Source organism: Lonchura striata, chromosome 19 (assembly GCF_046129695.1).
Source record: "Lonchura striata isolate bLonStr1 chromosome 19, bLonStr1.mat, whole genome shotgun sequence".
Taxonomy (NCBI): domain Eukaryota; kingdom Metazoa; phylum Chordata; class Aves; order Passeriformes; family Estrildidae; genus Lonchura; species Lonchura striata.
Genome location: NC_134621.1, coordinates 6,167,047 through 6,227,994, shown reverse-complemented (window position 1 = coordinate 6,227,994; position 60,948 = coordinate 6,167,047). Strand labels below are relative to the sequence as shown.

General features: G+C 39.4%; 1 protein-coding gene across 8 annotated transcripts; it reads left to right on the top strand.

The window, feature by feature from the left end:
• Positions 1-299: 299 nt before the first annotated feature.
• SPAG9 (sperm associated antigen 9) lies at positions 300-59,380 on the top strand. 8 transcript variants are annotated; one of them, XM_021555104.3, is made up of 31 exons: positions 300-680; positions 6,638-6,758; positions 17,633-17,703; positions 24,305-24,399; positions 28,927-29,080; positions 32,171-32,381; positions 32,864-32,963; positions 33,556-33,677; positions 36,220-36,234; positions 36,731-36,788; positions 37,326-37,478; positions 37,567-37,618; positions 38,063-38,193; positions 39,290-39,346; positions 40,209-40,382; positions 41,043-41,172; positions 41,425-41,517; positions 41,799-41,966; positions 42,648-42,819; positions 43,858-44,085; positions 44,742-44,937; positions 45,364-45,486; positions 46,015-46,095; positions 46,567-46,634; positions 47,826-47,974; positions 49,004-49,175; positions 50,130-50,243; positions 51,918-51,956; positions 52,818-52,994; positions 53,369-53,506; positions 55,667-59,380. In XM_021555104.3, the coding sequence occupies exons 1-31, from the start codon at positions 375-377 to the stop codon at positions 55,780-55,782; spliced, it is 3,984 nt and encodes a 1,327-aa protein (XP_021410779.1). In that variant the 5' UTR covers positions 300-374; the 3' UTR covers positions 55,783-59,380. The 8 variants fall into 8 exon arrangements, with proteins under 8 accessions (XP_021410779.1, XP_077643493.1, XP_021410797.1 ...); XM_077787367.1 differs by lacking the exon at positions 51,918-51,956; XM_021555122.2 differs by lacking the exon at positions 36,220-36,234 and having other exon boundaries at positions 301-680.
• The last annotated feature ends 1,568 nt before the right edge of the window (positions 59,381-60,948 follow it).

The window sequence follows — 60,948 nt, the reverse complement described above, 5'->3', positions numbered from 1 at the left end:
CAGCCCTTCCCGCCGCCCGCATCTTCCCCACACGCAGCCGCGGCCCCGCCCCCTCACGCGGGCCCGCCCCCTCACGCGGGCCCGCCCCCTCACGCGGGCCCGCCCCCTCACGCGGGCCCGCCCCCTCACGCGGGCCCGCCCCCTCACGCGGGCCCGCCCCCTCACGCGGGCCCGCCCCGTGACATCACCTGTCGTCCCGTGACGTCACCGCGCCCGCCCCGCCCGCCCCGCCCCGCCCGCCGTCCCGGCAGCCCCGCCCGGCGCGGCGGGTGAGGTCAGAGGCGCGCGCCGCTCCCGCCCGGCCCTGCCGAGGCTCCGCCGCCGGGCGCCGCTCCGAGCCGGGCCCCGCCAGGCCCCGCACAACCCCCGCCGCCATGGAGCTGGCGGACGGCGTGGTGTACCAGGAGGATCCCGGCGGGCCCGGCCCCGCCATGATGTCGGAGCGGGTGTCGGGGCTGGCGGGCTCCATCTACCGCGAGTTCGAGCGGCTCATCGGGCGCTACGACGAGGAGGTGGTGGCCGAGCTGATGCCGCTGGTGGTGGCCGTGTTGGAGAACCTGGACTCGGTGTGCGCGCACAGCCAGGAGACCAGCGTGGAGCTGGAGCTGCTGCGGGACGATAACGAGCAGCTGCTCACGCAGTACGAGCGGGAGAAGGCGCTGCGCAAACAGGCCGAGGAGGTGAGCGCGGCGCCGGGCCGGGCGGCACCTCCCGGGCCTGCCCGGGGCGCAGCGGGCGGCCAGCCCCGGGCTGCTGGAGCTGGGCTCCAGACGCGGCTCGCAGAAGGATGAGGAGGGAGGAATCCCTCCCGCTCCGTGCGGCTCCGTGTGCTTGCCATCCCCTGAGCCGCTCGTCCCGGAGGGATCCCCGGGAGCCGCTGCGCTGCCGCCGGGGCCGCGGAGCGAGCGCGGAACCGGGCGCTGGTTGCGCTGTCACGGCCGCGGAGGGAGGCGGGTTGTCCATTTCTGCGGAAATAGTGACACCACGTCGCAAAAACCATGGGAATACGCAGTGTCTAGGCTGAAGCTCTCGGAGCTGCTGCTTAAAGCTGCAGGCAGCAACAGGTGGTGTGGACTCTCCGGTGACGTCGACTCTGATTTTGGATGTTAGATGTTTTTATTTCAGTGTCGGTACCAAGAATCACTTCAGCATAAGCAAGCTTGTGAGGCATTATCTAATGTGATATTATAAAGCAATAGAATGGGAAGCAGCTGTGCAGGATAACTTCCTCCTGCTCATTGTCTTGCCAAACTCCTGAAGGAAATTGGATTGGCAGCATTATCTGTTTAACATTAACAAGCCATCTTACAAGTGTATTTCCAGACCCCTTGTCCTGTGCTAATCTCTCTGGTTGTGTTTGCCTTCTAAATTTTCCAAAAATCAGAAGAACAACCGCACTGAGGGTGAACACAATATTAACGGTGAAAGCTTAATTTAAAAAACATTAGCCCTGTTTAAATACTTGTTTGTTTCTAAGTGAGTGCAAAATGTTGTCTGCAGATTATTCCAGGACTCCATTTGTTGTGAAGGACTGTGGTCCAGCTCCTGGACTGATAGGTCATTCATCCTCCTTGTCAAACACATGGTGGTTTTATGATGCCATATAGACTCCAGTTAGGGGACTGGAGTTGCCACACTATTTCTAGCACAATGTAAAAGGGTCTTTTAGAAAATATGTTTGCATTGAGAGTAATAGGAAGGGATTGATAAATACTTTCTGAACTAATTAATGAGAAAATCCATCAGGCTTGAAGCGCAGGCAGCATTTCTAAGATCAGAAACAGATCTTGGGCAGCAGGACAGAAGCCGTACCTATGTGAGGATACAGATCATAGGGTTAAGTTTGTTGTTGTAGCTTTTCAGGAACTGTATGTGCCTGTATTTGTTTTGTGCTTCAGTGCCATCTTCATTTCTCTGTGTCATGATAAATTAACTTGAGAGAACAGGCTATGTGCAGTTGAAGAACCAGCATTCATACTGCAAGACACCTGGCTGATGCTTTCCAAAGTGCAGTTAGACCAAAGACTGTATTTTCATGGTAAGCACAAAGGTCATTTTTGTGATGTGCTGAGGTCATTGCACTGTACAGGTGTGGAAGTGTTTGGTACAGCCTGATGTATTCAGGAGAGGCATATGTGTTAGGCATGGTTGTTGAATTATTTTTTTGATGCTGAGATAACCTGATGTGATTTCAATGTGATTGAAATAAAAGGAGGGAACAGAAATTTAACAATATTTCATTGGACAAAAAGTTATTGGCTTAGCACATTTCTTTTGTTTGGGGTTTGCCTGTGTCATGTGGTGGCAAAATTGAGAATTTTGAGCTCCATGTTTAATGTCACCTGTTCATAGAATCACACAATGAATGATTTGGGTTGGAAGGGATCTTAAAGTTTGTGTCACGGGCAGGGACACTGTTGCAACACCAGGCTGCTCCAAGCCCTGTCCAGCCTACCCTTAAGCACATCCAGGGATGAAGCAACCACAGCTTCTCTGGGCAATTAACACACCTTCTTCTACTTTCTGCTTGTTGTTGTAGGAAATTTACTTGTGGCAGTACCTTAATGCACATTAAATAGTTTACTATTTGGGTAGGTGTCTCCTTACCCCATTTTTGTAATTTGCTTTCTTTATTTCCTGTGCTTAAAAAGTGTTACTAAAAATATCTTAAAAGTTGATGCCTGTGGATTTCTGGAATAATTTTTTTTACCATCACCTTGACAGAAGTTCTGGGCCTACTTCTCAACCCTCTGGGTACAGTTTTGATCTTTGTAGTTGCTGCAAAATTACTTGTCTGCCTTTTAATTTGGTAGGTTTTTTGATATCGCTGAAGGAATGGAGGAACCAGCTGCTCTGCTGTTCTCCACTTGGTGACTCTGAGGTAGTCTGTGAGGCCTGCCCCAAAGAAGTGGAAGAGGAACCAGCATTTGTGCTTTTGCTATTGTATACCCTGATAAGAGTTACTTCTGCAGCAATGTGCTGTTTCAGACCTGCACTTGTAGCTGGCATGTGTTTTGTGTGCACTTGGGAAGAGGATAAAAATCTACTCCATTTAGCTATGCCAAATTGGGATATCTTTTAGCTTTTCTGCTGTTGGTGGGATTAAGCTGTTTTTGAAATCTTTGGCAACTGTGAAAAAGGATTTACCACTACTAAAACTGGTTTAAGTCGTAGCATAAACTTGAGGTCTGCTTTTTCTGCTGTTCCCAGAGGTAACTTTCTTTAGAATCTTATGTTGAGTAAACACTGTGCAGTAAGAGTTTAAGTATTTTTAATTTGAGAGAACAGAACCGAGATGCATTTTACAGAAAACTTTCACTCTATTTTATGGCTATCAGGTTGTTTTCATTTTGATGTGTTTTTCTGTCCTCCATGTCCATCTGAACTGGCTTTTTAGGTGATTTTTTTTCCTTCCTGCTCCAAGAAGAACTTGCCATTGGCTGAGAATCTGTTATTGTTGCAATACACATTGCTGAAGGACGTGTCATAGAGTAGTAAAGATTGCCAAGGCCCTGACATCAGATCTGCTTGGCATTGCATCTGGGTCCTGTGACAGGAAAAACAGTCAAGATATGAAGAGACATAAGATGACATAAATATAGGAAGAGATATTTCATTTGGCTAATAATGTGCTACTGAGTGCTTCTGTGGTTGTGTGTAGGACAGAGGGTTCCAAATGTGCTGGGCTGTTGTGTAGTCTGAGTTCTTATTTATTCCAGAAATCTCTGCAAGCTTTCAAGTAGGTTTAAAATTGATCACATAAAGATTTTTGAGTTTAGTTTCTGAGGGACTTCTTCACACCTTTTATATGAGGTCTTTAAGAACAGGTTGGACAAAGATCTGAAATGACACATGTGATCCTACCTGGAGAAAATGGGATGGATTAAATGGGAGTTGCCAAACATGCCTGATGAAGGTATTGCAGGTTGGGTTTCAGTTGCAGGCACGTGCAGGAGGAGCTGTGCATCACATCCTGTGTTACACCTCAACATAGCCTAATCAAAATTAGGATCCAGACATCCAATGCTGAGCATCAGAACCTGGAAACAAGAATGACCTTTTAAGGATTATTCCAGCTGTATTTTCTGTCATCTTACATAATCTGGTCTGATTGTTTTAAAGACACGTTGGTGTCCTTCAGCTTTGCTCTTAAAAAAAGAAGTACCAAAAATCTCACTTCTCACACTTCTCATAAGGGTTGTAAGATACATCTTTGTGGCCCAAACAGGACATCACTTAAAATGGGAAAGCTAGATTTTTGTCTGCCTCAGTCTTTTGAATAACCAGTAGCTGGGGTTGAGATGAGAGGATGACTGTTGAGTACCTAACGTATTCCTACATATGCTGCTGGATTTACATTAAACAGTACAGGAGATAAGTAGTATTTGAGTGTATTGTCAATGTAAATGAAAAAAAAAAAGTATTTTAATATGAGTGCTCAGGCTGTCTTTGGCTGCTGTGGTGATTTATCTCACTAGTTCTCTGCCATACTTACGCAGGCTGAGTCAGGGTGTGATGATCAATCTGCTGGGGCTGTACCTGTGATTATACTATCACCAGACAGAGAAATGAAACCAAATAAAAATATTCAAAGTCCAAAGTTCTGAATCCCATGATCTGATCAAGTATAGTTTACAGCAGGGGAGGGAAAAATATTCAGCTGTAATTACAGAAATGCTTTAAAGTATAGTAAAGTAGATTTGAACTTTAATAAAATGAAGGTAAACTAGTGGAAGGTAACAAAACCTTTCTAGGCAAGAGTAGTTTTTCCACTTGCAGTTGAAGAGCTTGAGAGGACATACAAAATTATATCTATCTGTAGTTTCATGAGTAACAGTGACATTAATGGCTCTGAATGGCTGTTTGTTATTAATGAGTATAATTGTCCCTGGCCTTTAGCAACCTATGACACATTTTTGGGAAATCATCAGAGAAACAACTAAACAAAGATGTTACAGTTCTATAATTCTTATTTCATGTTTTCCCATGTTTAGTGTAACAAACTTCCCATGTTTAGTGTAACTTCAGCCCCAGTGCCAAATTTACTTTGAAGCCCTTTTTGAAAAGGGAGTCTGCCAAGAATAGGCCAGACATGACTTGAATATTAAAGGGGCAAAAGTCTTGAATCAATTACTACAAAGAAGACATGAAACAAGCTTAAACATTGAGGTTTTCAAATTACATTGACTAATTAATATTTCCAAACTTTGTGTGGAGGGGGTAGAAAGATTTCTGCACATCTGTGTTTGAAGAGGGACTTTTTGATGGCAGCACCCAAAGTGGAGCTACCTGGGCTATGTCAGCTGTTCCTCAATTGTTGTGGTTTAGTTTCAAGCAGTCATATGAGCACCATGCCCAGTCCTGTGATAGCTGTGCAGAGCTTGTCTGAAAGGAACTCTTGTTTCACTTCATAGGTTTTGATGCATTTCTACATCTGAAGTACTTTTTAGTCAGAACTTCTTCTGATGACCCTGTTCAACTGAAGCCCTTTTCATAAGGTTATGAATTCCTGCTTTTGTAAAAGCTCTAAAACACAATGGCTACAATGTAATAATAGTTCAATAAGAGTTACTATATGACCATTAGAAATATTTTTCCCACTAAATTTTCCTAACAATACATAGGAAAAGATACTCAAATCAAATTACTGTTTTCAAGTTGCTGCCTTCATTGTCTCCGTTCTTTCATGTGGTCTTCAGCAGTCTTTGCCCCTTTAATTGTTGTGGGTGTTTGGGATTTTTTTCCTGCAGAGGTTTCTGGTCTGCTTCTTCTCCCTGTTCTGTGAGCCTTCTGCAACACTTGTGTTGGTGGCCTTGTCTTCTCTTGCAATGCAGAGCATAGAGTACTGCATGACCTAAAACATCCTTGGCTTTTAGAAGTATTCTTTGTGCCAGCAATACATGTTGAATTTCTTGACTTCTTGAGTAAGATAAATAGCAAAAAAAAAAAAAAAAAAAATGCTTTCAAAGCTGCTATAATGATGTGTTGGTAATTCTTATGTTAGAGAATGTAAACACTGATGCATTCACCAGTGAATTCCAGATTATGGGGAGTCACAAGTGTGGTAAACCAAGGAAACAGAAGGTGGTGGTGATCAGCACAGTTTTCTGTCCAATTGACAGATTGTAGATTGTTATTAAGGATTTGATGAAGACAATAAGAATTTATAGCAGAATTGGGTGGGAGTGGAAAAGATATCAAATAATTTTGGTTGGCACTACTGTTGGTGTTTCCCTTTTACTGTGTTTGTACCTTTGTGGCTTGTGGGTGAAAATAGCTTCACTGATGATCAGTCAGACTAAGGATACCAAGACTCCCTGTGTTCACATGCACTGTTGGTAGTTGTTGTACATTAAGTTAGACAATAATGAAATCATTCATATTTATGTTAATCCCAAGCAGGTTCTCTGGAGTGGCTGGCACTTGGTTGAAAGTTATTGCACAATATAACCTATACTGGGTGCTTGACTGATGGACTTGGACTGAAATATTTTTGTGTTTAAATGTGGATCTATTCAGTTGTTTTGGAAACCACCTTGTACTTTCCTGCTGTGAAGGGCTGCTGTGTTGCTTCCTACCTGCTGTAAAGCCTGTAATTAGTTGTTTGGTCTAACTTAACTATTTTGCTGTTGTTTAGAAATTCATTGAGTTTGAAGATTCTCAAGAACAAGAGAAAAAGGACTTACAGACCAGAGTGGAAGCGTTAGAGTCACAAACTCGACAACTTGAACTAAAAGCAAAAAACTATGCTGATCAAAGTAAGTAAAACATGGTGCACTCCTTGTAAGTGGCATTAGTGCATTTTAATTTTTGTTCTGTAAAGTGATAATACATATGCGAAGTATCTATGCCCTCTGATTTCTGTACTTAGATAACTGGGTTTAACTCTTGTGCAAGTCTGTTTTCTTTAGAATTAAAGCAAACAAGTCAGATACGAGCTTGTGACTTGTAATCTGATTCTTCTGGTATCCTGCTTGTATTGCTTGCCTTTTAGACAGCGCTTTTTTCACATTTAGCAACTTTTTCAGGAGGTGCTTTGATTACTTCCTTGTTAGTGATGATATTTTCTTCCTATTAAACAGTTGTCTGTGCTAAAATAAGGTTAATCTTCAGGTTTAGAAGCACAGCTGGGAGAAGAGCATTGATGGTGATTCTCATTAACTTTAATATAATTTTTGCTGAATTATTTATTTCTAGGAGACATTTAGTTTTTATTAAAAAAAAGTTTAGGGAGAACACTTCTCTTTTTAGGGATGTTCTATATAATTGAAAAAAAAAAACTTCTGGAAACTTTGGAAATAGATGATAGTGATCAATTGTCTTGAAACACTTGAAGTTACATATGTTATAGTTTAGACATTCTGCTGGGCTGCTTCTTATCCAGTCACACAGTCATTGAATGAAACTTCATCATCAGTTTTTCTACTTTTATGTTTCAAGCTTCTAAGCCATCTTCTGTTGATGTGAGACTGATGTGTTCATCAGTTAATATCGAGCTTTTATTGCTGGACCCTGCAGGAATGTAAAGTGAGACTGTGACGAGGCTGAGAGATGACCAGTTTCTAAAAGTAGTGCCAGTCATAAAAGTACCCCTTTTCACTACTCTTTCTTCCTTTATTTCTGCTCAGCCACATTTCCTGCCCCTAACTCAGTAAGTTACAGCTGTTTTCCAGCTGAAGCTCTATATTTTTTCCTGTTAAGTTTAATTTTCAGTGGCATGATTGAGTCTATAGAAGGGCAGGAGTATTAGTCTGGAGTGTTAAGATTAATGTAGGTGGCATCTAGGGCAGAATTTGACTGAAATTTGGACAGTTCCAACAGAATGTTGTTGGCAAATCTTAGAGGCATCACGTGCTTCATTATCCACTGTTCAAATATTCCCAGATTCTGTACAGGCAGGGATGAAGGAGCACTTCAAGCAATCTTTCCTAGCAAAGACCACGATGATTATTTCCTAGAATGGTCTCTTTGCAGATGAAGTCAAGCTAAAATGGATAATTGTAGAGACTTGTACCAGAAACCCTTAGATTCCTGTGGAGCAGTGTTGTGTGTGTATTTAAAAGTGTCACAGGAGGGGAAAAGAAAACTGTATAGCAGGAGTTAAGTTGTCTGTTTTGGTAACAAAGACACTGTTTCTAGAAGGCCTGTGCTCTAAACATACAGCCCAAACAGCTTGTTCACGGGAGATCCTGATCTCTGACAAGAACACTGTGGATCAAGATTGCATCCTGTCCTGTAGGCCATGGCTTTATTCTGTTAATGCAATCCAAAGGACAAAGTGGTTGCATGAAAAATAAAAATCAGTTGGATTTCTGGCAATGTATGTGGCAGCATACCTGGAGTTTCTCTGACAGAAATTACACTTACCATGTATTGATAACAACATTTTATGTTGCTCTGTGAGTCTTTTGGTGTGAAATTCTTTTTGCTTTGAAGCCTTCAAGTATATGTATGATTTTAAAGTTTTATTTATATATTGTGTATATATGTGTGTATATATATATGATAATAATGAAAGCATTTGCTCAAGAAACTCAGTTGTTCCAGTAGAAGCACGGAGAGTTGCTAGAACTACTTCTTTTGTAAGAAGTAATGTTGCTAAAAACAGTTACCATAACTATGTTAAGCTCTAGTGATAGAACAATGATTTTAGACAGTTCCAAAATCTATTTATTGGAGAAAAAAAAACATCTTTGTAGTGGAGAAAAATCTTCTGTGATGGCCAAAATTGTATATTTGGAGAAACAATAGAGCTGGGTTAAACACTAAGTTTGTTTATTCTTGGCTTTGGTAAGCTATCTGGGACAGCATGAAAGGCTGCTGGGAAGGTCTGACATGCTGCTGATGCAGAGCAAGATCAAAGGGGACATAAGCACATTTGTTGAACACCTAATTAATATTATGCAAGTTAACTGTTTTTTTGGTGATCTAAATGTCTAAGATATGAAAACCATACAAGTACGTATTTGTGAAGCAGCTTAACCTTACTGCATTACCTTGTTTTGTTTTACAGACCAGGCAACTGGCATGTTGTACAATCCAAATCACTGATATATCACTTTAATTCAGCTCCAAGTCTTTTAGCTATATTTCTTTTTCTCTTCTACTTCCTATACTACTGCCTGTGCATCTAAATTAGGCTCTGGTTTTGATAACTGTCTTACCACGTTGACATTCAAAACAGTGGCAGTGTCATCACTGGTAATGGGAGTTGCAAATGTCTGGCACAGAGCAAGTAACCAAATAAAACCTGGGTCTGGAATGCAGAGTGAGATCACAGCATCAGTTGGTGACTTGAGTAATAGATTAGAATGGAAAACAGGTAATACATGGTGCTGGGTCATACTTTACCTACAAGACTTTTTGCTTTGTGTAGGCTGCCTGTGCTTTGTGTATTTTCCTCAAATAAGCAAAGCCTATGAGAACAAGTTTCATCCATTAAGAAGTTTTGACTCATTCTCTTTAACACTGGAAGTGCTGAGCATTTAGTGAAGACTTGTCAGCTGGGGCAGCTTTTAAGTTACGTGCTTGAGTTCTGCTTCATTGTATGTGCTTAAATCTGTGTGCCAGTTAAAATTGCTCAAGAAGTTATGGTTATGTCCTGAATTTTAAGTACTTGTTTGTGCAGTCTAAGTGATTGTCATACTAAATCAAAAGAAAAAGAAGTATTTCTTTGCACTTAAATTTACCCTGTGGGATTCCATCCTTAGCTATGTGTTCAATCAGGTTGGTTGGAATAAAGCTGCTGTTTGAAATTCCTGAACTGAGATCAGGAGGTTATTGTATATCAACCAGTTGCTAAGTTCCTATGGTTCACTGACTTCTTTTCCCCTCATCAGAAATTGGAACAGTTGCTGCCAGATGAGTGAACTACCTTGAAGTGCTCTGTTCTTTCTTAGGGGGAGGTAGAGAGAGGGGGAGATGCCAGGAAAACACTTCTGGGATGACTGTGAGGCCAGCAGATGATGAAATCCTGGATCGTGGGAGCAGATGCACTGGAATTACCACTCCTGCATGATGTGTAGCACTCAGTCATGGTAGCTGATGGGCTGTGGTGGTTGCCTAAGTTAAATTTGCTGCAAAAAAAATGGTGCAGTATGTGGCACCCTGGGATAAATTCATTAACCTTTGGAACTGCTTAAAGGAGAGCAGAGGCATAAGGGTTTGTGGCTTCTATTTCAGCACAGGAATGGGCAGCACTGATGAAACTCCTTGGCTTGTGATCCAGCTTTTCATCTTATTTTGCACTGCTGCTCTTGGCTGTAATTTTCCCTGGGTTGCTCCTGTCCCTTGTGTGGCTGTGGGTCACAGCAGTACCTGGACAGAGGGGGGAAAGGCAGTGCCTGTGCTGTGTGGAAGCTTAAGCAAGTTAAATAGCACAAAGTTCCTGGGGGTTTGTTTAGGAATGGTATTGGTAAAGGCAGAGATTTTAGAAGTTCTTGCTGTGGGTCTACAATCAACTTTTACTGAGTGTTGGCAAATGTCTGTTTTTTGGTTTATGACTTACCTAGAATTCATGTATTTTTTTCCTTCTCAGCAGCAGAGGGCACCTGTGAACATGATAATGCCACATATTCAGTAAATAACATATTTCTGTTTTAATGTGGTATATCTGAGGCCGTCACCAGTCTTTGATATAATCTTAAGTTTTAATTTCTTACAAGAATTTGAAAATACCTGACTTCCATATTAATTCAAGTCTTTGCTGTTGTGTGACCCCCTTGTTCTACTTGTAATTTGTTTGCAGCATTAAAATATTTGAAATGTCAACCCTGGACATGGAAAATAGAGGGCTGTTAAAAACTTGTAATAGCAATACACAGCTCATTTGTCCAGCAGGGCTCTGTGAAGGCACATGATACTGCTGGGACAGTGCTCAGTCTCCAGTTACAGGAAGGGATAAGATCTTCTCAGAGCTCACAGGATGTTCCACTGCGTTCTGTGGGGGGAGGCTACTGAGGTTTCTTTTAGTTTCCTTCCTTGTCTCTTTCTGGGAATGTCAGTTTTCTTTATGTATTTCAGGCTATAAGTTACATTTTTAGGAGTAAAAAAATGACTAGTATATTTTGACTAACTACAGGAATGGAACAGTTTTGGCATAAGCTTTCTGGAGGAATCATTCTTGGAGTAACATATTTATTAGAGAATCTGAAAAACACAATGTCTGCATGACTGAACTGCTTTCTGATGGAGGTGGTAGGCTGTGGGAGTTGAAAGATTTGGCTCCTTTTCTGGATCTGCCTAGTGCTAAAGTACAACCAAGATAACAAACTGCATTTGACAACAAAACAGATATATCTACCTACCTGATTATATCAAACCTGAGCTTTGTGTGCCAGATAGATTACATTTGGGGGAAACTGCATTGAGAGAGAAACCTAATGAAACAAACAAACAAACCAACCCCAAATAAATATAATCCCAAGAAACAGCTCTTGGGCTTTGGAGCTGTAAATGTTGCGACACAGCTCTTGGGATGGTATTTCCCATGTCAGGTGACACTGTGAAGATACTGCTTGCTGAAGGTTTTATTTGGTATATGAGACAAATGCTATGGAAGCTGACCTGAAAACATTTCTTTTTCTCATAAGCTAAACAGAACTATTGCTTTCATTGGCTTCAAGAGAAGATGCAAGACAGGTTTTGTTGTGAATGTTCTGCAGATGTTATTTGATATCTGATTTTCCTTTTGAGCTCTCGGGACAGCAGCATTGCTGTAATGTAACCCAGGCAGACAGCCACTCTTGGATAATCTGAAGGCATCCAATATCTGAGTTATCTTTGCACATGGGATATCATGCAGCTCATGTGGATCTGTAGTTAACAGGAAGACTCTGATGTGAACTTTCAGCTGTGAAGTTTAACAGAAACTTCCCAGAAAATTGTTATGAGATTTGATTTGTGTATCTGCACAGATGGTGATGTGAATAACTAAACTGGTGTGAAACAGCTCTGTCAGTAAATGCTGCTTCTAGGGATGGCTCAGCTGGTGTTTATCTCGAGGAATACAAGAAAGCTTTTCAATAGGTCCTGGAAAGAAGTTGAAAAGTTCAGGTTTGTTCAGTGGAGGTCTGGATTGTTCCTGCTTCATTTGCACAGACTGACAGCAGTAGAACTAATCTAATTTCCAGCAAAGGAGGAACAGAATGGCTTGAGTTCTTGTATTTCTTGATTAGCAGATGTGGAACTGAACTGTCTGCTAGTGTGTTCTCAGTGTGATGTTCTTCATCTCTGATGTCAATCATCTCAGGTTTGTTTAACAGGCAGATTCCCCCTGCCCTTTCCTACACTGTGCCTCAGGTATCAATCACTACACCTGAAAAATCCTTCTGTAAGAAGTGTGAATACCAGGGTGTGCTGGAAAGGGAGGCTTTCCTCCTGACTGTACATTACACAGTGCCTTTCCTGGCTTCCCAATTCTGCTCCCAAAGTCCTGCTGTCTGTGTGGTTTTGGGAGCCAGCAGCCCACTAGATGGAGCCCAGTAGATGGAGCAGCTAGCTCCAGAGCAGGCACCGAGCCAAGCTACAGGACTCAAGGCTGAAATAAAATGGAGTAGGAAATTAGAACGATGATTGGCCTGCTTTAAGCTTAGCTGTTAATATACCTGAGCAAAGTGGTGAGAAGGGCTTGAAATCCACTGGTGTATAATTAACTGCTCATGTGTGTTTTTAAGTTAAGGAAGTATTGTAGTTTATGTGCTGGAGTTTGGTTGTTATAGTGATTCTGTTGCTCAAAATACTGCAGTAATTTAAGAAAATTACTTTAAATGTCTTTTGGAATCTTACATTCCCAAGTTCACTGGCTTCTAAAACAAATCCAGTCTACTAAACCTGTGTCTACACTGACTTGATGTGGATTTTATCAGACAGGAAGTTGCTTCAATAACCAAGTGTATAAATGGAGCATCCCACTGTTTGCAAAGCAGTCAATCAAAAGTTTTCTCAGTGAAACACCTCTTTTGCAGAGATTGGGCAAGAAGTTGGATTTTGGGCTTGATTTTGTGTAGAAGTTTCTAGTATATATTCTTGATTGTTTGTGTTTCAGCCTGTGTGAGGAATGTCCTGGCATGTGGTTGTCTTTATATTAAATGTTGTGGCAGAATGTTTAAAGAGTTTTGTTTTTTTGAAGTTTTGTTTCAGGTTTTTGGTAACAAATTGCAGGGATTCTGTGTGCCTGAGACATAGTGCAAACTTGAACAGTCCAGAAGTGCAGGGATAAGACCATTGCTGCTCCATGTGTTGATATTTGCTATCAACAGAGCATTCTTGACAGCTAAATTATCTTCATAATTTCAAGTGCCCTACTTATTAAACTGAGATCTAGAACTGTAGTTCACATTGTAAGAGCTACTTGAACATGTTGGTCTTGTCAAGGGGTTGAATTTTTCACTTGTTTTACAAATTAGTTTTCTGTGCTGGTTTGATTTGCAGGTCTTACCACTTCCAGGTTAAACACTTGTTTGATAGCTTAGTCCTCTTGTCAGTCCACGAGTGATGTGTGTGCTCTTTGGCAACAACTTAGGAGGTCATAAGGCCCTTCTGGATCTGTATCTTAACTTTGGTGTGGTACCTGCATTAAAGAATAGAGCCAGATGAAAGCTGTCCAAGGAGAGTCTTCAGACAATCCTGGTGCCAGGAAGGGCTTGTTAATGAGCTGGATCTCTGTCCTGGCTTGTATAGGAAGAACTTGTAATTCCTCTTGAAGGCATCACACTGGTTGGATTTGCCATTCTAGCAGGTCTGTTTCTCTTTCTCCCCCTCAGGCTTATCAGGAGTTTGAGGCAGAGGACAACATACTGATGAAGGGTGTTCCAAACTTGGTAAAAGCCATCAGACTTGGGAGGTAAGCTCTGACTTTTGAACAGGCAGGGTGGGCAGCTTGGCTGCCTAGTTCCTCATAATGCTGTCAGAAGACAGAAACTCCAGTTTCTCTAGTTTACTATTACATTTAATATCCCATTTTTAGGCTTAATTGGTTTTCTGTGAGAGAACTGTGATCAAGACTGGTATCTCAGGTCATTAAAGGCGTTAGAACATAGACAGTGCTGGAGAAGTTTGCACTAGGCCTTGGGTCTGAGTTTGTGGTGATGTTCCAGGGGGAATACCTTCTTTCTCATCAGCCTAAAAGCACTAGAATATTTGCATTTTATGCTCATACTTATGATGCTTGAAGACCTTTGTATTTTTTCTACATAAGCTTCTAAGAGTGAGTAGTGCAACTTTTTTGTTGCATGTTATATTTTGCACATGTATTACCATAAACAATGTAATTTTGCAATGTAAGATCCTCCTTGATGTAACAAGGCTTTGTAATGGCTTTGTAAAGACACACTGCAACAGACACAATGGATACTATTGCTTCTAGGGTATTTATGATCAAACTAATTTTATTGCCACCCATAGGAATTTGACATGTTAGTGGAAAAAAGTCTGAGACTGAAATATCAGAGGAACTTTTTGTATTGTTACTTAAGTTTGATAGGAGCTGTGTCTGGTTGGCACTTGACAGGCTCAGCATGTGGCAGGCAGTGCCAGCACACAACTCCATTCCTCTTGGGGTGTTATCAGGGCCAGACTTCCACTCCTTTGTATGTTGGTGTATTAAAATGGAACTGGCAACAATTCGGTTTAAAATATGTTTCTGGATGCCAGAGAAAGGCATTTTGCCCTCCTATTTAATTTCCTGTTACTGCTGATGGAAATGTTCCTTTAATCGTGACTTAAGTTTTTCAAAGCTTTTGGGGTGAGAATCTTCCTCAAAATTCTTCTGACTCTGTGATCAAGTCAGTGGTGATTTCTGATCCTTGGGCAATATCTGATCTCTTGCACAGTGTTTAATTGGAAAAAGAAAGTATTCCGTTGTTTTTTTTTTTGCAAGATCTTATCTTGATGGGAGGCATATTTTGGGTAGAATAGATTTCTGATGCTGTATCTCATCCTGCTGGTATTGGAAAAACCAGTTCTGAGGACTGTTGATGTGGTGTCTGTTGAGGGTATGTAACTTAGTGTACATTCTCTTCTTGCTGAAGCTTCTACCTCTAGCAGTGTAGTGTATGGCACAGCTGGAAATGACTTCCAGAAGAAAGTGCTTAATGTCAGTTATATCATCTTCTGGGCCCTTAATTGTTTTAACCTTTGTACTTAATGAAAACAGTGGTCAGATCTCATGGAGATATCCCCCTTGACTATGCAGCATCACTAGCTATGTAAATTTGTCTTCAATATTTGTTATAACTGGGCCATTAGAATTTTAAAACATTGTAAAGCTTTTCTTTCTTCACAGATGGAAAAAGTGGTGTGCTTCTTTATGGAACCTCAACCCCTGTGCAAGCATGTGTTGTATTTGTAAAAGTGGGAAATGCTTTTCTGGATTTCCTGAAGGCTGGTTTTGGGCAGCTGCAAAGAAGGGTGTGATTAACACCTGATGTGGTGTTAATCTTCATTAAATGTACTGTTGAGTACTCTCCCAGAATGCACTTGCAGAATTCACCCCTGGAATTTGCTCCACTGTCCAGATATGAACTCGCTGAACAGTGTTGGGTGCATCACCCGTGTGTGTGTGGGAGTTCTGGGCGAGGCTGAATTGAGCCGTGACTTCACCACCCAGCAGGAAGCAGCAGGGAGGCTCCTTGGACACTGTTGGAGAGGGAGCTGGTTTCAGCAAATACAAGGTCCATCAGTCTTACAGTTTGCACTTTCTGATCTCCTGTTTTCCCAAAGAAGGTTTAGCACAGTGGAAAGGTTACAAGGGAGATCCTCTGGGAGCTGTGGTACACAGCCTGGGCACAGTGTGCTCACGTGAGAGCTGCTGAGTATTTCTGATGGGCAGCTGTTTAACATCTCATAACTCATGACTAGGATGTTAATTAGGCAAAGATAGTGGATAAAATATGGTCTGTCACTTCATAGCTTTGTTAATTGTAAGTTCTGACTCTTTGTTTTTGTAATGTCTTACCAAAGGCTTCCATAAAACCACACTTCAAATGGACAAGGAGACTTAAAACACCTTGTGCCTCAAAACAATAAATGGAACTCTTCTATTCAGTAGTGTTCTGCATTACATAAATAGGTATTTTTGAGATGCATGCATTGTGCTGTAAAATAAATTTCTCTCTATATTGTGTTATAGATACTTGTGTCCCCCCTGCTGCTCTCTGACCCAAAGAGCTTTTGTTCTGTTTGATAACAGGGCAGAAATGGAAACATTTGATCTGGCAGTGGTGTAAATATTATTTGATGTAATATTTTGGCCAGACATTTATAGGTGGACTGCAAAAGGTTGTGTCAAGGAGCGTAATGTTCTTATAAGAGCAAGATTAGATCAGTAGTGCAGAATGTTTACAGAGATTTGGGTGAGTAGACAGTTATTTTGGTTCCAGCGTTTGACATGGACAAAGTCTTTTTTTCCATTAAAACATGCTTATGATAAAACACTGTGCCAAAATACAGATATATGGATCAAAAAGAAATTATATATGAAGTATTAATTTTCAGGAGACCCAGCTGGCAACACAAAAATATGCACAGAGCATAGAAGATCTTGGCATTTGTCTTCAGATAAGTGTGTCTAGCAATGACTCTCTGGAAACATGGAACTGTAAATTTGAACTTTCTCAGGGATATTTAAACATAGCAAGTAGAATAAGCTCAGTTACACAATTTGATACTTATGTATCATATGTGTACATCATATGTGTATGTATGATACTTATATGACATATGTGCTTATGTCACATAAATATTGTGCTCAAAAATTCTTTAATAAAAAGATAGAATTCACATCTAAGCCGCAAAAATGTTTTGTGTTTGAATGGCACAATAAATTGTGTTTAGAAGGTTCTAAATTCTTCTAAATCTTTAGAATTTAGGTTCTGCACATTAATTGCATTGGGATATCACAGTTTGTTTCTGCTCAGTTTCATCTGAGCTGAAAGACAGCAGAAATAAACTGAGCTGCTCAGTTGGTTTCATCTCCCTCTAATAAGAACTTACTGTTTAAAGTTCTCCCAAATCTGCTAGATGTATTTTTAATTTCTTGGAATACCTATGGAAGTATTCAAATGTTTCCTCTCTTTAAATCTATTGCCTTAATGGCCAGTGAAGTGTGAGTGAATGCCAGCAGAAAATTTAATTTCTGTATCATGTAGGGCTTGAACCTGTTTTAGCAGATACCTTCCTTATGCTTGTCTCATTTAAATGCCTCTGGAAATTGTGTGGATGTGTTTTAGAGAACTGATGTAGGACTTTAGCTGGAGCCCATGGCTTCATCTGGGATTGAGTGACGTGGTTTCTGCCTCATCCTGCAGTTTCCATGTGAAACAATCTGGATGGGGTGAGCAGTAAGCTGGCCTTGAACAGAAAAATCCCCTCTTGATGGCCTAGCAATCAGCAAGGGAAAATAGGACTTGGGCTCTTTAGGGGAATGCAAATTGCAATATTGTGCTGCTGTTGATGTACTTGGAAAGCTCAGTGATAAGAGCTTAAAAACAAAAACACTGACATACTTTTTATCCTGCTTTGTGCTATTCACTTCTAGGAATACTCTGATCTGCTTGCTTAGTCCCAGGCAAGTCAGTCTCACTTACTAGAACTCTGAATTTAGTTTTAATTATTTTCTTTTTTTTTCTTCCAGTTAGCAGACTTGAGGAGCGGGAGGCAGAACTCAAGAAGGAATACAATGCACTTCATTCAAGACATACAGAGGTAGGTTGTAACATCAAGTGGATTTTGGGGTGTCTGTAAAAATGCATATCTGTGGAAAACCTTGTGTTTTGAGCAATTGGGAAAATTATTGATTATTTTGGTTTGTACGCTGTGTTGTAACCAGGCTTCATTTGGTGATGTAGTTTTTCTCATTCACATCTGAGTGACTATGTCCCAATGTTTGATTACACACCTGTCATTTTTATAGCTTTGTCAGATATGGAGAAGTTTTAAAAAGGAATTTGTTTTTCCATATTTCAGAGGCAATTCTTCAAAACTCACTAATAAGCTTCAAAGAAACAGAAATGAAATTACATTTTCATACACTTTCTGTCAATTTTCTGTGTTGGTTTTATTTGTACCATGGAAGGAAAAAGCCCTTTCAAAACCTGGCCTACTGGGATTTGTAATTAAAAGAATTCCCTGCCATACTTTATTGATAGCTATTGAAAATGGGATTTGCTGATGAAGATGGAAAAAGTTAATTTGTTAACTTAAATTTGTCTTGTTTTTCTTCCATGTTTTACTAGGAAGGGATACTTCTTTCCTTCTGAGTCCACTGTTTTTACAAGTGATCTATCTTTGGTACTTACTGGAATGGCAATTGTTTTTTTTTTTCAGTGACCAAATAATGAACAGAGCATTTAGAAATTTTTTTTATTTAGCTCTAAGATGTTTACTTTGACAGATTCATGTTAAAGATCCACTGTTACTGCATTTTGTGCAATCTGAATTTGTAGCAGTTCTTCTCTCTTCTGTCTTCACTATTTGTTTCCTTCCACCTCCCACCCTCCCGTATTCTTTACTTCACTGATTAATATTTCAGAGTTGGATGTCTTTCTCTTCTAACTCCTCACCTGAGGTTCTGTATCCATGTCCTTCACAATACCCACCCTTCAGCCCTCCCTATTATCTGTCTGTGGCAGCTGGAGTTTGCTGCCTTTGCTAGAGTTCACTGCCCAGCAAAGGTGCTGGCTCAGCACCCCAGGGAATGTCACCCATTTTCAATCCTAATGGACCAAGACCTTCTGAAACTGAGTCACCTTGGGGAATTCTACCAGGGATGTGAAGCAGAGTGCTGAATCAATTCCTCTTCAGTGTGTGTATTGTGGTGAGAGCTGCGAGTTCTCCTTGGAACTCAGCCTGACAGAGACAGGGTCTGCATTGCAGTTCCAGCACCAGCCTGCCCAGCAATCAAATGTCTGCAGCTGCAGAGATAGCAGGGCTGCCCTGGCTGGGGAGAGCTCTGGGGACAGGCTTTACCCTCCATCAGCCTTCTGTTAAATCAGTGTCTGTCTCGCTGCTCTCTGGAGAGGGCAGTGGGCTGGCTGGTGGGAGTGCAGGATATCCCATTAAGCCTCCTTCCCACTAAGACTGTACTTGGGCTAGCTGGCTTGATTTTAAATGGATTAGGGTATAAGAACCTGAACATTTGAGATGGCAAATTGGAAGGTGGGGTGTAGCAGGTAGTGAAGAGGATAAAATGTTTGGTCGGAACAGAACAGATGGAACAGCCTGAACATGTTCTGACTTGTGTGCTCTGGTTCCTTGTCTTTCCTGTGCTTGCAGTGGGTTTTCATCTTGTGCTGCTCATACTCCGCTCTAACACTCAGATGAGATGAGTGACAAAGCAGTGTGCTGGAATTCCTGAGGTGGAACTTCTGGAATCTAACTATGCAAAGTCTTGGTTCCATCTTTCTCTGATTGTACAGGTCCAGATGCAGGAAGCAATCATACAGCCAAGGGCAGTGTGCTGGAAAGCAGAATGGTTTATGGTGGTCTAATGCTAAAGTCTTCAAGTCTTTGCTCTTTGAATTAGAAAGGAGTTCTGTCAGTTACCTCTTGTATCTGTTCTGTTTAGAACAGATACAATAGAATCTGGATAGAATAGAATCTGACTTGTTTTCATTCCTGGATAAAACAGGCCTGTCTGCTCTTTGTAGCTGTGAGGGCTTTTTTGCCTTTGCTGCTGAGATGTACTGCTGCCACTGTCTCTTTCAGAGCAAACCATTCAGGGTGTTTTTGCCTGGTGAGTAGGAGGTAAAAGGATCTTTCTTTTTTCTGCAGAGCTAAAGGGCATAACTTCATAACTATGGCACTGGCTTTTAAAGACTTGGCTAAGGCTTTTATATTTATTACTTTTTTGGGAAACTGAGGCAAAGCAATACTTGAGATCTCCTGGAGAATTGACCTGTGGCCTCTCTCTGCACAGGTTTCTGAAAGAAACCTTTTTTTTTTTTTCCTCTATTTCGGGAAGTTATTCTTTTTTTCCTTTGGGACACACTAGACTGAGGTGGTTCGATATCTTTCCCTGACACACAGAATATGGGCTTAGTTTAATGAAGCATAATTGGGCCATGGAAGTTTCCCAGTGTTCTGCACTGATACAATGTGACAGAACAGTGAGCCTGGCTCTGGCATTGGGAATGGACTTTGTCAGGTTCATTAGGATAAACATATCCCCAGCAAGTCCCTGGGCAGGGGACAGGAAGAGAAGGCTAGTGGAGTTGTCTATTTACAATTACAGCAAAGCATGGGCAGCTGTCACATTGTCTGTGAGATTAGACTTTGGATATCAATTCAAGCAAATAGTTTTTCTAAAGACTTATGTTGAGCATTAACAGCTTGATCTATAAAACCTGGATGTAACATCTTTACATACTAATGTATCTGCCAGCAATACCATCTTGTGTGTGCATAAATAATGCATCAAGCTCTCCAGTGGGAATGGTGCTTTTGCTTAGGTGAGAAACTCACCATAAACCCTGAAAGGAAAAAAGGTACTTACATGGAAGTATGTTTAGGACTTTGATACTGAATCAAGGAGATTCTAGAAATATCTGTTACCTCAACAAATCTAGATTATGTGGAACAGAAAAAGATCTATATACACACAGTTGGGTGCACATTCCCAAAGGGAGGAGCTGCTTGTGCCCAGCCTGATTGGATCTGCAGGATAAGCAGCAGGGTCTGTAGCACTGAGCCTGGTCTGTCAGCCAAAGAATTACTAAAACCTGTCTGGGGGAGCTAAAGCAGTGACACAAAAAGGAAGGAGGAGCAAAAGAGCAAGGAAGGTATAAAGAAGATTCTCTCAACCTGGTTAAGACAAAGGTGCAGGTAACAACATCCCCAACATGGCATATCCACATTTGTTTGTGACAAGTGCCAGGCTTGTATACACTGGGAGTGGTTGTATTTGTAAAAGTAGAAATTGAAATGAGTGCCAGGATGTTCATTGTCTTTTACTGAGTGCTGAAGTTTAAGATGTAGAAAAACCTTGTAACACTTCTGCAGTTGTAAAACTTGTCATGTGCCCTATGAGGATACCAATCTGAGTGTTTTTATGAGGTGGAAAGACATTACATTCAAAGGGAATTGATTTCATGTTCACCCTGTAATGTGTTCAAAAGTGTGTTGTAGTTGGTTTGTACATGTGCCTTAAAATCATTAACACCTGAACTGTGAAATGCTGTTAACTAAGGTAATTCTTCCAAGTTCTGAGTTTATCTTTAATCTCCTGAGCTAATCAAAATTGAGTAAAGTGTTTAATTACAGCAATGCTGAAGTGTTCTGTCTTTGTGATATGTATGCCCAGGAACAACTGGTTGTATTCAAAATACTTGTGGATTTCATGGGCAGCAGAGTGAGTTGTCCATAGTGAAAGGTTATGGATGACTAAATATTTACTGCAGCTTGTATTGAAGACAGGTAGACATAGTCAATTATTTATCATCTGTGCTCCAGCATAACTTCAGGAAAAATTGTGATGAGCAGAGAGCAATTCAATCCATTTAAGTCTATTTTTAAATTGTCATTAATATTAAAACCTTTTTATTTCAACAGTGGAATAATCTCAAAACAGCAGAACTTCTAGTCAGATTTTGAGCCCTCAGAATTCTAGTGTTTTAATTCATTACAGGTTTTTGGGTCAGAATGTCACATCATGGATATGCCAAAGCTTGAGGGTCATTTAGATTGAAAAGATTTTTTGAATGTCATCTGGTTCAAATCTCAGTGGTTTTGGAGTGAGTCTTCAAAGTTTTATTGCAGATGAGCAGTTTGAGTGGGCTTACTTCTCAAGAAGCTGAGGTATTTACTTACCTTTACCTTCAAATTAAGTTTGTGGAAGTTGGAAATCCACACACCATTTCTTATGACTCTACAGCACCAGCTGTGGAGCTGCTCATTCCATGGGAAGGGAGGGTGAGGAAATCTTTTCCTTGGGGACACTATAACAGTATTATCAACTTTTGGGACCCTGACTTGAGGCATTCAGTGGGCTTTACATGGTGGTACCACTGTTCTGATTTTTTGGACACCACAGGCACATATAGCCTGGATCTGTGGAAAAATTGCTGTTGTGCTGTACATGCACATAGAAACTTATGAGTCTGTGAATCTTCAGTTGCCATGCAGCACTGCACATTTTGTTTTTCATTTTATTTTTTTGGTTCCTATAGCTCATATGTACTGTGCTGAAGTATGTGATCTATAGATTTGCTTATTTTATTATCAGCTTCATTTTCAGCTGCAGAACAGTATAAACTGAATAGTCCTTTAAATTGACTTGCCCTCCAGCCTCTGTGGGTAATGAATGTGATGAGACATTTCAGTAAACAAAAGAACAGACTTAGAGGAGGGAAAGAGAGTAGGTTAAAATCATGTCCTTTGCAAAACTTGAAAGTTGTGTGGGTTTTACTGACCCTATTATTTTTTTTTATGTGTTAGCAGCTCCCTGGAGAGGTACTAGACACTCATCTTCTGTTCACTGGTTGAAAACACAGCAGTTGTTCTATTTAAAATTTAACTTTGGTTGGGAAACCAATCGGTGTGCTGAAAATGGGAGTGTTTGTAGGTCAGTAACATCTTCCTCCCATGATGAGGGAATACATGAACAGGATACAGAATGGTGTAATGTGCATTTCAAAGTTACACACTCTTGGGGGTCCCCATCCCCTCCCCTTCTCCCCAGAATTCCTAAACTATCTGCATTATAATAAATTCGTGTAAAACTATGCAAAGGAACAAGTGGAACACCTAGTTCTGGCTGCTTGGTTAAAATGGAAAAAAACAAATGTGGATGGTTGAAGGTGGAGCTTTCAGGCCTTTTGTGCCTTTTGTTTGTCTCTGTGTGTGAGCAAGCATTAAAAACCAGAAAACAAATGGGATGGTCTGATGAAACACTGCATTTTTTTGGAGGATAAATGTTGTAAGCTTTTGACAGCAGTCTAAGTATATTATATAATGTTTCTCTGAAAATAGCATGATATTTTGTTCTGGTCTGAATTATATTTATTAGTTCAGGTGAATGCTGGGAAAACCAACATCTGTATATAACCAGCACTTAACATAAGTTACTGATTTGTATAATATCCATCAGTCAGGATGTCTTAAGCCAGTTTGTTTAATCAGAAAAATCTGAAACTAAGAATATTTATTCCTGCATCGCTAATGCTGGCAAATGGCATTTGAGAAGCTGGAACTAGCTGAGGTTGGTGGGATCTGAAGATCAAACCTGTCTTGAGAGTAACACATAAATGTAGGTTTCCAGGTCCTGCTGAGTTCAGTACTCATGTGTACAAATGCCTGGAATATCACTATTCTGAAGTGTTTGTATACCCTTTGTAGAATAGCAGAAAAAATTACAGTTTTAAAGAATAGTTTGTTGGTTTTTTTTCCCCCTAGAGGCAGCTGTTAAGATGTGACCTGAATGTGAACATGAACGTTGAAAGTGCCAAAAATACGAAATTGTACATAGGCTTCTCAGGCTTTCCCAAATTTAAGTTCAGATATGTGTGTCCAAATGAAGCCCCTGGAATGATGCAGTGATACCTGGTCCTTCTCCCCATGCATGTTAAATGCTGAAAGCAGCATCCTTTGGCCATGGAAGTTGGGGCTCAATAAACAAGTAATGGCTGTGGGAATACCATGTTGGCCTGTGCTTGTCTCTTGTGAGAAAGAGAGAGCAAGCAGAACTCATTTTGAGTGCTAAAAATTCACATCCTTTTAATGAGATGTCAGCCTAAATAATTTCAAACCAAACTTCCCTTGTAGAAAATACAGAAAGCTTAAGTTTTTTGTGTTTTAGAAGAAAAAAGGAGAAGCGGGGACTTCATATTTCTGCCTACAGAAATAATCTGATTATTAGCCTATGGATTCAGAGTCTTTAATATTTGAGGAGCATATTGTCTGACCTTCACTGTACTCTGCAATTAGGCCTATAGTGCCTATTATGTATCATGTAAAAAATGCTTATATCTGCTGGACATAGAGATCTCAGACTCCAAAATGGATTTGAACATGGTAATTCTTTTCCAAACTCGTGTTTGAAATATTGCATGCACTTTCTTTACCCTTAGGATGTTTCCTGTGCATGAATGTACAAGGAAGTTCTCCAATATTTTTAATTTATTATGGGCTTCGCTTCTGGTTTGTGGTTTTACACTCTATAATTTTTCTTCTTTCTTTATTTTCTTAATGCCTCTAAATGCTTTTACTATTTAGCATTACAGGGTGGAGAGTATATTGGTCAAGAACTATGCAGTTGTAGTACAAGTAAATGTTACTAAATATTTCTTGCTGTTTCTGTCCTTTTAAACAGATGATACACAATTATATGGAGCACTTGGAAAGAACCAAACTTCATCAGCTAACAGGGGGTGATCAGCTAGAATCCACAACACATAGTAGAATTAGGTAAGCTATTTATTTCTCTCACCCTGAAATGAGAGAAAAAATTCAGTTCATTTGTATTTGCAAGATTGTGCTCTTTAATCCTATAACAACAGTTGGGCTGAATCAGAAAGATTTGTTGTACGATTGGAACGTGGTAAGAGGACAGCACAGAAATCCGTAGAAAGCGGCTTTTGCTGCTGTGTGGCTGAGCGTTGAGATAGACCTCGTAGATTAATTAGGCTTAAACAATTTGAGCTTTTTGGAGTGTTTGTGTTGGGGCAGGCAGGGAAAATATCAGTGACTGTCCCAGCATGGCCACGGTCTGGCTGCGTCTTTGTGTGCGTGCGTGGTACCTGCTTGTCCTCAGGGCTTGCAGGGAATAGATTATGCAGATTTGGGACCTTTGGAATCTGGGATCCCTTGGTGGAAGGAGGGAGAAGCACGCTGGGGCTGGCTGTGCTTCTGCGCTGCTGCATCGATGCTGCGAGGAGCGGCGAGGGGGAGGAGGGCGGTGATGTCATTGCTTTGGAGCTGCTGCAGAAGAGTGGAACGCTGCTGCTGCTGCTGCTGCTGATGGCATTGTTTTTGTGGTGGCGGCTGAATGACAGACTTTGCCTGCAAAGATCCCCCCTTGGCCCCTGCGTAGCCTCCTTGGAGCCGGCATTCCACCATGCCAGCGCAGCGCCATGAATCCGGGCTGCATGCTGCTGTTTGTGTTTGGCTTCGTTGGCGGGGCGGTGGTCATTAACTCAGCCATCCTGGTGTCGCTCTCTGTTCTGCTGCTCGTGCACTTTTCCATTTCCACTGGGGTGCCAGCTCTGACGCAGAACCTCCCAAGGATCCTCAGGTACTCTGACCCACTGAACCCCATCTTCGTCTGCTCTCGATGCTCCCCTGCTTTCTGTTATCCTGCGTTTTCAAACAGGGACAAATTAGAGAAGTAAATGATGTATAAATGTCAGGTTTTGTTGTAGATGTGTCTATGTATGGAGATACAATCTATTTTTTTCATTGCCTTTTAAGGTCAGTTTATGTATCTCTTTCCTGTGCAAAGCTTTAACATCAGTTTATTATAACCTGCTGCAAAAGCTGCAATGTTAATGTCAGGGATAAAGCTCACGTTCCGTGTATTGTCAGGTACTTGGCTGATCTTGTGTTGCATAAATGTATGCAGGCTGAGGCTTTGTACTATTAAACTGCACCTGTTTTTATCAAAAGGCTTATGTAAGATCAGTTAATTGATGTTAAAACCACAGTAATTAGTTGATCACGTTATTTTAAAGAAATCTGATTATTGGTTGGTGGGGAAAAATCTTCCATTATTTAAGCATTTGAGCTCTTAAAGCCTATTCACTATTGTTCAGCCAAATGTTGCCCTCTCCTCTGTTTCAGTACTTGTATGGCAAGTTGCCAGCTGTCTGTCCCCCCACCTCAGGTTATGTTCTGTTTGTCCTGTGTGCCTGGAGCAGTAGCAGGCAGAAATGCTTTAGAATATTGTGGCCAAAAGTAGTCTTGGCACATTTTAATACCATAATTACAGATGGAAAAGTTTTAAAATGCAGCTTTCTGGCCTGAAAACTTGACATGTTTTACCTGTGGTTATAGACGTAATAGTAAATTTTATTTTAAATGGGAAAAATGCTGGAAATTAGTGTTCTCTGAACAGCTATGTGACTTTTTCCTTCTTAATACTCGGTGCATGTAGATTCCATATGGTAGTATGTTTTTAACTTGGGTCTGCGAGCTTGGAAGTGTTGTTCCAAAGGTTAAAAGCAATCAGTAGATGGAAAAAAATAGCAGTTTATACCAGAAGCTGATAAAAACCTTGAATGAGTATTTCAGTATGAAGAAATAAAATAAATTTCAAGTAAAACTCTGTAGATTGACCTAGTTAGTAAAGCTATGTTTGTTTAAAAGAGGGAGAAACCCAAACCCAGAAAAAATATGTCCCAACTCTAAAACCAAACAAAACCAAAACAGAACTTCATATTCAATAACTTACAAGTTACTTTTAAGTTTTAAACAAGTCAGATGGTTTGAGAAATAGATTTTTTTTTTTTTTTTGTAATGTGCTTTTGCTCCCCCGGAGCAAATGCATTTGAGGGGCTTGGGGAAGCTGTGTTTTTTCCTGCCCTTCTAATTTTCTTTAGGAATTACATGAATTAGAATTTACTTTCTTAATCTTTATTAATTTTAAAAAAGAGATACAAATATAAGATGAAGGAATGTAACTGTAGAAGATTTTTTTCCTGTTTTTAAACACTAGTCAGATTTTAGAACTGAGCATCTAAAAGTTCCTAAAGGTTCCTGCAAATGCTTCAGTGCATCACTTCAGAATATTAGTTTAGGCTTTTAAAATATGCGTTTCCATTCTGCTCATTGTGGCATTTTCAGCTATTTTTTGGGCACTGGGGAGGGAGAAGAGGCTTTTTGCTTTCTGTTGAACAAGCAGTGAAATAAGTTGAAATTGCTTCAGTCTAACTGGATAATTTCTTTTATTGCAGACACTCATATAATAAGTTTCATTTCCAAAATTAGCCTCTTTTGCAAACTTCATTTACTATGCAGCCTTTCAATGCACCTGACCTCTGTTCTAACACATGAAAGCATGCTTATTATAATTTTTTTTCAAACTAATCTTGAAAAAAAAGTGATGCCAGGTGTGAACTGTTTAAACTGCACCCATTTAATATTCTTTCTTTTGAGGATTGCAGAGCTGATCAGCTTTGTGGCGTGTCTTGCAATACAGGAACGTGCTGGACCCTCACAATGCAGCTCTATCAACCACTGAAAGGCAGTTTTTTTTCTTCCTCCTTTTTGTTCCTGCACTTCTTATCCACTGAAATAGTCTCAGCCCCTCTTTTGACATAATCTCAGCTTCTGTGGCCTGTCTTTTGTTCCCCACATGCCTGAGAGTTGTGGGAAATCGAAAGCAAAGCAGGACCTGTTAAAATAGTGGGAATCCTTGGAATCCACTGTGAGGTTTCTCATTGCAGCAGTTGTAGATGCTGGAACATTATCTGATGTTTTGAATTTTGTAACCCAGACTGATTTTGCTTTACTCACTTTGTTGTGCTAAACTACTTCACAATTAATTACTTAATTTGGAATAATATTTCTGAAAGGCCATGATTGCTCCAATGTGAGAATTAGGTGCAAAGGTTTTTGTGACAGGGAGCATCTTTGTACACTTGGACTGGAAAAGTTCATGCCAGTTCAAATTGTTTGTTGTTTGAACATTGTGATTTTGACAATGTAAAATTTACCAAAGGGAATTTACTGATTAATTGGTAAATAAAATCCCTTCTTCACTAACATTTCTTCAAAGTAAATAAACAAAATCAAAAATATGTCCAAAACCACTTAGCTTTTGCTTTTCAGCACTGCTTGCCATATATTTGCATGTATTTTATATGCAGATACTAATTCTGCCTGGGTTATGTTTAATTTGTGAAGGACGTTGTGAAAGAAAGCACGTGTGGTTGTGTCTTGGCTTTTTATAATGCTAAAATGTGAAAACTCTGCCGTCACTTGTACGTACTTTTATCTTCTCCATCTACTATACTTAAAGCTGTGCTAGTTGATTATAGTGATTTTTTTCTGCATTACATTGTTCTGCCTGAACAAACACTTTGCTTATCTCAGTTCTAGGCCTGGCTGGTATTTTTCCTTTTCAAGGCTGGCCACAGCATCCTATGAATGGCATTGCACACAATGGTTTTGTCTCTTGCTAGCAGGAAGAACGAATCCTTTTGTTCACTGAGCACACTACTGACTAGGGATTTTTTGTTTCTTTTGAGGGTTACTACGTAAACCTTTAAAATTTCCAAATGCTATTTGTTATAGGGAAGTAGAAAGAGTGAAGAAGTGAAAACTTGGGATGAAATAATTTGCTTTCTGGCACAAGCCTTTGTGCAGTTTTAGGGTGAAGTAGTGTGTTGAACTGATCTTGGGTAAAACTACACAATTTTTAGCTTAGCCAGTTGTAACATTGGTAATTCCCTGACCCAGTTCTTTTCTCTTACAGAAATCCATTTCTGTGATCTTCAGGAATAAAATACCAAATGATTTGAGAAGATTTGCTTGAGGCTTACTGTTTACAATTTTGCAAATGCTTCAGTTGATGGTTTAGCTGTTTGCTTTTGTAGAAATTATGTGGTTATATCTTGGAGGAAAAGGTGAAAAATGGTATTTTTAATAGTGGCTGCTGAAAACTATTTTCAATCTGAAGTAAGGAAACACTTTTGTCTTATACTTCTATTGAACAGGTGTTTCATTTCTATAAAACTTTTGTTTGCTACAGATTAGCTGTAGTGTAAATCAATAACTGCTATTTAAAGCCATGGAATTGACTTGGCAATTGTGAAATGAAGAATTATTGGGTGTTGTGGCACAGTCTGGGTGTGCTGCACTGCGCATTTAATGGAGCAGTGTCTGGATATTTGAACCTGGAATTTCACCACTTCCCTGCTGATTTCAGAGGCCTGCAGGAAAATAAACTGTGGGACATTTGAGGTGGCTGATCAACCCTGCATGTCTTTACAACAGGAAGGAGCGTCCAGTATCCCTGGGCATCTTCCCATTACCTGCAGGAGATGCTCTCCTCACGCCTGAGGCTCAGAGGGAGGTGGCAGAAACACCTGCAGCAGAGCACTGGAAATTCCATGAGCTGAGCCAGCCACGGTCCCACACCAGCCTCAAGGTGAGTGCAGCCCTGCTGCCTTGTGTGGCAGGAAAAACTCCCATAACAGATGGTAGATCTTTGGGAGGATGGAAAAAAACAAAAAGCCACCAAATTGAAAGGGGGATGTAGACCCCTAAAACATCTCTATATAAGCCAAATGCATTGCTTACTCCAGTGAACTTTGAGGGAGCTTTTCTTTGTACAAGAAACAAAGTTTTGGAGGTATTTTCCATAGGCGTGATAATACAGATTAGTTCTTCTCTTATTCTCAGTAGTGGGTCTTTTCATTCTGACTAGGGACCATTTCCAAAGGTTCCAACTCATTTTTCTACACTAAATATGTTACTAGGTAGTGGGACCAGTCTAATTAGCTTTATTAATGCTGCTTTAGAAGGAAAGCTTTGGTTACTACATGGGCAGTGCTCTTCATGCAGCCTCTGCCTACTACCAGATGTATGGTGCAGGTAGACCACAGAGCTGAGAATGACCTAACTTTCCTAAATTAGTCTGTGAGCATGATTTCCCTTACTTGTAGCTTGGCTATAATTCCTGCAATTGTTCTACATTCCAACTGTGAGAGGGTGGAATAAAACAATCTGCAGGAATGGAAGAATGGGGGAGTGGTGTTGGAGTGTGATGAGTCTGGCAGTCTAGGGTGCACTCACAGCACAGCAGGAGGAGGATCTGCAGGGTGAAGAACTCCAGAATGTGTAAATCCTCCCAGTATATATTTCTTTGAGTTTTTTTTGGGATGTACTGTTATTTTTGGAAAAGCATATAGCTGAGAGGAGTTTCCTCTTAAGTGAACTTAATACCTGTCTAGCACTTGATGAAAAAAGTCAATTTTGCTAAGTCAGCACAGCACTGAATTTCAAATGTTTAGTCTTCGAGATATTCTGATTAATTCAGTGTCATTTAATTAAATTGCTTTTGCTTTTCTTTAGTTCTAGAACAGATATTTGTAATAGTTTAATTTGTGTGGTTTCCAAGAGTAAGCTAAGAAAATACCATAGATAATAAAGTCAGAAATATAAAATATATGGGGTGATTTGAAATTCCCTTAGGGAAAGGACCGTTCTAGTCCCTGTTTTTTCTTGTGCTATCGAGCTATTTTCCTTGAGCTTTGTGTGTGAAATTCAGTGATCGGTTTGTGCTGCATCAGTTAGTGGATGGTCTTGGAATACAAAGATGTAGAAATGTTTAAACAGAGCCAGCAGCTCTGCTGAGGTTTTATTCCTCATTTGTGTGAGCTCTGGTTGCCCTTGGTAAGGGGCACCACTTCCTCCCTTCTGTATCTGCTCACTCAAGTATGACCCATTAGCCAGTGCCTCAGCTTCACCCATTCAGAAGGCAATTGGGTAAATTGTAGAGTGTTTTTTTTTCTTTTCTTTCTTTCCTTTAGAGGTGTCTGTATTTCTGAATACATTTGACAGAAAACCAAATATTAATAATTGGTTATTCTGAAATTTACTATAAAACAATGAGAACTGTCAATAATTGATAGGAAGTCAGGGCTGTATTTTTGTTTCTAGGGCTTGCAAATTCAATGTGGAGGTGTTACTATAGGATGCAAGCTTTACATTTATGCTGATATACATAAATGTGTGCTTTCCTCCCTGTCCCCACACAAATAAAATTTTTGCCTTAGTAAGTTCCAAAAGGAGAAATCTGTAAGTTACAATTCATAGTAATCTTATTTGCTAAGTACAAGTGAGACAGTGTACATATAAATGCAGGGTTTTTTTAAAATTCAGTTTTATTCCTTCCTCAAAAAGGCATGCAGTGAATTTGTGCTTTGCAAAATCTAAACCTGTTTTGTTCTTGACAAGTTCAGTCACATTCTCTTTAAGAAATGTCACAGACTTGTCCAGGAGCCTTGCTTTCACCTCTGATTCCCAAACAAACTCTACAAGAACTTTTTATCAAGGGTTACCATCCTGCCTCCATTTTGCACACAGCAGCCTCAAGTTTCATCTTTATTTTCCCCAACAAGATTCCTTTAATGGTGTGTGTTAGAAACTATTGGCCTAAACAGGCAGACTTGTTTTCCTCTGCAGTGAGCTGTTGTTCACTGTCATGTGCTGCTTAAGTCATAGATCAGACATCTGATGTGGGTCTGGGCGTGAATGGGCAGTAAAATGTGAATGAAGGAGATGAGAGAAGAGCCAAAAAAGGCTGTTGGTATATTCAGGTGGTAGCCTCTGGTTGTGTCACACTCAGTCCACTCTGCCCTCCCACACAGTGCTTGATGCAGCTCTGTCTGAGTGGTGGTCCCAATCTGGAGTCCAGCAGCTGGATTAAATCCTAATTAATGTCATACTTATGGGTCTTGACACTGTCACTGTGAATTGTTGCCAGGAATCAGCTTCTGAGGAGGAGCTGTTTCCTGATGTTCCTGAAATCTAACTGGACAAGGATTTGTGGCAGTTCCAGTCCCGTTCCCAGTGTCAGCAGCGCTCACAGTTCAGACTGGAAAGCTCATGAAACTTGAGTGAAGTGCTTGCAAATACGGAAATGTTCAAGGCCAACTTTGACAGCGCTTGGAGCAACCTGGTCTAGTGGAAAGTGTCCCTGTCCACAGCAGGGTGTTGGAACAAAATTATCTTTAAGGTCCCTCCCAACCCAAACCATTCTGTAATTATGATTCAATAAATTACTACAGTTTTATATCAGTTAAATCCAAGTTTGCATCAGTTCTTCAGTGGCTGCTTTTTAAGGTACCATATTCTGAACCGTTAATTTTGTAACAGCTTTAAGAAGATTAGGCAGTTCATTGTGCAGCTAGATGGACTCTTAGAATGAGAATGCTACTTGTTTTCTGGAAGCCTTCACAGAAAAGTAGTGACTAGAATTATCAACTGAGATCCAATATTACTGTTAAAAATAAAGGCATTTTTATGTAGCTATAATTGACTTAATAAGAGTGAAACAACCATAGGCTAAAGATGACTGTACTGGGTTAAAATATAATTTTTATTCATTTGTCTTTGCATTTGCATAATTTTCAGTAAAATATAGTGATTTTATTGTCTGTTCCTTAGCTTACATGCCCCAACTCTTCTAATAACACTTTGTGTTCATTTTTTACTGGTAATGGTGCAATTCTAGGATGAGCTCTCTGATGTTAGCCAAGCAGGCTCCAAATGTACTACGCCAGCATCCACAGCTGCTTCAGATGTTCCTGTGCTGCCTGCTGAAACCCCTCAAAAGGAAAATGTTGAAGGGCATGCAAAGGACACTGAGATGTTGAATGAGAAACTGGATGTAAGCAAGAATATTGAAGTACAGGTAGCTCAAGAGACAAGAAATGTATGCACCGGTGAGCTGCTTTAACTTCTTCATGTAGGGTTACTATGGACCTCATATTTGATCACTTATTAATTATCTTTTATTGTGCCACAAATGAGAATGGGGCTTTTAATCAGTATTTTAAGGAGTACAGAATATTAGTCAGAGATAAATCTGTTGTTTATTGGTGACTTTAGTCTTTTGTGCTTCAGAATCAGAATTATTTATGACTTTTCTTTGGCAATAGGGTTGTGAAGTGTTGGACATCTTGGTTTCAATTGCAGAAGTAGTAGGAAATAAGTGCTGCTGGATGTCTTGTGTTAAATTCAGGAGAGACCTAGAAATTCCAGTGTCTGCACTAGAGTATCAAAACTGCAGGTTTTTTAATTTAGTTACTTTGATAAGTCTTTGAACAGAAGTAGCTTAAGTTGGTGATCGATTAAGAACTACTACATGTAGTTAATATGCCATGATGATTTTATTTATGGGCATGTACCACTTGCTTTGCCCCAGGGGGAAATGAAAATGAAGAAAAATCTGAAGTTCAGGCAATTATTGAGTCAACTCCAGAGTTGGATATGGATAAAGATCTCAGTGGATATAAGGGTTCCAGGTAGGTTGTGTGTTGTGATTTGAGGAAGAAGACAAATTTTAGAAGGTTATTTAAATTAAATGCATGTGTATGGGAATTGAATGCTGTGTATGGGAATTTTCCTTTTCTTGTCTTTGTTTAATTCTTGTGATGAGAAGGATAAAATTACCCTGTATGGTGAATCTTAAGGGTGTAAGAAGAGTTTTGTGTGAAAGGAGCCCCTTCTCTGACCAGAGGAATATTTTGACCTCCTAGTATTCAGTTACCTTGCATTCTTGTTATATTAAATGACTTCCAGTTTAGCTGAGCTGTCTATTCTTTAGGCTTTTGGGCTAAGTCCTGACACAACTGAATTTCTATAGGCGAAAGCTTGATATGCTTTAATTTATTACAATCCTGTCCAGCTCAGTATCAGCAACTGCTTTAAGTTTGGGATCTTGATGTCAAGGCAGTATTTGAAAATAGAATCTAGAACTTGTAAGCCAACTGTAAACTTGTCGAGTTTGTTGGAGGGAACAAATGAACTCTAGACAAAAAATACAGAGAAAGCTTTTCTTCTTTGTGGGAGTGTTATCTCCCTGCTTTTTCATGTCTTGTTTAATTCTCTGCCCAGCACTCCCACCAAAGGCATCAAGAATAAAGCATTTGACCGTAACACAGAGTCACTCTTTGAAGAGCTGTCATCTGCTGGTTCTGGCCTAATTGGAGATGTGGATGAAGGTGCAGATTTACTGGGTAAGAAAGATGCTGTATACAGAAATTTTCCTTTCTTTGGAAGTGCTTAATTAGTCTTGCTGGATTTGTTGTTAGGCTTCATTTGCATTAAAATTGTTTGAGTAGCATCCTAAGATAGTCATTGGAATGCAAAACCCGAAGTTTGTTCTTTCTCTCTGTATAATGATCTTAATCTTTTGGGGCACTTTGTACATTATTCTCCATTTCTTCCTGTATGTTCTCTTACATAACGATTTTTTTCTCAAGGAAGGATTTTTGTCTTGAACTAGTTTTAGGTATTTTTATTCAGGTCGTGCCTGATCTGTAGTGGCCTGTCTTTATTACCTCCTTAGGGATTTTAACTTGAAAGAGAATTGCAGCAAATGAAATTGTGGTAATTTGAGAATCAAACTGTTAATTGATAGGGGAGGGGAAGCCCACATTTCTCCTTCCCCTAAGCAGCTTGCTATTACTTCTGTGCTGACTGAAATAAACTTGAGTTTTGAGTTGACCGAAATCAAAAAGGTCATCAGAAGAATAATCTTTCTATAAGCAATATAGCAAGATATTTTTAACTATGTAATTGTTCAGGCCTCATTTTGAAATAATGAAAGCTGGTACTGTGGAATGTATAAAATGCAGACACTATCTCAGGTGCTTTCAAAATGAGTTGTGTGCAGAAAATCAGCAGTTTGTTTGCTTCTGTCCTCTGACCCTGCAAAAATACAGATTGTTAGGGTTGTTAAAACTCCTGTGTGCAATATGGATTTCTGGTTGTTCAGCGTTCCTCCAGAAACTTTTTTTATATCAAACAAGTGACATTTCTGCAGGTATTACTAGGAGTAATGACCTGTTTCCAGTCTGAGAAAGTTTTTCTTTGTTGTCACTCTGAGCAGTGAGTTTCTCCACATCCTTACTGCAACACACTCCATCTAAAACTCTTGGCTGTCATTCCATTCTCACAGGGACAACTAATCACACATTCTGCATGCAAAAATTCAGATACTGGAGAAGTATTAACATGGAGCAACATCCATCCCTTAGCTGTGATAAACCGATTAAAGAAATCAAACTGTTGTCAGGATGTCCTGATTCTAATGCTTTGTTTTTCATGGGCAAGAAATAATACACTTTTTAGTATAACTTATTTAAGGCTTGTCAGTGAGTTTATTACCATTTTTTGTAAATCTGTTGCTGGAAACACCAGTGTGTGCACACTAAGCCTAGGGTTAAATCTGCATTTGTTATGCAGGATGTGTTGGTCTGAAAATTTTATTTTAGAATCATCATTTTGCTTTGAGAACAACTATAGTCCAAAACCTGAAAAGCCACATCTGCATCCATGATAGTCTGTGTGTTTGAAGCATTTGGACCTGTTCTAAGTGAGCATTAAACTTCAGTATGGAGTTGTTTCAAATAGTTAATTGGGATTCTCTAATCTGTTTTCTCTTGGGCTGCATACCCAGGGGAATATTCTGGTGTGTATGCTTCTTTTTTCAAAAAAATCTTTGAAATCTGTTGCTTCTCCAGTTAGGCATTCTTGGCTGCTTCATTCTCTGCATTTTTTCCCCCGCTTGGTAACTTTTTTTTGCTGTTGCACTCTGGCTTTCTAGTTTTTGTTCTTGCTTTATAAAAGATCCTTAAATCTGTTGGACATGATCCTACATACTTTTATTTGTGAATATTGAAAATGTTTAAAAAGCAGTAGCAACTTGAATAAAATCTTTTGATGGTGATAGTATAGGGAATTTATCCAGATATTGATAAATTAACCATGGCTGATCTAATTTACTTCAGTAAATGTAATTTACTTATAATCCAAAACCCAGAGAGGGAAACGTCAAAAGAGGGAACTCTGACTTGCATGTCTATTTATAGATGCCTTTTCTTCTTTGTTATCCAAATATCTCTAAAGTCTCGTGCTGCCAAAGTTCCTTAGAAGATTGTGTTCCTAAAGTATTTTAAAAGGCCTCCACCATTAAGATACCTTTTTCATTATTTATGTTAATCTTGATTAACATAATTTCTGCTGTTATCTGTGTCATAATTATTTTGCTATGCAAGGTGCAAAATAATTATTCTCTCCTGGAATTACCTTTTTTAAAATTCTGAAAATTATATTAGGTATGCAAAAAATAGGGGGAGAAATTAATTTTCAGAAATTTAAGTAACACTGAAGTAGTTACTTGAAAAGTTATGTTCACTTTTCTCCATAAGAGCATATTAATTGGAAACTTCTGAATGGCTTAGAATTTCTTCCAAGGACTGTGCTTCTAAATTATTTTCTAGAAAATGAGAGACTTTTATTAAGTTACTGATTCTTATAAGAGGTTTAACCAATGGAAATGGTTGTGACAAACTTAAATTCTTCAACATCAGTCTTCTGTATAAATCCTGCTTCTAATCACATCACATCCCACTTCAGATTTTTGGTGGTGGCTTTGTTTAATTCACTCTTACTTCTTAAGTCTTAATCTTTTATTTCTTCTCGCTCATACTACACCTCACATGAAATGTTTCTTGTTCTTGTTTTTGCTCTACATGGAATGCATGGGCTTTAAAGACCATAATTTCTTTGGTAAGGTATCATTTGCTCTGGGGAAATCTGCAGGGCTTTCACAATCTGAACTTTATTCAGCATGTCTTGTGTCTATAACTGATAGACTTCGGTATATAAAAATCTATTTATAAAAGATCAGAAAGTGACAATGATGTAAAAGACAGTTGAGCATTTTAAACTGAACATTTTGAGGACTAATACTTCTGCAACATGTGCTGTGTTTGGTTTTTGATTTAGTATTGTAACATCTTCTAAATATACAGACTAGCAGCACTGTCCTGTGCTTAGTTAGGGACGTCTTTGGGCTTTTTTAATTGAAATCAGGCTGGGAGAAGGTGGGAGGGAAAGTTAATTGTAGAAGGTAGGTTGGACCTGAAACTTCAGATAGCTCACAGTACTTCTAACATGTTTGTTATACATAAAATTCATTTGACTTTAGACAATGGCGAAACATAAGTTTGGTAAAAACATCAATTTTATTTGCTAATTTTATGTGTTTGTTTCCTTTGGAAAGGAATGGGGCGTGAGGTTGAAAACCTTATTTTGGAAAACACTCAGCTGCTGGAGACAAAGTAAGTGAGAATGTTTATGTAAAAAATACTGAATTCCTGTTCTTTCATTATATCTTCAATATCCTGATACAGCATTGAAATGATACAAATTTACTTTCAGTTCTAAGAGTAATGAGGGTGTGATTATTTTGAATTTTTATGTGTATTTGTCCGAGTTGGTCTTCTTCTAGAAATTAAGTATCTAATAGGAAAAGTCTGCTTTTATCCTTGTAAGAGTCCAAAAAATGCAGTGCTGTGTCCTGATGAAATCAACTCCATGTCAGAAACACAGCTTTAAGTGCAGAGGCAAATTCACTGGAGCACTGTTGGGGAATTTATTCAAAGCAAACTGATTTATCAGTACTTTTTTCTAATAGAGAGGATGTGAATGTGTTTGAATGTTGGAGATTTGGGGGGTAGATGGTTTGACCTCTGAGAAAACTGTATCTTTTTACAGCAGCTCTGTGTAAGAAATGTGTAGGTCTTTAAAAATAAAACCAGGCTGAATTGTGAGGCCATGGCCATCCTTATACCTGTATGTTTTCCATGTTTGTGTAGAAATGCACTGAATGTAGTGAAGAACGATTTAATAGCCAAGGTGGATGAATTGACCTGTGAAAAGGATGTACTACAAGGTGAATTAGAGGCTGTAAAACAAGCAAAACAAAAGCTTGAAGAGAAGAATAAAGAACTGGAAGAAGAGCTGAAAAAGTAAGTTTAATTCTATGATTGTAAAAAAGGAAAAGAAGAAAAACTCTACTGTGGTATTTATTACAGCTGGTTTTTATTTTCTATTCAGAGCTCGTGCAGAAGCAGAAGAAGCAAGACAGAAGGCTAAAGAGGATGATGATGTAGGTGCATATGTGTGGTTTTGTGTGTGCAATTCAATGGGACATTAGAAGTCTGCGTGCTTAGTGAGGGCTACTAAAACTTACGGCTTAATAAGTAGTGGTAAAGTTCCTCCTTGTATAGAAACGACAGAAGATCTAAAGAGCACAAGTAAACTTAAATTGACAATGATTAGTTTGCTTGCTTTCCTCTCTGCCCACTGTCACCACACTCTTTTTTTGAAGAGCTGTTTTCATTCACATTATATTGCATACAAAGGATAGGAGGGGAGAGGAAGGTAAACCCAGATTTCAAAATCCCCAGACTATTTGAAATGTGGAATTGTGTCCTAGCCTGGCTGTTATCAGGAGACAGAGGGTGGCTCTGCAGGGCCCTGTGGTGCTCCTTTGTCCCTGCCACGTTTGTTGACTTGCTGCCCAGATGATGTTTGTTAATTGTGTGCCCAGAGCGACGTCCCCACGGCGCAGCGGAAGCGCTTCACACGCGTGGAGATGGCCCGAGTGCTGATGGAGAGGAACCAGTACAAGGAGAGGCTGATGGAGCTGCAGGAGGCTGTCCGATGGACTGAGATGATAAGGTGAAAAGGCTCTTACAGAATCTTTGACAGAGCTCCTTATGATTTTTAGATGCTGAGTGATCTAGTCAGCAGGTTCATTGCCTTCTGATTGTTTTCCTCATGCCCATGAGGATCATTGGTTTTAAGTTATGGGCATATAATTTGTCAGAATGGTTCTTGGCAGGAACTCGGTGAAGATGTGTTACTTGGTATGATGTGAAATACACACATTTTTTTCCAGGAATGGTTATTCTGGAACAGTTAAAGTTGGTAATTGTAAATAACATTAATCTGGTGAGCATTAAAAATTACTCTGTGTGTACACACACCTTGTGATGTCAAAATAGGGATAATGTTGTCTTCAAACTGAGCATAATTCCATTGGAAAGACTTGAGTTGTTCAGGATAAAACAGTTTAAAGTTGTGCAAGGCTGTTAAATATAAGCAGTAAAGATGGTGATTTGGTCTCGTTTGCATCCTGAATATTCAGTTGTTTGGAAGGTATGGTTTAAAAACTTAAGTCTTCTGCCTCAGACCTCAGCCCAGCTCATCCTTGTCCCTGACCATGGGTACCAGAGGCTGTGGTGCTGCCTGCTGGCCATGGACAGCAGTGACATATCATTGTTCCCATTGTCCTCATGCCTGTGACCCAACAGCCATGGCTTGTTCTTCTATAGCTATTATCTGCTGCAGAAATCCTCTCTTATCTATGGTATGGGAACACTCACTTTATCAATTATTTACTGATCTATTGAAGGTTAATAGGCTTTAAAACAAAAGCCAATGGTTAAACTATTAAATAGGGGGCAGAAAAATTTAAAATTGTTTGTTGCTTTCTTCATTATAAAGTGTTATGCAGACTTGTCTCTGTCTGAAAAGTTGCCAGTTTGTTTAGGATGCAAGGAAATGTGGATGAAGTGTATTATGTAACTTTATTTCCTGTAGTGGGAATTTCAGTATTGTGCTCTGATCAGTAAAGAAGCAGTAGTGTGAAAAAACAGGCTTCGTTATTTTCAAGATGTTACCCTTTTTTTTAAATAAGAGTTATATACTATTTCATTCCTTTTCCTTTTTTAGTTGTTGCTTAGTCAGTAAACTTGGAATTAATTTCTTGTAGAGCATCCAGAGAAAATCCAGCCATGCAAGAGAAGAAAAGATCAAGCATTTGGCAATTGTAAGTATAGAAATACAACTTACTGGCAGAAATAAATAAATACCCTAACCAATTAGCTGGCACATTTGTGTATGTTAGCTAATTATTTTTTGGCAGATGAAGATATCTTAACACTTCTCCTCTTGTTGCCCAGCATGCCAACTCGGTAAGCCTGCTCTGGAGGACAAAATGTATTGTAAGCTGCAGCATGTAGTGAGTGGCTGTGCACTTGGTGAAGTTAAATGCCAAAGCGCTGGAATTTTTTTCCTAGCTGAATATACACCAGGATTCTTGTCCTGAACATTTTTTCCAGATTCATTTTTATGATGACAAGTAGAAACCTGAATAGCACTTGTGGATTGCATTTATTTCAGCTTCTTTTCCCTCTGTGAAGTACAGCTTACTGATTGTTACATTCTCCTTTCTGACTTCAAGCTCTTTAAATCTAAACCAGTGTTCTTCTCAACAAGATGTTTGTCAAACAATCCTTTTCATGTTGTGACTTGCTGATAACTTTTATCTTGTGTAGAAATAGTGGGTTTTTAAAAATGCTCTCTGCATGAACTCATGTCCTTCATAGAACTGTCTTCCAGGTGTGATGTTCACATCCAAATTTTGTTGTTTCCCTGTAGATGTTAATTCAAGATAAGGTTCCCATTGAATTTGATAAATGGGATAATAATCCTTTAAGAATTTTTCTTACAGACACGAGTTTTTGTGCTGTGAAGAGCATTGCTGAGTGTGTGGTGGCTGCTGCTATGTTGGGCTCCAGTTTCTTACTTTAACTGTCTTGAGCAGGCTGGCATATGCTGTATTTTGCCTGTGTAGTCAAATTTGGATGTATCTGACAAATCTTGATTCTTGTCTTTTTCTCTTCTTCTAGTTTTAGCAGGCTCTTCAGTTCATCCAGCAATACAGCAAAGAAACCAGAACCTCCTGTCAATGTTAAATATAATGCTCCAACCTCGCACATTACTCCATCAGTCAAGAAAAGAAGCAGCACCTTATCTCAGTTACCCAGTGACAAATCTAAAGCCTTTGAATTCCTCAGTGACGAGTAAGAAATTTTGGTTTTATAGTAGATATGCTCTATCAAGTATTTACTCTTTTAGTCCTCCGAGATTACTACCATGCTGCTAAGTAAAGTATAATTTGAAGTGAGTGTTGATTCATGAGGACTCAAGATAGTGCAGAGTGAAATATGCAGCAGTGGGTGAATACTTTGAGCACTTGGCTGAAATATTCTATTTGGTAAATACCACTGCTTTTCAAGAAAGTGCATTTAGGCACAGAAGGCAACACTTGGTACACTTTTGTATGAAAGTGTTGTAACTGGGCAATAACTGTATGGGTACTTAAGGTTCACTTGAGAGTCAGGCTAACAAGAATCTGTAATTATTTTTTTCTCCTGTGCTTTGTTTTGACAATACTTCCTTGTGAGTTACAACTTTTAAAGCTCCTAGTAGAGGTACACAAGCCAAGTTAATTTATTTTAAAGATGCTGGCAATAGACTTTCTAGTTTTGCCTTTTTCCCCCCCCAATCTCTTAAAAATAGCCCACAGGAAACCTGGTGTTTAATAGGTAAAAAAAACCTAGAGATATCCTTGGTAACCCAGTGCTTCCAGTCATCTTGGTTGTTGAGTTTAACAGCAATTCCCATTGTACAAGAGATTCTAAAGAGCATAAATAAGTTCCTTTATCCTGATTCTTGCCCAGAACTGAAGCGAGTTTAGCCTCCCGCCGGGAGCAGAAGAGGGAGCAGTACCGCCAGGTGAAAGCTCATGTCCAGAAGGAGGATGGCAGAGTGCAGGCTTTTGGATGGAGTCTACCTCAGAAGTACAAACAGGTATGATGTTTTCAACTGTAATGGTAACAGCTTCATGTTTTGTTGCATTTGAACAGGGTATGATTTTACAGCTTGTGTTTGAGTGATTCCAGCTTTTTTTTTTTGTTGAACTTGGCAGTAAAGAATCTTTCTAAAGGAGACAACAATGCAAAACTCTTAATTGTGTTTAATAAATTCTGAGCGACTGATTCCAAAGATTGTAAACCTCTTTTAAAGGTAAAATTTTTCCAGTTTATTTGTTTTTTTACCTAGGTGGCAAATGGTGGACAGGGTGAAAATAAGATGAAGAACTTGCCTGTACCTGTTTACCTGAGACCTTTGGATGAGAAGGATACCTCTATGAAGGTAGAAGGTTTCCAGTGATGATAAGAGACTTGGCAAACTATATCTTGAATATTTTTGGTTTGGACTCAATTACAATATTTTTCAAATAAGTTGTTTCTTTTTAAAACATAATGAAGAAGAATTTGTGTCTCAGTAAAATGTATATTACTTTAATTGTAATTAATAACTTAAAATGGACTCTGGATATATAATAATGTTGATATCACTTAGCATATTTAACAATGCTTGTGTCTCTATTTTTTAGTATGAGATTCAAGCAAAACATTTCTTTTTCTCCCAAGCTGTGGTGTGCTGTAGGGGTGAACCTGTCAGGAGGGAAGACACGAGATGGAGGGTCTGTGGTTGGTGCCAGTGTGTTCTATAATGATGTGACTGCTGTGGATGCAGATGGCAACAAGCAGCAAACAGGATCCCAGAGTAGCTTAGATAAACTAGACCAGGAGCTCAAGGTAAGGTCCCTGCAAGGCACATTTAATAAATTTTATAGTTACTCACCTTTACTGTGTAACTGTAGTCTCTAAAGTATTTTCTAAACAGGTTCATTGGTAACAAGTAGAATTTTTTTGGTCAGTCATTAGCCCAGGATGTTTGGGTTATTGAATCCAACTATTAAATACTTTTGAATCTTCCCTTACTGGCAAATCTCAGGAGCTAATAAATTTTACATCAAAATGATGTACTGCTTATACCAGTGCTGCTTCCTTTAAAAACCATTTGTGTCAGATTTATGTTTTAGCTGCCATAACTGGAATTCATCTTTAAGGGCATAAAAACAGTCTGAATTTTCAAGTGTTTTGGGATATCACATACCTGTGGTGATGCTGAGTATGGCAGTTGGCATATCAATAATGTTTTTATTTTATATTGGTCTAACTATATAATTATGCAGTATAATTATAATATTTTATGTATTTTTAATAGAAGTATGAAATATGAGAGAGCTTTATACTTCAGATACATTTAGAACAAGTAACTATGTGTAGTTTTACAATGGAATTGAAGACCTTTAACTTTCCACATATTTATGTGTATTTCTGTAGGTGAAAATGTAAGACCATAAAAGATCAAAGGCAATAATTCTATTCTTGTCTCCCTTTCTGTTGTTCACGTCTGCCTTTATTCTCCTTCAGGATCAGCAGAAGGAACTGAAACATCAGGAAGAATTATCCAGTCTAGTTTGGATCTGTACTAGCACACATTCTGCTACAAAAGTTATCATTATTGATGCAAATCAACCAGGGAATATTCTGGACAGTTTCATTGTTTGCAATTCTCACGTGCTTTGTATTGCTAGTGTGCCAGGTAAACACTTGGGCTGGTTCAGCTCCTGCTTTTTTTAACTGATTCTTATTCAGCTTTTCTTATGCAATGAAAACCCACAGACTTTTTACTTAGTATGATAAAAAGTTACTGTAACAGAGCAGTAAGAAAGTGATTCGTTGTGCATTTAATTATTACCTTTCTACCCTACTGTTGCACTCTTTAGTTGGCTGTTGACTTAAATGAACCCAAAATCTGAGAGACGTCAGCAGCCAAGGGGAACTGTTCAGTTGGATGTACTATAAACTCTGCAACAGTGTCATATTTCATGTGAACATCACAAAAAGAATAATATGTTGCTTGTTTGACTTGTTCAGCCTCTTGAAGATAAGCAGCAAGTCTTGGAGCTCCCTGCAGAGGGAATCCTTGTTGCATTTGAGTGTATTTTAAGTCTTGAAAGTATAAGAGGATTGGACATGAGAAAAAAGGCTTTTCTTCCAGAACCAAGGATTTATTGCACCTAAATTCTTCATGAAGATATAGAAAGGTGCCCTTGTGTACCTGCACTCTTATGAAATCTGATTTTAGAAGAAGATATAATTAAAATGGAAATAAAATATTTGGAAAGCTACAGATTGAAATACAGTGAATGACATTGTGGTGCAGCATATGTTGATCTTCTTTTTGTTTCATGAGCTGTGTGACAGTATCTTCCACATTTGCTGATTATTTGACACTAACCTTGTAGATAGGGGCTGTCTGCATGTTTAATCTCTGGAGAGCTCATTTAGTTTAAAGCTTAGTTATTAGAGGAGTGATTCAGCTTTATCCCTATGAAAAACACCCAGTGACAGGGTCCAAGGGAATGGCCTGAAGTTGTGTCAGGGGAGGTTTAGGCTGGATATCAGGAAAAGATTCATCCCCAGGGACTGCTGGGACATTGAATGGGCTCCCCAGGGCAGTGATCTTGGCACCAAGGCTGCCAGAGCTCCAGGAGCACTTGCATAGTGCTCTGAGACAAAGGGTGGGAATTCTGGGTGTCTCAGGATATTATGTTATTCTGAGTTTAATCTCTTTCAGGGGCAAGGGAAACAGACTACCCTGCAGGAGAAGAAGCGTCTCAGGAAGCAGATTCCAGCCAAGTAGACAAATCCTCCCTGTGTGGCAGTATGACCAGCAACAGCTCTGCTGAGACAGACAGCCTGCTGGGGGGCATCACTGTGGTGGGATGCACTGCAGAGGGGCTCACAGGGGCTCCTGCTGCCCACGACACCAATGGGGCCTCACCTGTGGCAGAGAAACAGTCAGGTATGTGATAAACACTGCAGGTGTGTCAGGGCTGGCCAAACACCTCGAGATGCAGCTTGGAAATAAGTGGTGCAACTACTGAGGTTAACACTGTGTAAGCTGTGATAGCAAACTCTCTGTAAATTGTAGCTGAAAAAGTGGTGGAGGTGACATGAAATGGGAATTGGCAGCTGCTTCTTGCAGGTACTTTTGAGAGAATTCTTGTGACTGCTCTAGAGAGAGATTTTAATGTAGTATTTGAAATGCAGATCTTGCCAGAGAGTGACTAAAATAAATGCCTTGGATTTTCTCAAGTCTTAATAGAGATTTAAGTGAAACTAATTATTTCATAGACATTCATACTTTTTTTTTGGTCATATGGCCTGCAGAGCTGTATGGTGATATGATTGTCAATGGATCTGTGCTGGTTGGCATTGTTTACTGCTGTCCTGGGTAATAATTTAATGGACAGCCTGAGCCATCAGTCACTGGATTGGCACTTAAAAGTGCATTTGACATTTGTTTATACAGTGCAACCTGCTAAAATTTGGGCATTTCTGATGTGATGTTTTTTGATTCTGATGTGGAAATTGTAACTGTCGAGTTCTGTCTGTTTTAAACAATAGTGAATTCTATTGCAGTTGTTAAAAAGTGTTTCAAATTTGTTTGTTTTGTAGATATTGCAGCTGAAAATAATTTGGTAGATGAGAACATTCCAACAGCAGAGGAGGCAACAGAAGCAACAGAAGTCAATGCAGGGACAGGAGAAGACACAGCTGATATTGCACAAACTGGAGTCTACACAGAGCATGTCTTTACAGATCCCTTGGGAGTGCAGCATACAACGGAGGCATCTCCAGTGTATCAGCCTAAGTACATAGTCCAAGTCCTTATACCTCTTAAAGTGTATTTAAAAAAAAAGTATAATGTTTGTAGGCACATAGCATGGAGACAAAATGATTACTTGTTTTTCCTTTAAGTGTATTGAGGTTTATATAAGTAGTCTTGGTACAAGACTGTGCTTTGTGACTCTCTTCTGCCATTCCCCAGAGGTAATAATACTGACAAGTTTGAATGGAACCTAGTTTTCCCTGTAGAAGAAAATGTCCACTTGAAGAAATTAATGGTTATTGAGGTTTTCCTCTGTATTGTACTTTCATGTGTAGTTACTGTGTTTTTAAACATCTCATACTTCAAAAGCCAGTGTAGAAACTCTCAGTAGTGAAGTAAACACCTGGCTTATAGCCTGAGTAATCTGTGCACTTAAATAAATGTATTTTAACTGGTGTTTTTTTCTAGTACTGAGTCAGAATTATATAAGGATGTTGCAGTTCTGCCAAATGAGCAAGATCTAGTGAGAGAAGAAGCACAGAAAATGAGTAGCCTTTTACCGACCATGTGGCTTGGAGCACAGAATGGATGGTAAGGAAGTGCTAATCTTGTTATATTTATTTATAATAATTACTTTAAACTTGGTTCTTATGTCCACAGGCCTGATAACCATCTCAAGTCAAGATTAAGCACAGGATGATCTCAAGAGAGCCAAAACCTTGAATGCTTTGCTGCAGTTTTTAGGCATTTCAGAATTCAAAAGAAGTATTGTAGGTGATTAGCAAGTCCTTTTTGTTAGATAATGCTTCACCTACAGAGAAGTTCTGGATTTTTTTTTTTTATTCAAATAAATTATTATAGTCTGTTAATTACATAATTTTCAGTATTTTAATATGCTAGAAAAATGTATTGTAATCTTTACTGCAGATGTATATGTAAGGGAGTTTGTAATGCTTTAGTCCTCTGAAAAAGCCGTTCTTCCTTTCAGTGTATACATAATTTCCAGTGGAAAATGAAAACTTGTCTTCCCTTTGATTGTGGATTTCAGTTTATAAGGGTTTTGCTTGTGGTTGTTTTTGTCTGGTAGTGCTTTTAATCCCTCCTGATTTGTCTTTGCAGCCTGTATGTTCATTCGTCAGTGGCCCACTGGAGGAAATGTGTTCATGCCATTAAACTTAAAGATTCTATTCTCAGTATTGTGTAAGTCCTGAAAGAATGTCATGTAAATCATAATGAATTTCTGTTAAAATACTTTCCAAAGTAGTTTTATATTTCCTTCTCAGATATTGGGAATGTCAGTTGCTGTAACTGCCTGCATGCTCTTTGAGGGACAGTGAAACACTTCTGGGGAGTAAGGAAAATGAATTTAATCTTGGACCTGTTGGAAATACATAGGCCAAAGGATGAGCTGTAGCTATGCAAAACAGTTATAGGTTGCTATTTTTGCTGTTTTCTTCAGGCATTGTAACCAGATATATTTCAATCTCTCTGAACTGGATTTTGATCCCTTGTTACATCCCTTCTCTTGAGCTACATTGTAGAAATCAAAACACTGGAGCTAATAAAAAATGACTGTAAAAATATGCTGAAATGGTTTATACCTAGTTTTAAACTTGCCTTCTGAGCAGAGCAGTCTAACAGAGTGTGTTGTTGTGCCTCCTTTTTCCTCAGACATGTCAAAGGAATAGTCTTGGTTGCACTGGCAGATGGGACGCTTGCGATCTTTCACCGGGGAGTTGGTAAGGATCCTGTTGCATCTGGAAACCAGGGAATTTTTAACAGTAGTCAGGAAAGAAATGTGCCATTTACAAGTAATGTTTTGATAATGTATTCCCCAATGACCTTTTTCTGGGTTGTCATGAGAAATATTTCTTGTTATTTCAGTTGGAGATTCAAGTTCTGTTTTTGCAGTGTTGTGGTGCATTCTTGGAGTATTTTCTTACTCTGAAATGGAGAATGGGATAGATCTGCTAAATAGGGAACAGCCATCTGAAAGTCTGCTTTGATCATCATCTCTCTTGCATTTTCATCATGCTCAATAGTCATGTCTTCTATTTTATTAGTGATAAAAATTGTCTCTGGGCAAGTACTTCAATGAGAATTTTGTAAGCATCCCTTCAGAATTTCTGCCAAACTGCTCCTGAACCAGCTTCATTCTTCAGCCTCCAGAAATGGGACCTGAAGGGGAAGGTCTTAGTATGAGCAACTGGAACTTATCTATTAGTTTGTTTTTCCACCCTATTCTTTCATCTTTCCCTTGTGATGCTTAAATCCTTGTGCTCAGCATTTAAAAGAATTTAAAATGTTGCACAACACTAATACAAATACTGGAAACAATGCAGCTAGGATGCAGTTGGTTTTAGTGGTTTTGTTTTGTTTATTTTTAAAAACTCACTGCAGTGTTTTTAAAAGCCTCTCTAGTGAATGTCATTGATGATCTGTGGCCTTAGTTCAGTCTACAGAAGAATTTTAATTGGTGTTGAATGCCAAAATTTAGTATGTTTTTAGTAGATTTCAGGTGCCTTTTTTAAGATCTTGCAGCATATTTTAAAAAAACCTGCACTGACCAGCATGCCTATGTTCAGCCAAGCAGCGGGTGCCTGGTGCTGTGTGGGAAGTTGTTTGTTTTCACAGGTACTGGTCCTAGTCAAGCAAAGCGTGTAGCACAGGATAACCTGCTGATTTAAAAATGTTTTGTTGGATTTTTAACCTGAATCATTGTACAACTTCATTTTTTAGAAAAGGTAACATTTGGGATGTTAGTTGCTGGTTTTTTAATGAGGAGCCTAGCTGTAAACTTGTACAAATTTACCCAGATTATTACCATGCTTTTAAAAATTAGACTTAAGATAGTTGCTTGTACTTCTAAATTTTCCTTAAACTAAGCACAGGCTCCTGTGAGTTTTACTTTTTTCTTCCTGTTTTTGCAGATGGTCAGTGGGATTTGTCAAACTATCACCTCTTGGACCTGGGCCGGCCACACCACTCCATCCGGTGCATGACAGTGGTACACGACAAGGTCTGGTGTGGCTACAGGAACAAAATCTATGTTGTTCAACCAAAGGCCATGAAAATAGAGGTAAGTTTCCAATTAAATGTTATGTTTTAATGCTGCAGCTCAGACTCCAGAGTAACTCCAGAAACATCTGTTTTCATTAGTACAGAAACAGGCTACCTAGCAAATTTGTTTTATGAAATAGTTGTTTTGGAAGACTTAAAGCTATGATGAGACAGCTCTCACTTACTGAAACCAGTTTTTGGGAGATTTAGTTCTCCACTTTTGGCTGGCCAGAAATTGGAAAGCGTCCTTGTGCAGAGCTTGTAAGGCCAGCTCCCAGCTTATTCTGTGTGCCTCGTTTTGTTCTCCACCCACGTGCAGAGGTTTGTAAGTGTTAATTTGGAATGTACTCTCCTTCCAGTTAGAGAATAGTTTATGCAAGGTGTGTGAGCTGGTGTTTTATCTGCAGTGTTTAGTCTGTCACCTTAAGAGCAGAAAGTGGCTGAGGTTTCTGCAAGCCTTGAGCAATAGAGGTGCTTCAGCTCCTGCTAATTGGCCTGAGACATGGGCCAGGCCTTGCAGGGTGACTGCTCAGCTCTTCTGAAAATATCAATCACCCAATAATAACCTGTTTTTGTGAAGAAGACTATAAATATATATGTGGGAAAACTGAAATGAAGTTCATATAAGAGTGAAATGGATTGTTTTGCTGGTGGATAGTGTGTATTTTGCACAGGTGGGGTTGTTTTTGAGTTAGTCACTTTGGAATAAGGAAGAAAGACACTTTTTGGGCACATGTACTTTGTGCTGTGGCAGCAGGATCTCAGCCCAAATAGGCTCCAGGTTCAAGGGAGAAGAAGCTGCAGCAAACTGGGATTAGATGTGTAAATGAAGACCAAGTAGGAAATTACAACTTTGAGATCACACCTGGGGATTTTAGAGCATCACATGCTATTTGTAACTGAGCTAAACACTGTCTGTGATCTTGCAAATCAGAGGGTTCTGCTTGATTGAAAATTGCCAGCTCAGACTGTATGAGAGTAACAGAAACCTTTCTTACTCTTCCCTTTGTTTTACCTACCTTCTGATTTGAACCCCAATGTTTCACAGAAGTCCTTTGATGCCCACCCAAGGAGGGAGAGCCAAGTGAGGCAGCTGGCATGGGTGGGGGACGGGGTGTGGGTGTCCATCCGCCTGGACTCCACCCTGCGCCTCTACCATGCCCACACCTACCAGCACCTGCAGGATGTGGACATTGAGCCCTATGTAAGCAAAATGCTTGGTAAGTTCCCAGGAAAAACTGGTGTGCTCTTGCTGTCTGCAGCTTTCTTTTCCTGCTAGAGATCAGGCAGTTCTCACTGCAGATCTGGGGTAAAGGTGGGTGGAAAGGCCAGTTAAAATCAGTTTGTGCAAGCGTGAATCTGGAAGTAGAAGCCTAAGTCAGTCTGTGAAGCATGATGGGGGTGATGGGTCATCTGTTAGTCTGTTGATCTTACCTGGTGTGTGAAGTGTCCTTAAAATCTCTTAACTAATGAGGAAAATGGTGGTTGAGTAGGGCAGGCACCAATAGAGACACTACAATCTTTCTCTTTTTATATACTGATACATTTTTTATAGCTAAAAATGGGAAGAATCCATTACCTGCCTGGAAACTTGCCTATTAAAAAAAAAAAAAATTGAGACAGGAAAATTTTATTGCTGTTGAACCTAGTAAGCTTTCTGATTTTTTTCATTAATATCTGTATAAGAACAATTTGACCACATGCATTACACAACCAATACAGGTAATTAGGCTCTGGGAAATCCTTCACAAGGCACTGCTGTGCATTGCACATGGCTGGTGTCAGCCTTCTGCTCCCCTCATCATGCTAAAAAATGAGAAATTAATTTTAATGGATTACAAACCACTATCTTTTATCTGTAAACTCATTTTTTTGTTTGTTTTAAAGCTGGTAAACCCCAAAAGATTTTACTGTGCAGCATTAAGGACCTTTTTTGCTTTCTTGTAGCTGATATTAGAGTTTTGAAGTATAGATTCTCAATTTAATTACAGGGTTGTATTGTAGCCTTCTAGGTTATCTTTACAACTTAAATGTGCTCCTCTACTTTGTTTCTGTCAGAAGTGGGAGGGAATTACTTGTCTGTGTGATATGGGAGTTGGATTTAAGATTCTCTGTTGTAGAGCTAAAATTATTCTTGCTCATAATTTTTGATGAAAAGCATCTTTCGTTTTTAGGTACTGGTAAACTGGGATTCTCATTTGTGAGAATCACAGCACTTATGGTGTCTTGTAATCGTTTATGGGTAGGAACAGGAAATGGTGTCATCATCTCCATTCCATTAACAGAAAGTAAGTAAAATATCAATGAATAGCACTGTGCAATTGCTGTAGGCATAAAAAAAAAATAGTATTAAACATCATTCAGATGCTTGCTAATGAATAGAAACCTTCACTGCCAGGTCTGACTCTTTCAGGTTTGTAACAGATCAGGTCTGTGTGATGTTTAGCACTTATATCTGTGTATGTGGTTACAGTTACCCTGAGAAAACAACACATCTCCAGAATCTTGTGTGCTGCTGTTTGAGCGGAGTTGGCTTGAATCAAAGCAGCACTTTGAAGCCTTAGAGGTGTTCTGAGCATTGGCAGCAGCAATAGAAATTTATTGCTTATACAAGACATCATTAGTTTTCTAATTACTGTTATTTTTGATTGCCATATGATCACAAAATACCTTTTTCTTTGAGCATGTTGTTGTTGCTAATACAACTTGATTGGCTTTAGTTCTTGAGAATTCATCACAAAGTGGGTATAAAGGATTGGAACAGAAGTAGCATAGACTGCTTTAAAGGATGTGTTCAGAGTTATAGGAACTGTAAATACATTCAAACAGTGCACTAACATCCAGGTCAAATTCCAGTCATGTAGGTCTTGGTTTTTGCTTAATAACAGACCCCAGACTCTTGTCATAGGCTGTAACTAATTGAGGGCAGTTGAATCTCAGGAGAAAAGAACAACTCAAGGACAAACCAAATCTTAAATAGGTAAAGCTTGGGAAGAATCTCTGTGTAAATTGATTGCAATTAAGCAATAAAAAAAAGCCTCAACACTTGTGCCTGAGACTAATGTTATAACAGGTGGACAGAAGGTTCAGAAAACAAAATGCAGACCTATGATAGTCCTAATTGTACTGTTGTTACTTAGAAAATAGTGCAGTCTGACAGGTGACGTTTTAGGGTGATTTAATAGTGAAAACTCTTCATGTTGTATCTGCTTTGTTGAACAGCAAACACATGCATTGTTTCTCATGTTGTTCCATTGCATTGCCCATCCATTGAGTAACTGTCTTTTTTTTTGCATGAATGTACTAAGGAAGGACAGACTTCCTGTCATGGATTTTGAGACACTTTAAATCATGCTTTCAAAAATTATAGCTCTTAATTTGCATCAAGCTTAATTTAATGTTTCTAGAGGAGTTTGTTTTATACCAGGAGTGAATGTGAAGAAATCCCTATTAAAGCTATTCAGTTGCATTTCATTTCTTTTGGTTGGTTGTGGGTCAGAACAGCCTTTTGGGGGTAGCCTGATAGTGAACTGAGAACCCTGGTGAGAAATAGTAATAAAGCAGTCAAATCCTTGCATGAGCAGTGGCATCTTTCAGTCCCCTGGGTCTTAATAGCAGGGCAGCAGATGATGTTCCAAAAGGGTACTTGAAAACATTCTATATTATTCTGGAGCCTCCTGCCAAGGAAAGAGAGAAAGGGGAAACGTTGCTAATCAATAATAAACTTAAAAATACGTGACAGTGCTTTTGTGGTCTATTTTGTACTGAAACTTCTATAGTAAGATGCTGTTCTTTGTGACTTTTGATTGAATCTTCTGAAATTAAATATCTATTGGTTTTTTAAGGAGCTAAAATTTTAAGCTCTACCTTATCAAAAACCAAAATATGAGTGGTGGGTTCTCATTAATCCTTCTCCTCTACTGTCATACCTATCCATTTCCCCTTTCCTCCTTTCTCACTAGCTGTAATCCTCCACCAGGGACGTTTACTGGGGCTGCGGGGTAAGTGGAGATCCTGAACCAAAACCTATTTTCAGGCTTATAATAGCCACTTTGAGGCTGTTTCCCACTCCTTATAGATTTACCCTTTGTATGTTCCTAAATGTTTTTCCACTTGCAGTTACTGCATTGCAGCAGTTTTATGTTTGCTAAATGGCCACCAATCTGCTCAGCAGTTTAGCATATCATCCTGTGTTGCAGCTGAACTCTCATACAGACTTTCTCTTCCAGCCAATGTGATACCACATCTTATAACTTTGTCATTAATCCACATCATTTGCTGTCTTGTTACAAATCACTGTTTCTTTCACTACTTTGATAGTCTTTGGAATGGAGATGGCTTGTATGTCTAGCATGAGTACTTCTCTAGTTTAATGTATTTTAAAACTTCTCAGTAAAATCTAGATGTAGAATGATAATAGGGTAGCTCTTTCATGCCCACAGGTGGCTGTTTCTAGAGAATTTTTACTGGCAAGTGCATACATTATGATTAGTTGGAATGAAACTGTCTTTAATTACATGTTTAAGTACATGGAATTTGTTCATACTGAAACACATTAGAGGTACTTATTTTCTATGAAAGATACAGTTCTGTCACAAATTATTTTTTCCCAAAAGTAGGATATTGAAATCTGGTGTTTATGCTAGACTAATAAGAACCCTGCTCCATTTTCTTATGTACTTAAAATAATGAAGCATGCAATCTTTTTCTTTCCAGCTCTGTCTTGAATTGGCATTGCTGCCCTCCTGTTTCATTTTTATCTAAGTTGGCTTTAGCTTTTAGATGGTACCATAAGGTTTCTTAACAAATAACCACTTCAGCAGTTTGTGTTTTGAAGTAGAAAACAACCTCTTCTTTTACAGCCAATAAATCAGCAGCAGGCTCTGGAAACCGTCCGGGGAGCGTGATCCGTGTGTATGGAGATGAGCACAGTGACAAAGTGACTCCAGGGACCTTCATCCCCTACTGTTCCATGGCACATGCACAGCTCTGCTTCCACGGCCACAGGGATGCTGTGAAATTCTTTGTTGCAGTACCAGGTGAGGTTCTGTTACTGCCTTCAAAAGAGGTGGTTTTTTTGTTTGGGCTTTTTGTTTATTGTTGTTTTTTTCCTTCATTCACTTAGTTAAATGAAGTGTTTAGGCAAAGATAGTAAGAGAACTCTCAGAATGTATTGTATTTTAATGACAAGACTTGTCTGATTGCTAAGTACAGCCCTGTTTAATGGGAGGAAAAGGGCTTGATCACAAGCAAGGACTTTGCTTCCTTCTGTGAAAAAGGTGCTGTGCTGAGACCTTCTTAACTTGTCTGTTAAGAAGGCACTCAACTGCTTTAGTCATTGTCATCTACTGATCAAGCACAGAAGGTTTTACTCTGAGATAAGGCATAAGAAAGTGTTCTATTTTTCACCCAGGTCAGGTTGTTTGCCCTCAGAGTAGTGGTGGAACAGATCTAACAGCTGATAAACAAGCCCAGGAGTCCTTCAACCAGAGTCCCTTAAAATCAATGTTGGTGATAAGCGGTGGAGAAGGATACATTGACTTCAGAATGGGTAAGAAATCTGAGCTTTAAATGAGTCATACTGCATACTGAAAGGTTTTTAACCAGATAAGAACTGCTTCTGTAATTGCAGTGAGTGCATTTGTGTGGTCAGTATATACAGTCTTTACCATACGTTGCAGGAGTGGAAGTATTTTTATTCTGTCACACACCTTCAGCTTTTCCTCCTCCCAATAAACCATGACCTTTGGGATATGAGAGACGATGCTCACTTTTAAAATTTCAAAGGTTTATTAAACCTTAACAAAAATACAACAAAAAGACTAAATAAGAAAAAAATACAGTGCTGGGAGCAAAGGACTCAACAATCATGTGCTTGTCTACAAAATGGATGCTCTGCCTTTTGTACCTCTAGCCCCTCCCAAAGTCCTATCAGTCAACTCCTTCATTGTGGAGTTCATTTTCTTACATCTTGATTGGAGGTCAGGTAGTAACAAGCTGACCCTCCCCAAATGCCCCAACTACCAAGGCCATCTTGGGCTAACAATGCAAGGGGGAGAACATATTACAGTAACATAACTATACATCTACAAAACTTCTCTTAACTTATACATAACATTTACTCCTTAATTGTGAGAGCCAACCATCTCATTACTCATCTGTAACAGGGATGACTGTGTAAGGTTTATTTGAAACTCTGCTTTGGAGTCATGTACCACCTTCCTATTTATGCTTTCAGTCCTTCTTTGGCAGGTTAATCTTCTGTCTCAAACTGGAAAACATGTCCTTAGTTACTTAAATAGGCAGACTGACTGAAAACAAGTCATGTTAAGTGAAGAATGCTCAGTGTAAAAGTTACTATTTTTTGAGTGGGAAAGAATAAAGTAGATCACTTATCTCTGCATGCCCATCATATTTGATCACTGCTTTTCTTGGATAGCACTTTTGCATGATCCAGCCCATAAAAGATTTATTGTGTAAACATCTGTCTTCTTTTTAATTGAACTCTTTGAGGAAATAAAGTGAAAGCTGTTGTGATTCTGTAGAGACCTTGACAAAAAGTGTATAAAAAGTTGTCACAACTCTTTAGACCTGCTTTTGACCTTTGCCTAAATCTGTCTGTAGTCTTTCAAAACCAACCAAACAGCAAAACAACCCACATAAACCATTACAAAGGAAAACCCAGGAAGGCCAGCCCAAATCCTGTCATCCCAGTAATCAGTGACAAGCAGGTTCCTGGGGTGGCTGTGATGGATTTCTGTGGGAGACAGGACTGGAGACAGTTCTGTGCCACAGTGCAGCGAGGGCTCAAGTGCTGCAGTCACTCAGGGCAGCTGGAACAGCCACATTCCAAATGCTTGTTTTGCTGTCCCTGTGGCATGATGGCAAAGCCATGAGCTGAGTGCCAGTGCTGCCTTAGCCCAGCCAGTGCCACATGAGCCCAGCAAACTCTGGGGGTTTGGTCTGTGCTTAGTTCCCTCAGCCCTCCAAAGGAGTCTAACCAGGACACAAGCCAAAATTTGATTTGACACCTTCCTGAAGGTGTAGGTCAGTTCCTGTTTCCTCTGATTAAGGTGACCTCCTGGATTGATGGTCCTGGCTGTTCATGTGCAGTTCGGTGTCACCTTTGGTCCCAGTCAGCTCCTGTCACCCAGAGTTCAGGTGCAGCTTCAAAACTGCTCTTCTTTTTGAAGAGCAATAATGGAGAATATGCTCAAGGCTGTCTTTGTCACTGTGGGCAGAGTTGTGACAATCTGGAATAACTGGAACAGGAGGAAAGAGTGGGGAGCGTTGACCATAGACATGAATGTTGTGTTGTCTCACATGTGCTCAAGTACAGCTCTTGTTCCCGGGCCTTTATATGCTTGGGTTTGTCCCAGAACACTTTCTAATGCAAAACCATCTCTATGTTTGCCTGGTAGTTTGCAGATTAGGTTTCTCTACATTAAAGAGTTATAAGTAATGAAACATGCAGAATATGGATACTTATGAAACTGCCATTATTTTGGGCTAGGAGTAAAGAATATCGCCAGCAGAATGCTGGGCTCTGAGATAATTATGCAATACACTCTGTTTACAGTCACAGACTTTAATATGTTTTTATATCAGCATATGGCAACACTGTCTTTTTAGTGTTTTTCTTGTCTTGCTGCATGTGGTGTTGATGCTGTTCTGGTTATTGGGTGCCTCAACCAAAGGTGTTTTGTTCCAGGTGATGAAGGAGGAGAATCTGAACTCCTGGGAGAAGCTCTACCACTTGAACCTTCTGTAGCCAAAGCTGAGAGGAGTCACTTGATAGTGTGGCAGGTCATGTGTGGCAGTGAGTGAGACTGTAGGATTCAGTTGGAGACCTTAAAAACGGCGGGGGGGTGGGGGGGAAGAAAAAAAAAATGCTTCTGCATGTTTTTTTTTTTTTTTTGTGAACCTGTTTCACAACATGATGTTTTGAACATGATGTTGAAGCATTTCTTTGCTGTTTAACTTTATATTGAAACCTGTCATACCTTTAGCTATACAGGAATTTGCTTGTGCTGTTTTACTGCACCCGTGTTAAATGGAACAGTGTGAGGAAATCAGATGTTTCTCCAGCTGGTGTGCACACCACAGTGAGCAGCTGATACAGTTTTACTGTACCACAGCAATCTCATGTGTTCACTTCTTTGGTAGTCTCACTTGAGTTCAGCTTTGTTCCAACTGAGCTTCATTTCACTGTATAATGCATTGGGTAAAACAGCAAAGTTATTCCCAAAGTATGAAAAAAATGGACAAATTAGAAGATGCATTATTAAGACTCATCCAAATACTCAGTTTTTGGGCTAAAGCAAACTGTATATTTCAGCTTTTGTTTTCAAACCTGGAAAATCTTGCTCATCCAGTGTACACGGTTTAATTTGTTACATTCTGCAGAATTTGTTGGGGGAAAGAGGAGGCTGTATAGGAATTAAAATGAAAATATTTAAATAAAATTGTATTTTCACTATTGAACCCTAAAGTTTGAGAGCTGCTGCCCTCAGTAATGAGCAATTTTGAGCATAATGGTTTTCCATCTCCCTGACATGGGTCAACTCTGTTTCCAAATGGTATTCTTAGGTTGATATAAATTGGAAAATAACAGTAAAATTCTCAAACAGGGGATATGTTTTGTTATTTTAACTCCTTATGTCCTAAGCACTTAGAATGATCTTCTCTGCCTAACTGGTCAAACTCATAAGGCACTATATGTGTGAATGTTGGAGACCTCAATTAGATCACGAGAAAAGACTGAGAGTGTACAGGAAAAATCTACATTCTGCATGAGTGAGATTGTAAAGGTGATGCCTCAGGCATAAAAGGAAGTGTAATTCCAGATAATTAGGTACAAAATGTACTTTTTTGGTAGCTCCATACCCCAATTTAGTTAAAAAAAATAAATAATTCAGCAACAATATTATCAGGTAACACAACAAAAAAAATTACCAGAAATCAGTACACTACTATTAGGCTGACATTCTGTCTACTCACCATCTTTTTTTAAACCATAAATGTGAGTTTAAGACTGTCTTCCTTTTACATTGAAATTTCTGCTTTAGTATCAGACCTAAGTTAAACGCTTCATGATTTCTGTACTTCAGAAGATTTAAAAACCCACATTTGCTCTTTAATTTAGTCTCTGGAAAGTGAAAGTTTTGAAGGGTTTTAATAAACATCCAGCATTTACCCCTAAAAGGCTGGAGCTGTTCAGATTAGCAGAGAAATTTAGTAACTTGATTATGTGAGAGAACTGAACAGTTTCAGATGAGTAAATATAGAAACACTTTTCTAAAACTGCCTAAACATTTTTATGCAATAGGAGCAGTTCTGGTCTATCAGGCAAACATGTGTTTATATATTTTCTTAATTTTTTAAATTAACACATTTAGCTGAGGTCTATTGTGTAAATATATATTTAGGCAGCTTTTTCAAATGCATATCATAGCTGATAAACCAGAAAATCTCCATTCAGGTCTATTGGTTAGATTTATATGTATAAATACTTTTTAAGCAATGTATTTTGTACACAGCTGTTCCTCTCGTAAATATGTATTTAGGACATGAACTATGTAGTAAAAAACCTTATTAAAGATGTTTAATATCTTGGTAGTATTTTTTTCTTCAGAATGCCAAAAGCAATGAGAGCATGTTGTTCATAATTTGCTTTCCATATTCATCTTGAATGTCACTCTTAAAGTACTTGGGCTTAAATATGAAGTCTGGAAGTTTATTAAAAATTATACAAATACCAATTATACAAAAGTAACCTGAGTTAACACTCTTAGACCTATTTAAAACTTATAGGCATGTATGCTGAATATGAAGCACATCTGAATTAACTAATGGGACAGGATGTCTTAAGAAAAATGCTGTCTAAACATCTACTGTTGTGTAGAATCTTCACTGTGAGTGGTGCAGTTTCATTGCTTTTCCTGCCATTTTCTTGAATTTTTTTTTTCTCTCTCTCTCTTTGGAAAACACAATCTCCAAAGTTTTTTACTCACTAGTTGATTGTCACAGTCTCATGTTCTCAGAAGAAAAAGCGCACAATTCTGTTCCTTGGTTCTTTGTAGGATTTAATTTGTTATTAAAGACAAGCTGTTTTCTCTGAGTGACATTTCTGCTCCAGCTGGAGCAGTGCAACCTGGCAAGTGTGTACCTGGTCTTTTGCCAAATGGAGCTGGCCCACCGTGCCATTGTAGTCACCTGAGTGGGCCAGCCCTTGCAGATATTTCAGAGAATGATGGATTGCTTCTGTCCAAAAACGGAAGGGTTTTAAACAGATAGTTGTTGACCTGTGTTGCACTATGGGTGTAGATAAAGGCATGTGCACTTCTCTCTATTTCTCATTTTAAAACTTTATCCCCTGTCCTAAGGTACAGTAGATTAACTGGGTCCCTGTTGCCATCACAGCGTGCTGGGCTGTATAAACTCCCCTTGAGGTCACTTTGAAAGGTGAATAAAGCACGCAAACCCCAGGCACTGTGATGACAATACACCCCCAACTCTGTCTCAAGAATGTGTTTATGCATTACACTTGTGATTAAAGCATCATATAAATAGGAGCTAATCTCTTGATATCTACAGCTTGTTAATAGTTTGGAAACGTTTTGAGCACAAAATATGCAGCACATGACTTGCCTGGGTAGGGGTGTTTGCATGGTGAAGGTGAGGCTGCATTGTCCATTCCTTGGGAAGGTCTTCCTGGGCTGGATAGGATCGAGCTGACAGAGCGTAGACACTTTATCATAGGCTGCCTTAGTAATAAACAAATCTTTAATCTGTTTTATTATACTAACTGTTCTAAAGAACGTATGTCTTTAAAAAAATGCTGTGTAACTGAATATTTATTTCCATGTGAGTATTATAAAAGTTACCAAAGGATTAAACCTGACTTAGCACTCTGTAAATGGCCCTGTTGAGGTGGGCCTTGTGAAGGCCTCGCTCTGTAAAACGAGACATGGTAAACTCAAATACAGTTCTTCTTTAGGGAAATTAAATGTTCTTTTCTAACAGGGTTATGCCATATTGTAACAACCTATATTGCACCTCAAAGCATTTTTCTATACACTAAATGTCTCTCCCACCCTCTAACAAGATTAAGTTTCCTTTATTAATTTTGTTGATGCACATTTCTCAATCTTTTAAACATATATTTTAAACATTTTATGTTCTGTAATTTTTGAAAGTTTTGTCTGTTGGACACTTTATGCTGAATTTTACTTGCCTCTGTAATCTGAGATGGATTCTACAGCGTTAAACTTGCTGTCTGTTAAAACTTGAGGCTTCTTTTCTGTGAGCAGAAGAGCTCATATAGCAGTGTAGTTATTTCAGTATTTATTTCTATTATTGAATCCATGAGGTTCAGAATGTAACTTTGTACATGAAATATATATAAATATGTATATGAAACATGCATTGGGTCAGTGTGTTCTTTGTAATCTCATGTTAATTTTGCCGAGTTTTGGTGCTATCAGAAGACACAATTTTTGGGATTTTACACTAATGCCAAATATTGTCATTATCAATTATGTGTTTGAGTCAGTCCAGGACTGGTGTTATCCTGCACTCTCGTAGTGGTCCCAGACCAAAGCTGTGAAGAAAAGCTATGATGTCTGTGCCTGTCTTTAAGATACAGATCTGGAGGAGACCTGCTTAATGCAGCTCAGATTAAATAGATTATATCAGATGAAATAGGTGCTGACACTGAGATTTAGTTTTGAAATTGTTTTAGCAGAGACTCGCCAGAGCTCAAATACTCACTGGTTACTTCCTGCTCAGCAGAGGAAGTTTTTAAGGCAGAAGAATGAGGACATGGTGACTGCAGAAACAAAATACTTGGCCAGAGCCAGGGTTTCAGGTTTTCCCAGCTCACCTGCCCCTTTCTAAGCACATTTGTCCCAGCTGTGTGTCCTGATCAGTGTGTCAGGAGTGTCCCTAAGAACTCCTGGCTGTTCCCAGGGACTGGGGGAGCCCCACTGGGTGCAGAAAGTTGTGCTGGGGACACAAAGGGCCCCTGCCCTCGCCGTGAGTGCCACTGCAGGTGCTGCTGCTGCCCTTGGGCACTGGTGAAGGCCCCACGTGAACTTGTTTAAAACTTCCAGAACAAAAATGCTTTGGATTTGTTTGCACAAATGCATGTGCAAACACTGGAATCATCCATGGACGAGAACCACCTGTTACCACTGCTGTAAATGTCCTGTTACCACTGTTGTACCACCTTGAAGCTTTATAAACCTGGTGCTGAACAAACCCACCATAATTTTTGCTTAGTTAGTGGAGTTTTCGTGGAAGATTTTTTACTCTCCAGAACATATGTCCTGATACATTTCCCTTTCCTTACAGTGATGCTTCTGGGGCCGTATCAGTTCCCAGGCAGGTCACACACACTGTACTGTGCTAAAGCAGAATGTGTCTTTATTACATGGGAAGAAACATCATAAATTTTCACTCTGGAAGTGTTTCAGCTCTTCCAGCAGCCCTGGAGCCCCCCAGGTCTGTGCGTAAGTAATTGAGATTTCCAGACCTGGTGTAGAGAGAGATAAGAGAACAGAGTTCTGAACTAAGGAGTTACAACTGCTGTTTGGAGACTGAAGTTTGAAGCCATTGGAAATAACAAACCTGTCTGCACTGGACATGGAATCATGGGAAAAACACTCACTGTTTCTGAGGCAAATTTCTAAGAAATTCTCTCAGTTGTATCAGTCTCCTACACAAAGAGGTGTCAAGGCAGAATACACACACTGTTAAACTTTCTTAATGTGAATGCTTTTATTGAAAAACACTTTTTATTTTTTTCTGAGGGAGACTCCGTTTTTCTACAACGGAATAAATAGTAAACCAAAAATTTGGATTCTTTTTGCCTTCACCTCCCATTTTAAGTGTCCTGTCTGAGCAGTACAGTCTGGAGCTGGTATTGGGCATGGTGGTGATGTCTGATGCACAAGTGCCCCTTATTTCTACTGTACAACAAGCTGTGAGGGG

Coding starts and splice junctions, on each gene's coding strand:
- SPAG9 (XM_021555104.3), top strand. CDS start 375: ATGGAGCTGGCGGACGGCGTGGTGTACCAGGAGGATCCCGGCGGGCCC. Junction 49,176..50,129: donor CTATGTAAGCAAAATGCTTG/GTAAGTTCCCAG, acceptor TTTCGTTTTTAG/GTACTGGTAAACTGGGATTC. Junction 52,995..53,368: donor ATTCTTTGTTGCAGTACCAG/GTGAGGTTCTGT, acceptor TTTTTCACCCAG/GTCAGGTTGTTTGCCCTCAG.